This window comes from Pyrus communis, chromosome 16, assembly GCF_041283825.1.
Source record: "Pyrus communis isolate YQ-2024b chromosome 16, ASM4128382v1, whole genome shotgun sequence".
NCBI lineage: Eukaryota > Viridiplantae > Streptophyta > Magnoliopsida > Rosales > Rosaceae > Pyrus > Pyrus communis.
Window position 1 is genome coordinate 29,324,281 of NC_142580.1, and position 72,089 is coordinate 29,396,369.

The following is a 72,089-nucleotide window of genomic DNA, read 5'->3' on the forward strand; positions in this document are numbered from 1 at the left end:
TTTTCAATTTTACAACCATATCATCGATATAGACTTCTACGACCATTCTGATCAAATCATAGAATATCGTATTCATAGCTCGTTGGTATATGGCGCCGGCGTTCTTAAGGCCGAATGGCATGACAACCCATTTGTATGTGCCGAGTGCCCCAGGGCAATGGAAGGCGATTTTGTGAACATCAGCCTCAGCGATAAAGATCTGGTTGTAGTTGGCATGGCCGCCCATGAAGGACAACATTTCATGATTGGCTGCGGCATCAATCAATAAATCCGAGATCAGCATTGTGTATTCACCCTTGAGAGTTTCCAGATTCAAATTATGGAAATCGATGCAGATGCGTAGGGCCTTATTTTTTTTTAGCACCGGGACAATATTGGCCAACCATTAGATGTACCGAGTGGTCCGAATAAACCCGGCTTTCAAAAGCTGAACTAATTTGTCCTTTATGCCGAGCTGTACTTCGGTCGATAATCGACGGAGTGGTTGTCGGACAGGCGTACAACCAACTTTGATGTGTAACTCATGCTCGACAAGGTTTTGGTCGAGGCCTGGTATCTCATGATAATTCCACGCGAAAAATCTTTAAACTCGTTGAGTAATTTACTAAGCTCGAACTTCATGGAAGGCTGCAACAACGCACTAATAAACAGCAGTCGAGGCTCATCGGCTGTGCCAACATTTATGTATTCTAATGGGTCTTTGACTTGGGGCCGATTGTCTTCGAGTTCGGCCAGTGCGGCATGAACTTTGTCTAGTGATAAAACTGGGCCGTTAACCGCTTCGGCCAAAAATTCGATTAAGTTTATGCTCGAGTGTGGTTGCTTGGCGATGGCATACCAATGAGCCAACAGACGTTCCATGGTGGATGAAACCGCAGCCCGACGCTTTTCTTGTTTGGCGGCATCAGTCATCGGCGTTGGGAATTAAATTTGCCAAGCCGAATCTCGTCGAATCCTACTGTACAGTCTTGGCGCCTACCTCGATGGCTTTCTGAACTGAAATTATAATCGACCGTTCGTCTTCATTAAAACCATGTAGGGTCATGTAGCCGACGTGATCTTCGTAATAGTGAGCTTGAATCATGTTAGTTTCAAACGGCTGATTGTCGGCTGGATGGACTACGACCGATTTGGCATCCCAAAAGATGAGAACTTGGTATAATGATGAAGGGATGCAACTTGTTTGATGGATCCAATCACGGCCGAGCAATGCATTATAGTCGGTCTTTGAGTTGATGATAAAGAATGCAATCATGTGATTGCGACCTGTAACGCTGACTTCCAACTGGAACGCTCATTTAGTTTGAGACTTGTCACCGATGAAGCTGCTCATCGTAATTCCTGATGGTATGAGCTCGTCATTGGAGCGGCATAATGCCTTCATGATGGAAATCAGCATGATGTTGACTGTGGCTCCACAGTCGACAAACACCTTGGAAATGGGATAGCCTTCAATATGAGGCATGACATATAACGGCTTTAGATGTTGGAGATTAACAAAAGAAGAGCGGGGAAACAATTCGGCCAGGGCTGCCTTAAGTTTGTCACCTTTACTGATTTCCCCATCTTCCTCAGTAACGATAAAATCCACTTGTGTTGCTTCTTCGGCAACCACGTCCCCATCCAAAAAATTTGACTGGTGGGTTCTCGGTTGAAACTTAGCCGATAGGACATGGACCATGCTGATTTCCATGTGCTTGAGGACCGAATGACGCATCGGGTCTTGGTTGTCGACTTCTAGATCAGTAAATGTGGTATCAGTCTTTGGAGTGTCTTCAACCGAATTATTCATTGCCTCGATATGTACCTGGTCATCTTCCTCGAGCTGGTTTATTGTAGAAGAGTGATTTTGTTCTTGTAGTGCTTTACGGGCTTCTGATTCAGGCGTTCCTTGTGTCCAGGTATGCATCTAAAAGTGCCGTTTGATTTTCCTCATCAGCAGTAAGGCCGAAAAGAGACACGGCCGAGAAGACTTCGAAATGATATCGCAGGTGCTGAAGGTCTTCCAGTGAAAAAGGTAGCTCGGCAGTGTCCATATCTGTGTATGGGTCGATTTCAAAGCCGAGGATTCGAGCCTCACGTATATGATGGAACCTAGCTTTTATTGCCAGATCGGTGGTTTTTTTAATAATCTGTTCAGCATCAGGGCAAGTTAATGCTAGGTCGAGGGCTTCCTGACATGCGTTGGGCAGTCCGTACAAGTCATTGGCGGGATATTTCTTATGAAATTCTCACATGTACTCCAAGCATTCACCGAGGAATGGAGGGTGTAGATTGCGCCATACTTTTATCAACGGTTCCTGCAGTGGTAATGGGGGAAGCTTACTTTCGGCTTCTTGTCAGAAATGCTCAAGACAAGCTTTCATCTCTACGGGCCGAAGAATGAGCTTGATGCGTTTTTTGGACTCTTCAATGGTGGTTTCAAAGTCACGATCAACTGGCATTTTCTCTTGAAATAATTCGACCATAATGGTCAGGGTAGGTTGGTCGTTGCCACTTTCTACAACCTCTTTTGGCTGCCACCGGGTAGTCGAATTAGCATGTGCTTCTTGTCGTCGGGCCATGCAGTCTATCTGCTGCCGACGATGTTTTTGAGACTTGGATAACGCCATATACATACCGGTCGGAGAATTGTAACTATACCAACGTTGATCGCGTGGCTTAGGTGGCAAAAGGTTTTTTGACCCACCGATGAACTCGAATTGCTGGAGTTACGCGAGTAATAATCCTCATTATAGAATGGCGCATCAAAGTTAAGACGTTGTCTGACTGGGATTGGGTCTTTTGCTTGTACCTGTGGGCCGAGTCTCTCAAACACTTGTCGTCGTTGGCCGGTTTCGAGTTCCCTCAGCGGTTTTGCTACGGCCGTGGACAGTGGACATGACATTGGAGCCGAAGGTGTTCTTCCTTTAGGTTCAATTCATTTTTTACAACGGCCGCACAAAACCATTGATTCATCAGTTTCTTCTGAAGTAGAACCCGACATAGGTTCAACGATGGCCGGCCCTGAAGACTTTGTGGGTGGTGCATTTGAAAATAAATCAATCTTGAGTTTCGGCTGACCACCCTGCTTATGGACATGTTGTACTAGGACGAATTTGGCCTTCCCTTTTCCTTTGTTTTTAGGAAGATTGAGCATCCACCATACCAATTGTCGTTGAGGGGAAGGGATTGATGTCAACCGCCATCTGTTTCTCAGGAAATTTTAACTTTCCCTTCTCAATCCAACTTTGAATCGCATCACGAAACACGACGCAATTATTGGTAGCATGCTTGTTTGAATTATGGTACTTGCAGTATGTTTTCCCTTTCAATTCTTCTGCCTTAAGAATGTTGTGTCCTGGCCGAAGCTTTATGATCTTTGCTACCAACAATTGGTTGAAAATTGCATCAACCTTGGTGATATCGAAGGTGTAAACTTTTGATGTTTTAATCATCTCTTCAGAGACCGAGCGGGTTTTGGCATCTTTGGGACTGATTTGAGCTAATGCCTTGCAAATGTATGGTTTATCTATCACTATTTCAACTGCGTCTACACTGACGTATTGGGGATCCTCGCTTTCGGCCAATGCGTAGCTGATCGTGGGATTCTTGTATATCGTTCCCCAGGATGGGGACTTTGATATTTTTTCCTCTCGGAGAAAATAATCATACTGCTCAACATGCTGAGCAAGCTCGTACATATCTCGGATATTTACCCCTAGGAATTTCCTTTTGTTTTCCACGTCCAGGCCGTTTAGAGCAATTATGTAGAATTCAACTTCTGGGAGAGGTACTCGACACCAATTTCTGGTCGACTTGAACCTTGTTAAGTATTCCATTGGCGATTCGTCTAAAGCTTGAGCCATCCCAGGCAACGATGAAATAGACATTTCCATCCCTGGTCGATAGAATTGTTCATGGAATTTCTCGACTAATTCCTCCCAACCCTAGACAGAGTTCGGTGGAAGATTGATGTACCAAGCAAAGGCTGAACCTGTTAATGAAAAGTTGAATAGCCGTAGTGTATGGAAGTCGCTATTAATGTTTCCACATTGCGTAGTAAACCGAGCTACATGTTCTAATGAAGAAAAGGATGATTCTCCAGCGAAAAGACTGAAGTCAGGGATCTTGAAACCTTTAGGGTATTCAAACTTTTCCATATAAGTTGGGTACGGATGGATGAACTTTGGGAACTTCGACCCTTTTTTTAAAGCCAAGTCGATCATTCTTTGGTCCTCAGTCATATTGATGGATGCTGCTTCTATTCCCTGGTCAGGCCCATCAGATCTACTACTTCATCCGCCTTTTTTTTCCAAGTCAATTGGTTGGAGCCAAGCGAATCCTTTCTTGACTTGTAATGGAACATTCTTAAGGGCAGGCTGTCGAAGTTGGCTGACGTGACCATCTTCGAAGGCTTTACTGACCAATAGTTCAAGTATCCTGGTCTGTGTATCACTATTGGTTCGTATTGCATAAAGCAAACCATTCATTTTCTGGCCAATCGATTGCTCGACTTGTCGAGATTGTTCATCAAATTGTCTTCAAAGAAACAACCTAGTTGGCGGATCAGAACCTTCTCCACCATCTTCGTCGCAATATTCTACTATCCATTCAACGAAAATGCCTGCCATTTGGTTGGGAATTTTTGGGTTGCGAGGCCGTCCGCCGAGACAAATTTCCTTCTCTCGGCGTGTCGCACTTGTAGCCTCGGGTAGAGAATTTTGTACCTGAGACAAATCTTGTCCAGGGCCTTGTACTGGTAAGTCGGTTGTTGACTTTCCCATGATTGTTTTCTTCTTTATGGACCGTGTCTCAATGGTTATGAACTCCGAAGGTCTAGCACAAGGTCTAACTAGGCGTGCCAAAATGTTGACTCTAAAAATTACAAAACCTACGTGATGCGCAAGCCGAGTAACTAATAAGCTAACTACGTCATTCGGTTGACTGCGGGGCGTGCCAACTCGTCGGCCGAGGAGTAAAATTTGTTGATGTTGCATTGAGTGCGTTGCTCACTTCTTGATCTTGTGACTGTGGCTGATGAAGGAACAAGTCTCGGCCTTTGGATTCTCGAGCCTGAAGACAAGGCTGCTAATTCTGCGAAGTTCACAAATTGTCGGTGCCGGATTCGGTCACAGTGATTATATTCGTGAAAGTATAAGCACGTCGAATTGACACAAGACTATATGGACACAAGTACTCAAAGGTGATGTATGTCTTGATGGTAAACGTGTTTCGACCGTCAAAATGCCGAACTTTGAAACTCACTTGTGAATATCCAATCATAAAATCACTCGGCGTTCAATGTGCCGAATGTCGAAACTCGTAACACCTTACTTCGCCGAGAAAGCTAATAAGATGACCTCTGCCAATAAGGATTCGGAAACCCTTATCGATCGAGACTTGGATAGGTAACCAATCGGCCTCAACGCAGTGTTGTTTATCCAAACTGAAGGTGCTCCTTGGTCGATTGATTCTATGGCGATAATGTTGTTTATCCAAACTAAAGATGTTCGTCAGTTGCCTCCACAGTGCTATTTATCCAAACTGAAGGTGTGTTGGCGGAGAAAGAAAAACGAAAAATCTCAAGTTATTTGAGAGGTTTGCGCAGAGCAGTTGTGTGTTGAATTGGCGGTCCCCTGAATGATGCACTCTGCTCTCTATTTATAGCAGCATATCCTCCTTCAGATTGAGTTGAAACCATATCTGAATTAGGACTTCTTATTATGCTCCAATTCTACCTCGACCAATCCTACTCCTATTAGGACTTTGAACCTACCCCTCTTTCGAGGCCGTATTCATTGCTGGTCGAGAATCCGTTTTTCCCTAGGCTTCCCTATCATATCGGGACTCCTTCGACCCCTCCGATTATCTGAACTATTCCTTCTTGCGACAGGACTCAACCACCTTCGCTGAACGGACCGGGACTACCAAGCAGCCCACATAATACACTCGGAAAAGCTTTGGGCCAAACCTACGCTTGGCCCAATAACACTTTGGCCCAAACAGTGGTACAAAATGTTCTGCATGTTTTTTGGTTTGAACACTTATGCTTGAAAAACTTCGCTGCTAGAACAACAACACAACACTTTTTATGTTTTCTGTTAAGTGCTCAAACAGATGCCTCACCTGTAGGACATTTTGCCGCCTTTACTACAGGGACAAATGATGTGTGAACTGCATGTTGCTTATGTTTCTTCTATGGCTTATAGAAACATCCCTTCTCCATATTTGTTGCTTTAAACATTTTACCTTGAAAAATTAGCTACTTAAACAAGTACAAAGCACTTTCTATCATCTTTGAAATAACAGAAACAAAGCTACTTAAACAAGGGCAAAAGATGTGTAAACTGCATTTTGCTTATGTTTCTTCTATTTATAATAGAAACAAAGCATTTTTTGTGATCACATCTTTGAAATAAAAAACGTTCAATTCCTTTACATATTAGCTTGGTTAAATCTATATAAAAACAAGTTACTTATCTTATCAACCTCATTCACTTATATATCCCTTTGTTCATTCATTATTATGTTGAATTTATTCAGGTAAATGTTTCTTATTCATCTAGTTATGATTAATACATTGACTTCCCGCACCATGGCGCGAGCTTATTTTCTAGTTTATCCTAAAAAAGCCTTTATTACCATATAAAAATACCCCACCGTATACCAATTCTATGAACGCCTTCAATTAAAAACAACGAGATTCAATAGGCCCTCCCCTCCTCTTCTCGCCCTCTAAAAATCCCCATCTTCTTGCCTTCTGATTCTTCTTCTTCTCTTCTGATTATACTTTCTTCTTCTAATTCCCTTATGGTTCTTTTCTTCTTCCAAATAACTAATTAATTCCAAATATTTATTTATTTATTATATTGGTCCTCTGTCTCTGTCTCTTTCTTATGCCAGCTTCTTCACTGAGTTTTGATTTGAAACCTGAGGCCATCTCCAAGTGAAGGAGGGCCAGAGAGCTCCCTTTAGCCCTATAACCCTCCAAGAAATTATTTTTTAATGAATAGTACTAGGCCATATTTCATACCATCTCCAATCGAGGGGGCCAAAGGGCCATAGGCCAAACATAATTTATTATTTTAATTGAATTAACATGGTTACTTAAATTAAACTATCTTATTAAAATAAGGTTTTTGGACATTAAAAACTACAATAACTTCAATTTAAAGATTCAACTATTTCATTTTAAAACTACACCTTAAATTTAAAGACTACAACTTAAATTTAAAGACCACAACAACTTAAATTAAAAACTACAACTTAAATATTAAAGACTGCAACTTCAATTTAAAGACTATAATCATCATCTTCATCCGCCATTGTAGGAGTATAGTCGGATGTAAACAACTCCCGTTGGGCCATAATTTCCCTCTTTTTCCTATCAAACTCATTGGAGTGTAATCCGAAGTGTTCCTTTGCATGTTCCTATCATCCATCTCTTCTTGTATTTGTTTTGCCCATTCTTCGTGCCTACGGTTCCCTTCTTCCGCGGCAAAGGCATTTTGGTCCACCATTAATCGCAATGAGGACGCCATTTCATGTTGAAAGGCGTAATCATCCTTTGCCTTGCCCTTTTCCTTCAATTTTCGAGCCTTGTCTTGTCCCGTAGCCCTAGGTGTGGAAGCTTCACCGGGAGACAGATTTTCTAGCCTTGTTTCTTGAATGGTAGGAGATCCATGTTCATCCCTAACTGTATTCGAAGAAACATTTCCAAACACTCGGCATAGGACCAAATGTTTCTTGAGGTGGATCTTCAAATAACACCCACCTTTTACAAATTTACAAACAACTGTGATGACTAAAGGGTTTCGAGTTGTCTTCCATATACAATTCCTCCGCTTGGCGTAACTATAAAATATAATTACAAAAATTAAAGGAAATTAATTTATGAAATTAAATATAATATAATTAAATATTTGAAATAACTTGTGAAACCACTTACTTTGTTGTAGTAATTGGCTCCGCTTTCATGTTTGCTTCTAGCCTTTAACACTGCTTGATGCCATTTATTCAAATTTGGATGAAGATGTTTTTTCCATCTTGAAGAACAACTCTTGTGGTTTCCGAAATTCGGTGGAGTGGTGCCTTCGTAGAACTCATTGTATTATTTGGACGTACGAGTCCAAACACCTTCACTTGTTTGAGAACTCCCCTTCACACTATCTTTTGAGACCCATCTATAAGCCCTACAAAGAGCTTCATCTTCTTTTCGGGTCCAAGCCCTATCTTTCATTGCAGATGTGGCCATTTGAAAATTATTGAAAAAATTGAAGGAAAGATTATTGGAAGAGGTTAGAGAATAGAATCTGAAGAATTAAAATAAAATGAGGTAAGATAGTATGGAATAGTGAAAATTATGTGAGAAATGGTGTAGGAATAGTGAAAATTATGAGGTAAGATAATATGAAGTTTTTATGTGATCGAGAGATCCCATATGCAATCATGCAAATTCTTAAAAATGATCTCAATCCAACCCTTATTCTTGAATTTATTAATAATATACCATATGCAGTACCATATAAGAAGTTGTCGATAGTTGCTGCCAATCGCCTTTGCAATGGCCGGATCCTGATCCGTGAGGATCATTTTGAACTGTTCACCTGGCATAGCTTTAAGGAATTATTCAAGCAACCACTCAAAGTTTTAAGTCTTTTCAATTTTGATGAATCTACAACCCAATATTGTGGTTTGACCATGATTATTGACTTCTTGCAAAGAAGCAAACAACATCCCGTAGACATTGGTGCTGAAAGTAGTACCAAACACAATCACATCATCAAAACATGCATAAGCATGTCTTGACTTAGCATCCATCCAAAAGAAATTGGCAAGTATTCCAGTTTCTTCAATCTCCATCTTGAATTAGAATGACTCATTTTTCTTTTCATCACCCTCAAAATGCTTTTTAGGCATTTTCGCATCATTCATGATTATATGAGCTCGTAAGTCCCTTTCGGCATTATACATATCATTGGGGATACAACCAGTATTTCTGATTCCTCTACTTTGCACCTCCAATAAACCCACTTGTATACTTGTGGAAATATATCAACTTTGAATAGTAATCAATAATCACCTCCTTTGCCTTGTGTTGCTCTTTGAAAACTGTTACTACAAACTTATCATGAACATTTAGGTTCAACAACGCAACTTTTCCTTAGCAGTCAGTTCTACTATCTACTCTTTTACCTTTCCAATTGAGTTTGGGATTAACATCCACCTTCCTTTTGCCTTGTTTGCAACAAAAAAAATTCCTTCCTTACCAACCCCTCACCACCACTGCCCTTTTTATCACTAAGTTCCCGAATGCCACCCTCAACTACTATTGTATAAATATTGTAAAAACATAGCCTTCATCAAACGAATCAAACTCCATATTCACTTTCAGTTTCAACTTATCTCCTATATTTGTTACCACAAATTTAGCCCTCGCTGCACCAATTTCATCTCGTGCATCTAAATACTCAAGTTCCTCTATATTTTCATTTACTTCTTTGTTATCCCCCACCGAAATCCAAATCAATAACTTGTTGCTTCAAAGTCACACAAATATAACCTAGTTTATCACAATCCAACACGAGTTTCACCAATATTTACATAAAATATCAGTTTCGAACCAAATGACCCAAGTTATAACAACTAGCATGATTGATTAGATTTCACGAAACCAAAAATAGCATAGAAACTTCCACGAAATCGAATTTCACAACCCAGAACTTTGAAATAAATCTCAAAGAGAGAAAGAAAGAATAGAGGTTGATGCTAAAACCTAAAGCAATGCATCACCACGAACCACCATGCTCCACATCTGGACAACAATAGCGATGACGACGAAGACGACAAAGGTTTCTGGACAAGGGTCTGGGCTCCTTCACTGTGAATTTTGATAGGTGTTGGTGATTTGGAAGAACCAAAATTATTTGAGCAGATGAAGATGTACATCACTACCAAAACTTGATAGGATGTCTGTGAAGTGGAACCAAACTCGTGAATTACCGACAGTTTCTGACACGACACTAAAACGACACGAAGATAATGGGTTTCGGGTCAACATGATAACTAATCGGATCATTATCGAGTGACCCGTTAATAACAGGTTCTTAACGGGTATACACGTGAGTAACTCGTTTCAACCCATTAAGAAAAAAATTATTTTGATAATTTTAAAGTTTAATTACTAAAAGATTTATTATAAAATGCAATAGCCATATTAATATATACAATATATTCTATATTAAATATATAGTTTTGTATTATTATTCTATATAAGTTAAAATAAAAAAAGTTTTAGTCATTATTTATTTTTATTATGAGAGTTCCTTATTACGATTACTAGGATAAATTTTGCTTAACATATGGTCCAAAATTAAAATAAACTAGTATAGTATTTGTATAGGCAAGAACTAAGAAGAGATACATACAAGTATGAAAAATGTGAAGGAATATATAAACACTCGTGATTCATCATTTTTCCTCCACGAGTAGATAATGACACACCCCGACCGAGATCGGAGCGTGCTGGCCGTCACACGAAGGTGACGTAGCCATGTGCACGTGCGGAAGCTAATAGAACAGTAATAAAAAGTACGAATAATTAAAAACTAGCATACAAAGTACTAAAATAAGTGCTAGTAAGTGAGATACAATTTCAGAGCAGGTCTATAGCAGTCCAAACAAAAACGACAACAGTAGTACGCCCGAAGGCGACCCTACAATGGGGAGTGTCTGTCAGAACGCCGTAAAGCCCTCAAGGGAAACCACCGCAACGGCTAAGCAACTAGAACCTGGAGGGGCGCAAAACAAAAGCGTGAGTGGGCAAAAACAAAGCTTTTCGAAAACCATTTAGTAAAATACATTCTAACCCCTCGCCGTAAGACCTGTATACTTCCCAGAAAATATATATACGTAGATATATACCAATCATGCTCAAGACTATGTCATGCCAAAACCTCAAAATGAAATGCAAGTGCTCAGGTATAAATCATATCAATAACATGTAATCTAGCAGCCGGAGTCACCTAACGTGACCTGTACGGCTGCATCTAGAGCTCAAATCTCAATCTCAATATCTAAACCTGCCCACGAGTCGGAACCACCTAAAGTGGTCTGTACGACAGGCCTGGGTGTAAATAAGTGCTACGATCACGTGAAGACTGGACGAATAATCGCGGGTCACCTACGAGTCGGAACCACCTAAAGTGGTCTGTACGACAAGCCTGGGCACCTACCTTGAATCCAAGGTGAGCATAAGGTGCGGGAGGTGAACATCACGTGAAGGACTGTGCCCTGGCCACGGGCGGGAGCACTAACACTGGGGGTGCAGGTTATGAGCTCTCAAATTATCTCAAACCACTACTGAAACATAAACGTGAATACCGCTTACCTGGCACTTACCTGTGCGTCCACAGCACCCAATATGCATATGTATTTATATGCCACTACTAATGCATGTGATGATGCATAAACAATAATAGTAATGTACATGGCATAAAACAATCAACTCTTTTTATCTACTTTCTGGGAATATAAATGTATATAGGTATATACGGAAAACAAAAGCCCACTCACTGATATGTAGAAGGGTCGTAGCCCCCCTGCCTCGCGTGTGCACGCTCGTCCTCGGGGTACGTGTCACCTATATGCGAAATAGCTATAAAAACGTTAACTTTAAAGCACATAACCTAACTTTCGTAATAACTTCTCATACATTGCTCAAAATGGACAAATGAATATACCAATGTGCTCTACACAACCTCAGGATCACAACCATATTTTTAAAATAATTTTTGGACCCCGCACGCGCCCCCACGCGCCAGAACAGGCACGGACCCACGCGCCCCCACGCGCGGCCACGTGCCAAGCACACTGACGGTGTCAACAGACGCCGTCAGGAATATTCCGTTAAACTGACGGAATATTCCGTTAAACTTAACCCCTGCCGTTAGGAATATTCCGTTAAACTTAACGGAATATTCCTGCTTCTTCTCCGGCCAGTCCCCGACGCCAGCGCCGTCGCCGTCGCCGGCACCGTCGCCGGAAAACCTGCAAATCACGATATCTCGCTCGTTTTTCCACCTTTTTCCACGTTTCTTGCACCAAAAATCAACCCTAGAGCTAGTAGAACATGTCCCAACAAGTTTTAAGGCCTAAAATTAAGAGATTATACCTGTCCAAATCTCCAAAACTCGGCCAACTCCACATCCAACGATCCTGACGTCCAAATTCACCCAACGAGCTACTCCCCAGCTCCTGGGAACCTCACAAAGACAACTACAAGCTCAAAAATCCCAAAAACTCAATGTATAACTTTTGCATGAACAGTACTTGAATCGGCCGTCGTCGAAACGACGTGAAAACGAAGGATTTCTCACCTGAAAATGGTATGGCTGAGCTTGCCTCGACCTCACGAGCTCAAATGTGTCCTTGGTTTCCTCGATCTGTGAGGTTTTGGTGGCTTATGGGTTTGTCCGTACGCTTTAGGAAGAAGAAGAAGGATAGAAGATTCGGGGGAGAGAGAGACAGGGAGAAGACAGAGAGAAATGGCAGTGTGTTTGTGGGTGTGGCCCAACACCTGCCAACACCACACCAACAACCAAACAACGTGACGAAAACGAACTAGGGGCAATTATGTAATTTCACAAGTGCGTTCTAATAATCCCGGGACGGGATGTCACAGATAATGGTTACACTTACATTATCGTTTAGATTTTTAAAATCCTCCAAACCCTCATGAATAATGTTTTTTTTTTATTTGAGGGTAAAATTAATAATAATTATTGTAAAAGTATAAAAAATGTAAAAAAAAAAAAAATATACAATCACTCATAGTGACAAGCTTTACAACTTTCATGAAGGGCTAAGCTTCAAAATCCAACACTATAATCCATAATCCATAAACCTTAAATTTATATTTAACCATCAATTGTCATTTACGCTTTATTCTTCTTACTTAATTTCATTTTTAAAATTTTCTTTTTTGAAAACATGATCATCTGGCGCATGTAAGAAGATGAACGGTTCAAATCTTTGATATCACGTTTCAATATTTACGGTTAACTGAAATATGAGTCGATGTCATATAGTTTGTAGAAACTTTATAAACATCAAACAATATTTTCACCAACCGTAAAACTCTGAACATAATATCAACGATCCAAACCTTTCATCTTCTTGCATCCTCTAATAGATCATGTTTTCAAAAAAGAAAATCCGAAAAAATAAAATTTGATGAGAAAAATGAAGCGTAAATGTAAACAACAATCAATGGTTAAATTTTGATCTATGATTTATATGATTATAGTGGTGAATTTTGAAGTTAAGCTCTTCACGAAAATTATAAAGCTTGTCATTACAAGCGTTTATATATTTTTTCTATATTTTTTACACTTCTACATTAATTAAAAAACTATTAAAGACTTTACTTAAATAACAGCCGTAAGATAAATGAGAGTAAATCTGTACCGTTGGATTCTATTCACTTATATCATTAGAACTTTGTTTGACGAAAAAAACCCTTCTCTATTCCATTATTTTCTAATTTTACCATTTGATCAAAAACAAAAGCCCTAATCCCTTTCTCTCTCCCCACTCCTATAACCCTCTCTCCTGATCCGGTCGTATGTTTTTCCTAGCCCTTCTCTCCCACAGTATGCTCAATTCTTCCGGTAGCCTCTCTCAGTCTCACTTTTCTTCTCCCTTGTGCAGTGGATGGAATCATCCTTGTCATCTCTAGTCATCTCTACATCTTTGCATCTCTGCATCTCCATTCTCCAGATTCCACTCCAAGTTCGATTTTGTCTCTAAATCTTTGCATCTCCTTTCTCCATCTTTTTAAGTTCTTCATTTTTCCCAATTTGTTATTAATTTTATGTTTTATGTCCGTGTGTTTTTTGTTCAGAGGTTGGTTGGTTGTCTTCTTTTTAATCTTTTAAATTTGTTGCTATCAATCTGTCTAGCTTTTTTGAATCTCTGATTGTGCATCACCTTGGGGTTGATTTTCATACTTTCTCATTACTTTTTTGGGGATATTAAGTTACTATGAATTTCTGTCAACATTTATTCATATTAATTGTTTCGTGGCAGGCATTTACAGTTGGATTGAAGAAACTTGGAATCGTGGAAGTTCAAAGACTTCCCTTCTTCGACACTATGAAGGTTAAGGTTACTGATGCACATGCAATTTCGGATGCTGCTAACAAGCTTGGATTAAATTTGAGAGTAGTAGACTCTAGCACTGTAAGTTTTTTATTTTTATTTTTGTGAGTCTCTTGCATCGTTTATTTCACTAAATGTTCTCTGAGGACGGAGGATGAAGTGCTTTTACTTCATGAGGTTACTAAATTTTAAACTCCTTTCAGATCACTACCTTAGAGGACGTTGACAAGCTTTTCAAAGCTTTTTCTTTGAGCAAGCCAGTAAGTGTTTTATATCTTTACCATAAAGTTGATATTTTCAATTTATTATAATGTTAAACTTGCTACTGTAGAAGAGTTAATTTCTGATAGACTGATGATTATAAAGTTGTTCCTATTATGCATAAAGTCGTGGTAATAATATTGTGAGATGCTCTCTTTAAGGTAACATAAAGTTTGTATTTTCCTTTTTATACATAGTACTTTAAAACTATTAATTTTATATTTGAAATTGGGTTATGCATAATTTATGTTATCTTTCTGCTTTTTTATTTTTTTATGATGTAGGATTTTGATAATAATTACAATGGTCCAAATTTAGTTGAAAAAAGTGAATTACAGAAGTATTTGGATGATAAAAGATTAGATAGAAGACAAGATATAGATGTTCTTTCTTGGTGGCAAATGGAACGTTTTCATTATTCAATACTTTCTCAGTTAGCACGAGATTTGTTAACAATTCCTATTTCAACTGTTGCGTCAGAATCTGCTTTTAATATTGGGGGTAAAGTGCTAGATCGATATCGTACTTCGTTGTTGCTAGACACGGTTCAAGCTTTGTTGTGTACACAAGATTGACTTTTTGGAAAAGGAGGTAGTATATCATTTATATAGTATAGAACTATTTTTTATTTCTTTTCATAATTATTTTTAGTACCCATAATTTGAATGGTTTAGAATATTTGATTTTTCTATGTTTAGTTTATGCAGAAGAGAGTGCTAATGTGGAAAGCCTCACTGAAAACATCATCAATATAACTCTTGAAGACAATATATCAAGCCAAAGTTCCAATACTGTTTTCCATGGTGATTGAGGAAAATTGAAGGATTTGGTCGATTTTGGGTCTGGTCATTTTACCCGTTTATTTTAACTGGTGTTACACGACACCAACTGTTAAGATATCGGGTATGACACGAAAATAACACAAACATAGAAAACATGTCACGAATGCTAGATCTAGTCTTTAGGACCCAGTTCTATTGATAGACTTGGCTAATCATAGCCATTGGATCTTCGTCTGCACAGATCGTCCACATGAGAGAAATGCTCTTTGTTTCTTTCCTCAAAGAGGCACATAAAAATGGAGACAACTTATGTATGTGCATCTATTCTTTTTCATATTTTGAAAAGAAAAAGAAAAATATTAGTTTTCTTACATCGTACGTGTCCTTCTACAAATATTGTTGCATAACGTACATTGCAAATCCAACTGTGATTATTATTTGGGAGTTTTAACGAAAAACTCACGGTACAGTTCACTTTAACGAAAAACCACATTTTTACACTAAAAAGTCAATTCTGGTACTATTCACTTTACCCTTTATTATGTATTTATCATTAAAATTCAAAATTTTCAAGCCATTTTCATTAGTTTTTCTTTATTTTAAAGTGCAAAAGGTGAAAACCATCCTGTCGAACCGTTAAAAAGTGGATGTATTGAATACATTTTTTGTATGATTCTTGGTCATATTACGTTACATAGTACATGTTAGTCTTATGTTTTGCACATCTGCAAACAGGGGAAAGGCAATAAGTGGTACGCAGCAATGCAAGTTTGGTATATTTCGCTTTACAAGAAAAAAAAAGTAGTGAGCAAGATACCTAGATGGAAGGGGTACCTACAACATACAACACCTATATATATATACACACAAACACACATACATACATTCACAAATGCTTTCAAATAAAGAAAAGAAGATACCAAAACCTTCCTTACCAATAAGAACCAGGAACAACCTCAACTTAATTCCATGTCTTGGGGGAAGCCACTCAACCCTAGAATTACCACCACCACCACCACCACCCTGATCCACAACATAAAACTGCCCGTAATACCCCGAAAACACTTTTGCCCTATATATGTTGTCGCTCTTCGGGTTAGCCCTCAATGACAAGAAAATTAACCCAAGGATCAGCCACGCACCCTTTGGTTTGGTTTGCAGCCATAATCTGCACCATTGTAGCCATAGCTATGATCATTGTGAGCATCGTGGTGTTTTCCGGCTACATGATCGTCCATCCGAGGGTGCCTTTCATCACCGTCACCTCTGGTCATCTCGACAACTTTCAAAACACCGAGGCTGGTCTTCTTGAAACGGAGATCACCATTGTTGTGAGGGCAGAGAACGACAACACCAAAGCGCATGCAAGCTTTTCGGATACAAGCTTCATGCTGAGCTTCCAAGGGCTGAACGTTGCGAGGCTGGTGGCGTATCCGTTCGAAGTCAATAAAAATAGCTCGGTTGATTTCCATTACTTGGTGCAATCATCGTCAATTCCGCTGAGTCCGGAGCTGATGGATCAAGTGGACATTTCGTTGAAGCGGGACAGAATTGTTTTTAACTTGAAGGGGAATTTGAGGGCAAGGTGGAGAGTAGGGTTGCTTGGTTCAGTTAAGTTCTGGGGTCATTTGAATTGTCAGCTCAAGTTTCATCCTTCAAATGGAACTTACATACGCTCACCTTGCAGCTCAAGGGCAAAATAGTCAAAACATAGATCTATTGTCATCTTTCAATTTTTACGTACGCAAATTGAGTTCTTCTCCTTTCCTCCATTAAAATAATAGGCTTCATTTCAATTTTCAGGATTAGAAATATTGAAAAACAATTAATCGGTGATGTAGTCTCTCTCTTTTGCTTTTCCCTTCTTTGTATTCCTTTCTAAAATTTTCTCTTTCACGAAGGAAGAAGAAAGGGTTCGTTGTAATTTCAAAACCTACCTGGAAGCTCCTTTACGCAACCAATAAAAAACACTTATACGAAGCTTTCTGAAATCAAATGATGGCTTTGCTAATGTAGCTCTTAAATATGTTAACGCTAGTATTTCGGAACGTTTATTGAGAAGCTTTAGTCCCTTATCAACCGTGGAGGGCTAAGAGAGTTCACGATTATGTTTTAGCTCCCTAAAACATTATTTTTAGTGTCTAGTTTTGGTTACGTAGTTTTCATAGGACTATAATAGTTTGTTGTATTGGAAGCGATAATAAAGAGAGAGAAGGATATAGAAATTCCACACGGGCTCCACCAAAAGCTTTTGTCATATGACTAGGATGTGGATCCTATTCGGATTCAAATGGTGGGAATCCTAGGGATTCTCATATTTTAACCATTTATCATACATCATGCGACCATAAATTATTTTGAATTTTTTTATTTAAAATTAAACATAAATAGTACCTAACGAAAACTAACCACATGATATACGATGAACGGCCATAATGTGAAGATTCCTAGGATCCCTACAAAGAGGATCCGGAGAAAATCCTCATCCATATGACTAAATGTAGTTAGCTCGAAAATTACAGGTAGTCGACCTGAAAGCTACTTGTCACTGACCTTGTTTGCTAACGAGGATATAGCCCTTACTGGCCAATATATACTCTGAGGATGACCTTGGGCAATAAGAATTGAAGAAAAAAACAAATGAAGCTTTTAGTATTCAGTGATCAAATGACAAGCCATGACAATCGTGCAAATTGACAAGCCATTACAATTGTGCAAATTAAGCAAAAGAACAAGGTAAAGCTACCTAGAAGCAACTAAGAGCACTTTCAGTGTGTAAAGGTTTCATTTGGCAATAGGCAATTCAATCACCTCAAGAAATAGTAATCGCATTTAATGAATTGTAATTGTCTATTGCATCTCCACCTCTAAACTGAATAGCCAAAGCAATTCGCATTAAAATATTAGTATTTTTTATTTTATAAAATAATATTTTTTTTAATTCAGATAGGATTTTAATTTAAATAAAATACCAAATTAAATAAATATGAAATTACATAAAGTACAAATTAAATAAATACCAAATTATATAAAGTACTATATTAAATAAATACAAATTACATAAAGTACCCAATGGTGTTATTAACTTAAAATTTTAAAATTATAGATAGAAATTACATATTTATAGAAAACAAAATTATAATTTTGAATTTTTTTTTTTTTGAATTTTTTTCTGATTTTAAATTAATTTTTAAGTTTTTTATTAACTTAATTAATCTGGACTATTGGATTACAAAAAGATTGAAATCCAACAGTCTAGATTTTGAAGCATAGCCCAACTGTAACATTTTTTATTTTTATTTTTTAGCGATGGAAATCCAACGGCCCATAAAAATAGCCATTGAAAATCTAACGGCCTGGAAAAAGTCATGTTGCTCCTAGCAACGGTAACTGAGTGGGCTGCCACGCAGGCCCCACCATCTGAATTTTTTTAGCCCACGTGCCTGATGCATAGCCCACGTGCCTGATGCAAATTTTTTTAGAACGTGGTAGAACATGGCTGACGTCAGCCTAATATCACATCCACCCAGGTGCTCGGATCCTTGACTATATAAATAAGCCCAAGGTCCATGCCACCACTCCAATCCTTATTCTATTAATTACAACGTGTAAGAGCTTATAAAGTCTAACAAAACCAGTTTTGATCGATGTGGTATTGTGGCTCTTTTATTTGTATTCAAAATCCAACTAGTGAGTCATGCCACCAAGATTTCGGAAGGCAAGCCCATTTTAGCGAAGTTATTTGTAGCTATGGTAGTAAAAATTTGCCGTCTTTAGTCTTGATGAATTTGTACTTACAAAACAATCAACACATTTGATCAAAGATCAAAGCCTCATACGGCCACAAGGGGGTGGTTTGGCCAGTGAATCTTCGATGCCTAAGTCAGTATCTCTCGAAAGAGTAAGTGTTTAGGGACGTATGCATAGCAAAAGCTTACCAAAATTTGGTGGAGATGAAGGTTTATAGGAAGAGGTGGTCGGACATAGTGTTAAGTAGTCGCCTAACACGTGCCAGCATCCTATTGGCTAATGTGTGTCATCCGTTAGATGAATAAGGAAAGGATATTTCCAAGATATTAATTAGGAGAAAATATATGTGGATAATGGTGGAAGTATCCTTGATTGATTGTGATATGGATTACTTGATGAAGTTGATCTTTAATTGGGGATGTATTAAAGATAAGATTTAGTTATTAATCCTTATCTTTAATACCTATGACTTTTCCATGCCACAAGCAGGAGAACTTTGAGCAGTCATAAACAATTGTTTAAACTTCGAGGGATGTTGAGCTGCCTGTGGGAGTATTTGTATGTCTTGTCCATTTAATGAGGACAAACTTGTCTTCTTCGGGATAAAATCCACATGTCGCCTCCAAGATTTTTGTGATTATTTTTTCCTCCACAGTAACAACATTCACTTCTTGATAAATGTGAGGGCAGTAAAAGTCACCTTTTGGATGCTAGTGAAACAATAATTCTAGAGAAGCAAGAACACTAGAATAATCAATTTCCAACCAAAGTGTACATCAATCTCGCATAAGCAAAATTAACAGCAATAATAATTACTAATAATTCTAGAAAAAATAAAGAATTTGTTCTGACCAATACCTTGACAAAAATCACCAAGAAACTCATCATATCTGTCCCTTAAATTTCCTCCAAAAGCAGCAGGGCCAAAATTCTTTGGGGCTAGCGACTTTCTTTTGGCACACCTTTTAAGCCAAGTGCCAAATGTATGCTCCCTCCTCATAAGGTATCAAAGCTACACATTGAAAGCATATTAAACGCAGTTGTCCATCATGATCACTACTTTGCAAGGAAGATAGATGTCGTAGGCCGACAAAGTCTATCACCTTATCAGAAGCTCACAACTGATTTTGGATTCCAGCTAATGGGTGCTCTACAGACTCAACTAACGAATATTGTTGACTTGCGGAGAGTATTGCTATTGAGAACCTCAAGCACTTTTGTAAAGCAATTGAAGCCATATATGGAGCCACATACCTCCGTAAGCCAAATCATGAAGACTTGAAGAGGCTTCTACGCAAGGCAAACAAAAGAGGCTTCCCTAGCATGATAGGAAGTCTCGATTTTATGCATCGGGAGTGGAAGAATTGTCCTAAAGAAGGCACATTTTCTAGTTTTATTTTTCTTTTTGTGATTGTCTTTTCTTGGCTTTTTGTTTGGAGGTCTGTTGGAGTTTCTTTGAGCTCATACTAATGACCAAGGCCAAGATGTGCCTTTAACCATTTTAACTATGACTTAGACTATGGGATCATGATTTTTTTGGTTCATGATTTGTGGTAAAAATAATTGGAATATACACAACCTATTAAGCATAATCCGGCATCCTAGGCTTAAAGCATATTAAAAGTATTACTTGTTTCCTAAGTAAAGAAACCCTAATTAAAGTCATGTTAGAATATTTGGGGATTAGGCAACGTAATCATGACTCTAGAAAGATTGAGTATCTTTTCCACATCTCGGTCAAGCAGAACTATGCGCTGTTCTCTCGTGAATCGCCTTCAGCAAGGTATAACATTCAGGATCTGAACTCGATGAGAAATCTGTCTCGATTGTATGCATTGAGAGTGGAAGAATTGTCCTACTGCTTGGGTTGGCCAATTCAAGGATCGTCACAACAAGCCAACCATCATGCTCGAGGCTGTGGCGTCTTACGACATATGGATTTGGCATGCATTATTCGGTGCTCCCGTATTAAACAAAGATATCAATATTCTTTGGTCTTCTCCTCTGTTCAATGATGTTGTAAATGGATGGGCATCGAAATGGAGGTACAAGGTAAATGGTAATGGGCATGAGCTAGGTTACTACTTAACTGATGGTATTTATCCTAGTTGGTCTACCTTTGTGAAAAGTTATTCTCATCTTGGTAGTGTGAAAAAGAAATTATTTTCGCAGAAACAAGAGTCTTACAGGAAGGATGTGGAGAGAGCGTTCGGGATCCTACATGCTCGATGGGCCATTGTTAGAGGGGCTGAAGGATTATGAAATGTGGAAGACATGTAACAACCCATCCCGGAGCTTTTCGAAACAAAACGACATTTTTGTAATTTCACAAAAAATGGGATATTTTGAAATAGGATTTCTTTTGGGCCTTATTTTGTGTGCCCTGTAGGGCCACTTACTTTTGGGTTGTCCTCTGGCCCACTTTCATTTCTCCTTTTCCCTCCCCGTGATTCACTCTCCTTCTTTCCTTCACTTTCTCTCTTCTCTTTCTCTCCCCCCTCGCTGCATCCTCCATTCCCTGAGGACCAACACACACACACACCCAAAGGACCACGACGAACGACGACACCACCACCACTATGATGGGTTTCCTCCCTCTCCCTCATCCTCTGTGAAGCACAGAAACATATTTGGAACCCAGCACACCCACCTCTCCGACAAGGTTCGATGGCTTCGAGCTTATTCCGAGCCACGGCTGGACCTGAAATTGGTAAAATCTTAATCTACTTTTAGTGGTCTTCATTTTGGTGGGCAGATAGCATGCTAGGGTGGAGAATCGGAGTTGTATGGAGCTTGGGAGGCTTCGACCTCCTTTTTCGTCGATACCAGTTTAAAACCAGGTCGACCAGACCTGGTAACCAAATAAACCCAACCCTTTGGGTAGTGCAAACCCAGGCCTTCGGCTCAATGAACCCAGGTCCAAACCTATTTGCTAAACCTAGCCCAAAAACCCTTGGGCCAACTCAAAACTAAACCCAAGCCTAACTGAGAACCAGGCCCGGGTCTAGTTGCCCAGGCCCAACCTTTCTGGTGACCTAAATGGCGAGTGGCGGCGCATGGCAGTTGGGGCCGCCACCTCATGACGGCTCGTGAAGGCGCGTGTGGCTTTGTGTGGGAGAGTTTTATTAATTAGACCCTTTATGTGCTTAGGTGAGTTTTTCGATGTCCTGAATCCGTTTATGACGTCCGTTTCTCAAAATTCAATTGTTAAGTTAGAGTTTTGTTAATTGGACCCTTTATGTACTTAGGTGAGTTTGTTAGCGGCTTTTCCATCCTTCCTATTTCGAACGGCTCTTCAACGATAGAGTATCTGTGAGTGGACCCCTTCCAAAATGCATATTTTACTATTAAAAATGCATACATGAAAGCATGATTTAATGGCTATGTTTTATGAAACATTTATGAGTAAATTGGTTTTATGCCTTATGATATTTCATGCTTTATCGAATTTACTTTCTTTGTAGTATATATGATGAATGACTATATACTATGAAGATGATTTAAGATATGATGTTTGAGCTGCTGAGCTTCGTTGAGATGTATATATACTTATATTCTTGAAAGATTATGTTCAATGATTTTTTTGCTTATCTAGTCGCAACTATGTTCTGCTTACGAGCGTATACTATGCCTGCGAGCGTATGTTCTGCCTATGGGCGAATGATCTGCCTATGAGCGTATGATTTGCCTATGGGCGAATGACCTGCCTTCGGGCAATACTGATACAATTATTTATCACTTTATATACGATGTATGTTTTATTAAAGGTTTTATGGCATGCTAGGGTTTTCAGAAAACCTATTACTTATTATGCTATACGAGTTTTCTAAAACTTTAGGGGTTAGTACGTTGATGAATAATTGTTTTAGTATTACTTATATATCAACTTGGTCCACTCATGTTTTGTTTTGCGCCCCCTCAAGACTTAGAATCGAGGCGTAAAATCCAGGCGTCAAGGCACTTCCACATTGGCATCTTCGAGTCCTCTCAGTGTAGGACCCATTCCTTTGTTCATTCGATTTTATATTATTTCCTTTCTAGTGTCTTGGTTTAGTTGTATGCTCTGAACACGTTCCTCAATTGCATATTCACTATAGTCAAATTTACAAGTTTTATTTATGTCGACTAATTGTTTTAGTTCTCATGCATCCTAATATGACTTCGTCACCTTTGGATGTCAGCTAGCACGTGCATACCCCGATGTTTGGAGAATATTGGGGTTGGGGGTGTCAGGACCTTTATTCAATCATGATGACGTGCATAATTTTGCATAACATGATTGTGGAAGATGAGTATGTAGAAATTGAAGAAGTAACTAATGAAGATGTGGATGATGACCAACCAACATATGCGAGAGCTATGGCAAGAGATGTTGAATATCTTGTTGCAATTACATACGAGACCCGAAATGATAGGGTCACACTGAGTGAGTATATGAGACGTTTAAATAGAATTCAAGCTCCTCAAGGTCATGACACACTCCGCAAGAATTTGGTTGAGCATATATGGCATCGAGAAGAAGAACGTTGATGATGGATAATCTTAAGTGTATTAATGTGTTGGTGTATTAATGTGTTCTTGTGTTAAATTGAAGGCATCTATTGTACATCAAAGTGTGCAACAACAAGTACAATAATTATTGAAGGCATTTAGATTAATAGAAACAATAATTAATAAGCCATAAATTTAATACACACGATAATTAATAAGTCATAAACTTAATACAAATGACAATTAATAAACCACATAAACTTAATAAAATTGATAATTCATAAACTACATAAACTTAATAATGATATCCACCATTTGGACTTGGTGGTGGACTTGGGATATAGCCTTGAGATGAATCATCATCTTGAAATATACTTCTTGTGGCATGCCTTCGCAAAATTTCCTTTTGCTTATCATGTAAGAACTTCTTCCTCTCTGGAGTGTATTTGTTGAGGTCCTCCATCATGAAATTACATTTGAACATTTCTTGCTCCTTATCCCCTTCGTGCGTAATGGCCAAACACATTTGGGTCGCTTCTTCCTCCCGAGAGCTATGGCTTTCAGTCAATCTTGCAAAAACGGTAGCAATTTGTGCACTAATAAGATCTTGGGACTTCCCTTTTCTCTTTGCTTCCTTTTGCTTATCTCTTCCCAAGGGCCTTGCAAAAGAAGAAGTTGGGGTCAATTCATCAACACCTTCATTGACATCAATTGTATGTGTGGCTTCACTATGAAATAATCTTCCCCATTGTTGGTCCGCATCGGTTCCCCACCTCGGACAATCCTTGAGGACGTTGATGCAACTTAAAAGCTTGATTTTTTGGTGTAGTTCTGGTCTTGTAAATTTTCATTGCTTTGTCACCCTATGCAAGAAATACAGAAACATAATTAGTTGCAAAATAATATTATGTACATGACAAATAAAATATCAACAAACAAACTCACAACTTCTGTGGCGCTCCTTTCACTAGCCATGTCAACCACGACTCTCTGCAAGCTTTTTTCCATTAAGTGCACACTTTGTTCGTAACCTTCCACCGATCGTAAACACCACTACTTCCCTTCAGCCGACATTGGAGTTTTCATTGAACTTATCAACGATTTTACCCCACAACCTTTTTATTTTGATTCGTGCCAACGACACCATCTTCACTAATAGAAACTCATTCCAAGCATAAAGCAACATCTTCCTCAAATGTCCAATTACGACCTCTAATATGCTCTTTTGCCATCTTGAAAAATTAGGAAATGGGAAGAAATGGTAGAAAGAAAAATTGGAAGAATTGTAGGAGAAAAGTGAGTTTTGTGTAGATGTTTGAACAAGTACATAGGTATTTATAGAGTTTTTGGGTGAATTTTGAGTTAAATAACTTTTTTTTTTTATAATTATTTTAGCCGTTGGATTTAAATTTGGGCAATTATATATATATATATATATATATATATATATATATATTTACCATTAGATTTGATTATATTCGATCTCAGCAGTTGGATTCAATAAATATATAAATATAAAAAAAAAATTTGAATGTAGGCCTGGATTAATCAACGGCCTGTTTATGTATGCCGTTGGATTAAAAATAGCTGTTGGCTCTCTGGTTCAAATGGGCAACATGCCCGCGTGGGTGGGGCCATGCCGGTCTCAGTCTTGGCGCGTCGCCCGCATGGGGCCCGTCTCCTAGGGGAGTTGGCGCTCAAGCGTCGGGTTTCACTCGTAATGGTGGGCTCACACCATTTTCTGGGCTAAATCTGGGCCGGTTTATGGCTTTTTTTAAGGTTTTAGGTTTTAGATCCAAATTAGAATTCGGGTTGGAATGGATATGGATTGGGGGGAATAGAAGGGGAAAAATAGGTTTTAGGCCATGGGTTGGAGTTGGCCTAAGGGGGAAGGGGTGGGCTTAGTGTGATTCAAATTTAACTCTTGCTAAAATTGAACCCAAAACCTCTCACTTAAGTAAAAAATGAATAGCAGTACACCGTATTAAATGTCTATCATTGGCCATGGTCCTGCTGCCACCTGTGCACTTCCGCAACTGCTTTTGATGTGCACAAGCGCTGCACATATCCACTCCCTGTCTCTTCAAGCTCAACTCGTAGTCTCTGTGTCCTCCTGCTGCGTAAGTGTTCTTTTTCTCTTCTGTAACTAATAATGTTGCTATCTTTTTCTGCTTTGTGGGGCGTTTTACCTCCGTATTGGTTATCTAAAAATGATCGGTTGGAGTTTCTTATTGTTTTTTTCTCGTAAGAATTTCGAATTAAATTTGCTTTTGCTGGTTCCTCGGCCTGCTTTTGTGGCATTTTAGGGTTTAAGGGAGCACAGATGGCTGGGTTTTCTCGCATGTTTGTTCCACAGAGGGAATTTTTTGTGGTCTGTTGCCACTTTTTTGGTTTATAGTTTTGGGTATGATTTAACGCGTTTTATTTTATTTTTAAATTTTTGGGTTTGTTTTCTGCATTCATTTTAGTTAATATAATCCGAAATAATTTGATTCGAATCGATCGAGGTTGAAGCATTCTTTAGCTTGGCTCAGTTTTCTATTGTATTGCGTTAGTTGTATTGATAATATTTGTTTTGATTACAAGTGATATTGTTACTCTAACTCTAAATTACACGAAGGGGAGTGGGAGGGTTTGAACTCGGAATGCAGTGGGTTGAATAGAAAGCGGCAATCCACCACATGCACTGTTAATATTTGTTGTGATGGTTGAGAATATTTTGTTCACCCATCTTCTTTGTTTCACCATTATTTTGTATTAGAGAGTGGGGTTTTTTTTTTTTTTTTTTTTTTTGGGGGTGGGGGAGTAATGACTAAAAGTCTCATTTTTTAGGAGTTACAATGGAAGTTGGCACTGTTGAGAACCGTGGTCATTTAAAGTTCGCAAATTTCATGAGACGTGTAGTCGATAAATGCTTGAGTCTCTCTCATCAATGGAACTGAAATTCGGATAACGCGTAGTATCCAAATTCTGTATTTCTGAGGGCCTTTTGATAATTTATTCTTATGCTTGTTTGGCATAAAGACTGCTTTTATTGTCATTCATGCATGGATGGAGTTGGTGAGGGCAGCAGTCTGCTTCCAAGTGAACATTTTCTTGAGAATCATGATATGGACATTGGCACTTATATCTCTGCCGGGGCGAGTTTTGACTACCTTACAGAGGGAGAGGCAGGTTGATTTTATCTGCTTTCAGTGAATTTTACTCTCCTATTAAGGAAACACATATATTGAGCATGTCATTTACAAAGGAAAGTAGACTGGCATGTTGACGTGTAATTATATGTAGTAACATCCCATTCTCCCCCATTGTGTTTTTGTTTTGGTTTAGTTTATGAACGGTTTACTATATATTTTTGTTTGTTTATTTGTATGTTGTTTTGTTGCTCGTGTGATTGAGCATAACTTCCTACTAAATCTCACACTTGTAAATTTCTTACTCATTTCAGATCACAAAAGTTTAATTGAAAAAGATTTGAAAAAATCTTGTAGTTGTCCATTTCACTTCACGTTTAATTTCCAATGAAAGAGCCATGAACTAACAAGGGAGGACGGATGACTACAGGGTTAGGAAAAGGTGCCAAAGAAAAGTAGGAACAAAATTATAGACGAGTGGCTCAATATATAGAAACTACAAGATAAACTCTGTGATAATGTGAACCATTCTTGTACCTCTGGTACATCACATGCTGCATGCTACTACCAGTTTGTTTAACTCTCAAAGCTTGCAAAAGGATTGTGTGTACATGTGCATGCATATGGTGTGGGGTCATTCTTGTGCCTCTTTACAGGTTTGACAAAGCTGACTAGAAATATTACCGTTGTTTTCTCTTGAGTCCTTTTTCTGGATTAACCGTCTCTGTTTTTTATTTATTTTTTGGCTGAAAAAATTAACTTTCTTATTATTAGACTCGGTAAGGTCCTGCTATTTGAATTAAGGATGTCAAGGATGATGGGTGGTTATGATTTGTGTTCTAGCTGGAGACTAGGATAATAGCTTTTGTTTGTTTACTACGTCTGATCTAGCTTTTGATGATGTTTATTTCCAGCTGTTGGGCTGTTAGTTCTTTGTCATCTGTTTACGCTTCATCTGCTGGATGGTTGTTTTCCTCATTGTATTATAGCTCCTAAATTTCATATTCTCTGAGAATGTCTTGGCTAGAAAAATGTTGTTATGTAAACAGCTGGAAAAACATTTACTCGATATGCAAATTGAGGTGGAGAATCTAGCATTGGATAGAAAAGAGCTTCAGGAGCATCTACATACAGCCATTAACGAACGAAGAATGATGGAGTTGATATTAGCAGAACTTGAAGGGGAACATGACAAGGCCATTGCCAAAGTTGAACTACTAGTGAGCGAGGTAATGACTTTTATCATCCCCATGCATGCCTTGAGCTAGTGGCCAAAACTGCATTCCACTACTCTGGCTGCACTTTATGTATGTATTTCTTACTATGCTAAATACTTCTAATTTATAACTTCTCTAGTATGGTTTGCGGAACAAGAGTTTCTTGTGTCCTCTGGCTCTGGTGTTTGGCATGCCAATATCTAGCAATCCAGAATAAGGACATGCCAATATGAATGAGTGAGCCTGTGCCCTTTTATGATGAAACGGTAACATCATTGTTGATTTGAATGTCTATTTCTTGTAATGATTAAATTTAAAAATTGATACTAAGATCCCCCTTCTTAAGAAAGTTCATTTTGATTAGAACCAAAAGAATTATTATTCTTGTGGTTACCCTGGACCATCTAATTCTTAGATCCCATTTAACAGTTATCCGTGAAAAAATCAGAAAAAGTCGAAAACTGTTTGATCCTTTGATTATTATCGCGAGTATCTCACTGTTTGCCATAAACATTGTCAAATATTATGCGGTGTTAACTTTTGAAAAGTTGGGTCGCTTTTCTTCTGATACTTATAAGTTCAATGATTAACCACATACAGATTAAAAAACTTAGTGCGCTATTACTTTTGAAAATGTAAAACAAGTAATGCTAAGTACACTGCACTAGGGTTAAAAAAATGTTGCTTCTGAGTTTAGTGAGACCATCAAACAGATAAGTGTATTATCCCTCAGTTCTTAAACGAGACACAACAAGAGGCGTGTTCACTCAAGTTGCTTGCAATGCAAATTTAGATCTGTCTTTCTATACATTTGCATTATTATGTCCCATTTCAATTATACTTAACTGAATACTTGATCCTTGTATGTGATTCGGCAGTTACACGATCTGAGAACTGAAAATCTGCGGCTAAAAGAAATTCAGGGGTAGGATACTGGAACAACAAAGGTTGAGATCAAACAGGCAATGCCCAGAGTACAGCCATTGGGATCCCATCACTGAAATCCTGTTATGATGGAAGTGGATTCATCCTTCAAGACCTTCCGATGCACAAAGATACTCGGGGGATGAATGCAAAACTAAAATGGAGTTGCTCAAAATCTTGAGAAATGAACCAATATCCACTGGACCTATACATCCTGTTATGCCTGAAATCAGCCTCAGAAGTTTAGATATGAGTGAAGTTTTCGACCATCGAAGGGGTATTGCAGTCAAACAGACTCTTTTTAGTCCAGCGTTGTCACTTGTGGTTGGAATGATTGTTTGGCAAGCTGAAGACCCTTGCATGCCCCTTATCGTGGCTCTCTTCTCTGTGGTTGGTATGTCATTGAAGAGTGTGGTTCAGTTTTTCTCTACCATAAAGAATAAACCTGCTTCCGATGCGGTTGCTCTCTTAAGCTTCAACTGGTTCATACTGGGAACACTTACGTACCCGACATTACCGAAGGTAGTGCATACGGTGGTTCCTGTGGCATTAAATTTTGTCGACCGAGTGTTGAGCTGGCTTGGTTTCTCATTTTTCCTAGCTTAAGTCTTTCTCTTCATTTTCATATACGGACGTGTACTATATATAGACCCTGGAATACGAAATGGTTCTTTGTATATACATCGTTTAGAGAGCTTGTATGGTAAAGGTGCCCTACACTATTTGATTTTATCTTGAGCATGCATTGTTTTGTTAAGTTCCCTCGAAACAGAAGCAATGAAACCAGATAGTGATCTAGATAACAACGCGGGGGGCCAAATGCAGATGATAAGTAACGCAATTAAAGGAATGATGCACACGATTAAGTGATTGGATTAGTCTTTGTGTTGTGTATGAAATTATCAGAGAAACGGGTCAAAAGCTTACTTCCAACAACATCGATATTATACCCAACTCAGTAATTACCACTTGTATAATCCATCGTGTGTGGAGTTTTATCACAAAAGATCTCGGTATTAGTTGGTATGGAGTTAGGATATTTAAACTTCTCTTTTTTTTAGAGATACGGTCAAGTGGGATATTTCAACATTATGTTTTGATGATGAGTTTGTATTCGTTCTCCTTCAGCTAGTGACGTGTCTGGCTTTGACTCCCAGTCTCAGTCAGTTAACTGTATAATTGGCGTCTGAAAAGGAGCAGAGGAGATGGTATTTTACCTTGCAACTCCCCATCTCAATCTGTGCTATTAAATCTAGGAAGAGGACTCGTCGACTTGTCACTACTTAGTTATTCCTTGGTTTCACAGAATTGGCAGGCAAAGCGCATTTTACTCTTGAAAGTAAAAGGTTACAAACCATTTCTAGCTTCCAAATTATATCCAAATTAAGGCCTCTTTGAATTATATATGTACAAGAAGAGGTGTGAGATTTGAGTGAAACCACACAATAGTAAAACTATAATAATCAAAGAGACTTGAACATAAAACATCTCACTTATAAGTAGATATGAATATCACTAGATCGTAGTTTTTATTTTTTTATTTTCTTAAGTTTTTTTTTATTTTTTTATTTTTGACAATGATAATACAAGTAAGTTAAATTGTTAGTTGGTAAGGAAAAAAAAAAGAATCGAAAATGCACCAAGATGCAAATGCATACTTGCTTTTCGCCATTATGGTAAAGCGCCATCTGTAGTTAATTGTAGTGTTAAAAATGACACTAATCTTTTACGAGATATTTTCAAAATAAATGGGTTTGTTGGCCCAACCAATATAAATAACAACAGAAAACGCTAGAATCAAATTAAATAAGAAATGCTAAGGAGACTTTTTCAAAATGAGAATTTTCATGAATTTTCTATCACATCACAGTTTAATATTAATTTCGTGCTAATATTATTAAATATTGTGCCAAAACATGAGGTGCCAGAGAATCCATGAAGAGTTTCCATTTTCTAAAGAGTCTCTTTAGCATTTTTCAAATTAAACTATCTATGAATTTTTTTTATTTTCACTAAAAAATTATGTGTGGTTTGAGGTTGAATTCTCATTTTAGTAGAATGAGAATCCTCTCCAGATCCTTTTTGTAAGGATCCCGGGAATTCTCAAATTGTGTTTGTCTATCATACATCGTGCGACCAGTTTTCGTCAAATACTGTTCATGTTTAATTTTAAATAAAAGTATTTAAAATGTTTAATTTTAAATAAAAGTATAAACATGAGCAGTACTTGACGAAAACTTGGAGCACAATGTACGATAAATGGACACGATTTGGGAATCTTCAGAATCCTCACAAAGAGGATCAAAAGAGAACCCTCATTCATTTTAGTACTTGATTAAATATAACTGTTTTATACCATTTTTTTGCCGTACATATTTAAGGTTGATTGAAAAAAAAAAGATTGGACCTTTTTGTATTTTTATATAAGTTGGCACCACACCAATAAAACCTTAGTTTCTGCATGCTGTGGATACTAGTTTCTCAGCATGCGCTCATGCGCATGCGAAACTTCTTGTTTTAGTCATTGGCACTTGCATCCTTAAAGATGTGTTGTGTTAATTATTTTTTTCCTCATACTACATTCTAAAATTAAAATTCAACGTACAATTGCAAATAAAAGAAAATAATACATAATTAAGTTGCATGTAAAATGCTGAAAGAAAAGATCCTTGCATGCGCGAACCATGTTCAAAGAGGTTACAAAAGAATAAAAGAAGAAATACAATAAGGAACCAAATAATGGAGTAAGAGAACATATTAAATAATTAATCTATGCATTAAGTTGAAGAGTAAAAATTCATATATATCATATTTTCCTTACGGTATCACAAAATACAACTCAGTTCCATCGCATCTGTTTGAATAGTTTATCTTATTAAAAGTTACTAAAAGATTGTGTCAGAATCGGCCATGAAGGAATCAGGTACTGGATCTTTAGTTCTAGGAGATATCTCAGATGTATCCACACTCGGTCTCCAACCTCAAGCTCCAGACGACGAGGATGAAAACGTGGAGCCCAGTGAGGCGGAAATATCGGCCAAGGAGGATCAAAGGGACACCATGGGCCCTTCAATTATGGACAATATGGAGATTAGCATGGTGCTTCTTCTTCCTCCTGAATTCTAGTTCAACAACGGACAACCGAATTTAGTCGATGGAGATATGGAAGTTGAAGTCCTTACCATCTAAGGATTGGCGTGGCTGCAAGTAATCACACTCCTCAAGGGATACTATATTTATTTCCTAGATCTCTGGGATTCTTCCGGTTTAACAATGATTCTACTATCCTAAAAGTTCCTCTCCTCAACTGGTATAAATACACCATTCTAAGGTTCATTTCTGGTAACGCAATCTCTGCACACTTATCCTCTTACCCACTGCTTAAGTCTTGATATTCTTACTAACTTGGCTGTCGGAGAGCCTTTCACCAGCATACCCATCCCACCCTTCTGTGTTGATTTCTAGTTTAAAGTGATTGTTTGTATTCACTCATATTGTAACAATTACAAGAGAGGGCTCTATATAGAGAGACTGAGCAAGATTAGCAGCTAAAGACAAAAGACAGCTGCAAGCCATTGAGATTGGCCACTAGTTAAACCAACTAAACTAGATACAAGTTTCTAGGTAAAATATGAAAACCAAAATTATGGAGAAAGATGCATGGAACAGCTGCAACACAGTATGGGAAGTATGGAGCTACAGATGCAGCTTTATCTCATTCACCAAATGACATAGGAATGCACAATGGCGGCTGCAACTCACATGAGTAGATGAAGTTGCAGATGTAACTTGTACCCTGAAACTGATGCTGCATATGATTGAGCTGCATATAACTGATGCTGCAAATGCAACTAGAACCTTGACCACTGAAGACTTCGTTCAACACGCCCCCTCAAGCTGGATCAAAGGGGTTGATTGATCCAAGCTTGCAAAGCAACCTTTGAAACCGAGTAGACTCTAGGGTTTTTGTGAAAATTTCTGCCAGTTGATCATGACTTCAAGTGAAGACGGTTTCGATCACTTTGGCTTGAACTTGGGCAAGGATGTAGTGGCAATCCACTTCAATGTGTTTTGTTCTTTCATGAAACACCGGATTCGATGCGATGTGCATGGCAGCTTGGTTATCATAGTGCAAATACATTGGTTGAGAGCTTGAAAAACCTAGGTCTGTAAGGAGACTTTTTAACCAAATAAGCTCACAAGCAGTGGATGCCATCGCACGGTACGCAGCTTCAGCACTTGACCTAGCTATCACAGCTTACTTCTTGCACTTCCATGTAACAAGGCTGCCCCCAACGAAGGTACAAAAACCTGTGCTAGATTTACGATCAAGGGCATTACCTGCCCAGTCAGCATCGGTGTAGCCCATAATGTGAGTTGAACCATTTTTCTTCATGAGAATACCCCTTCCTACTGAGCCTTTGAGGTACCTGAGAAGTCTTTTGACCATTTCCCAGTGAATTGAGGTAGGAGAATGCATGAACTGACTAATGAGACTCCCTGTATAAGCAATGTCTGGTCTCGTAATAGTAAGATAAATGAGTTTCCCAACTAATCTTTGATAGGTGATGAGATCAGTTAAAGGTTCGCCTTCAACATCTAACTTGAGCTTGCTGACCAAATGAGTACGAGCAGGTTTGGAGTCCATCATTTTTGCCTCATCAAGAAGATCCAACACATATTTTCTTTGATTTAAGAACAAACCCTTATTAGAAGTAGCCATCTCAATCCCAAGAAAATATTTGAGAACTCCCAAATCTTTGATTGCAAATTTGTGGTGAAGGGATTGCTTGAGAGCATTAAGTTCATCAATATTGTCTCCTGTAATGATTAAATCATAAACATATATAAGTACTACGAGTTTACCAGTTGAACCAATTCGAACAAATAAGGAAGAATCAGCATGGCTTTTTTTGAATCCTACAACTTCCAAAACTGAGCTCAGTTTGGAGTACCATGCACGAGGAGATTGCTTGAGTTCATATTTGACTTTGTGAAGTTTGCATACCATATCAGTTTCATTTTCTTGAGGATGTCTGGGTGGTAATCTCATGTATACCTCTTCTTCGAGGTCACCATGAAGAAAGGCATTCTTCACATCCATTTGGAACAAGGGCCATTCATGATTAACAGCCACAAATAGTAGTACTCTCACAGTGTTCATCTTGGCAACTGGAGCAAATGTCTCCTTGTAATCAATACCATATGTTTGAGTAAATCCTCTAGCTACTAGTCTGGCTTTGTGCCTTTCAATTTCACCATCAGAGTGAAATTTAGTCTTGTAAATCCACCTACTTTCCACAGCTTTCTTCCCTTTGGGAAGCTTGACAACACTCCATGTGTGATTATCATTCAAGGCCTTGAGTTCTTTGTGCATTGCTTCTTGCCAAACTGGATTGACACTAGCTTCTTGAAAACTTTTAGGTTTAGTTTCATTAGACAACAGACTAAGGAAAGATGCATGAGATGAAGACAAATTTTTATAAGTAACAACTTGAGAGATAGAATGCCTTGCAGTATAAACCACATACTCTTGAAACCTTGCAGGTGGTTGCCTATCTCTGGTAGGGTTTTCCTTGGAGCAATCACAACTTCTTGGAGTTGATCTTGAGTTTGAGAAAGATCAGTGAAAGTTTCACAACTCTCATGAACATCAGTATGATTAATAGAGAGCAATTGGGAGCTATATTCAGGCACTTCAGCTGGAGTGGGAAGTGGAAAGGAATCCAAGAAACTCTTTCCTTGCGAAATAAACTCAGAGTTTTTTTGAAAAATAAGGAGTGAATTCATCAAATCTCACATCTCTGGACACTATAATTTTTTGAGTGCTTGGATTATAGCACTTGTAACCCTTTGAGAACTTGAATAACCCATGAATACACATTTAGTAGCTCTTGGTTCCAATTTGTCACGTTGAGTAGCTTGAATGTGGACAAAGCAAATGCACCCAAAAGTTCTGAGGTTAGATACATCCATGGTTCTTCCTTTAAGGATTTCATAGGGTGATTTAGAACTAAGTATTAGACTAGGCAACCTGTTAATGATGTAAGTGGCAGTAAGAATGCCTTGGGACCAAAACATCTTGGGAACATTCATTTGAAACATCAAGGACTTGGTTTTTTTCCAACAAATCCCTATTTTTTCTCTCAGCAACACCATTTTGTTGTGGTGTACCCACACAACTTGTTTGATGCATAATTCCATGAGTGCTTAAATAGGTTGACATGATGTTAGATGTATACTCAGTGCCATTGTCAGACCTAAGTATATGTATCTTGGAGGAAAAATGAGTTTTAACAAGATTGTGAAACTCTTTAAAGGCATCAAACACTTCACTTTTGAACTTCAATAGGTACAACCAAGTAGTTCTAGAGTAATCATCTACAAAGGTAACATAGTACATATACCCATCAAATGATTCTACCCTCGAGGGACCCCAAACATCGGAGTGAACAATTTAAAAAAGACTATTGGTTCTAGACTTGGATGAAACAAAAGGAAGTCTAGTAGCTTTTGAGAGTTGACATGTCTCACATTCATGTGAATCTTTACAAAACTTAAGAAACACAACAGACATCACTTGTTCAGAAGGGTGAGCTAATCTTTGGTGCCAAAGCTGGTGTTCTTGATCAAGACTTAAACAGGCAAAATTTTTTTGGACAATGTTGATATCCCTTGACAGGTAGTACAAACCATTTAGATTGACTTATTCACCAATCTTCCTCTTGTTGACTCGGTCCTGAAAAACAACATTGTGAGGGGAGAAAATGGCAAGACAATCTAAGGTTTTTGTAATCTTTCCAACAGACAACAGTTGGAAAGGAAAAGAAGGAACATAAAGTGCAGGTGACTCGTCCCTATCACTCAGCAAGTTTATCTTCCCTTTACCTTGAATAAGTTTTCCTTTACCACTTGCCACAGATACATGGCTAGGTTTATGTAACTGAGTATACTAATGTAAACTGGATACTTTGCTTGTCTTATGGTCAGTGGCACCTGAGTCTATAATCCAAACATCATGTGAAATACCTATATTTAGAGCAGTGGAAAGTGCACTTGTTATACCTGAGATGTCTCTTTGTGGTACACATTCTGAATCAGCCAAGAATTCGGCAAATTTCCCAAGTAAGGGAATGGGATTTCCAGTGGCTTGATCCTCACTCTTAGTGCTTCCCTTCTTCCTTTGTATATAGGCAGCAAACTCATTTATTAAATTAACCAGATTGGAGGTGAAATTTACCAGTTCATCAGTAGATGTGTTTGCTGCATGATAGGCCTTTGGAGTATGAATTTGTGAGTGGTTGAGTGAACTTCTTACATCTCTGAAAGACCTGTTTTCAAACCTATTCAAGATGTAAGATCCAACACTTCTCCCTCAAATGACCACCATCATTGCAGTAAGTGCACTTTTAATCTGACCTCCTTCCTTTGAACTGCTTGTCCCCAGCTGATTTGTAATTGACATTGAATGCTCTAGGTTCAAGGTTGGTCTTGATTTCGACACTCATCACTTTCCTGTAGGTTTTTTCTCTTTGCACAGCTTGACACACACTTGCAAAAGATGGAAGCTCAAGAGTCATCAAAAGGTGGCTTTTGAGATCTTCATACTCTGATCCTAAACTAGCCAAGATTTGGAAAACCTTGTCTGCATCAACCTTCTTCAGAAGCACAGCGGAATCAGTGGTGTGAAGGCGATACAAATCTAGTTCGTTCCATATGTTCTTCAAGCTTTCAAGGTGTTGAACAAACGCGTGATCACCTTGCTTTAAACTAGCAAGGTTCTTTTTGAGTTAGAACACACAAGCAGCGTTGTTTTGACTCCCGTACATCTCCTTAACTGCTTCCCAAAGAATATATGAGGATTCTGAGTAACTGAAAAGCTCAGACAGCTTAGGCTCCATGGAGTTGAGCATCCATGACATAACCAGTTGGTCATTACACAACCATGTATCATAAGACGTAGAGGTAGTTTCAGGAGGTTTAATGTTGCCATTAATGTACCCTATCTTGGATCTTCCTCCTAGGGTGAGCGTGACAGCATGAGACCAAGGTAGATAGTTGAATTCATTTAACAACACGGAACACGACCTTTTATTAGGATTGATCTCTCCATGAATGATGCTGGAAGTTGAAGTAGAGGAACTCATAGCCTCTGAAACCAAAGGGTTGTCTTATGCCATTTTTCGTGGGATGAACAGAAGAGAGAAAAAAAAAAAACAGTAGAGAATAAATAAATCAGAGGTAGGCCAATTATGGTTCCTGCTTTGATACCATGTTGATTTCTAGTTCAAAGTGATTGTTTGTATTCATTCATATTGTAACAATTACAAGAGAAGGCCCTATATAGAGAGATTGAGCAAGACTAGCAGCTAAAGAGAAAAGACAACTGCAAGCCACTGAGATGGGCCACTAGTTAAACCAACTAAACTAGATACAAGTTTCTAGGTAAAATATGAAAACCAAAACTATGGAGAAAGATGCATGGAATAGCTGCAACACAGTATGGGATGTATGGAGCTACAGATGCAGCTTTATCTCATTAACCAAATGACACAAGAATGCACAGTGGCAGCTGCAACTCACATGTGAGTAAATGAAGTTGCAAATACAACTTGTACCCTGAAACTGATGCTGCATATGACTGACGTTGCATATAACTGATGATGTAGATGCAACTAGAACCTTGACCACTGAAGACTCTTTCAACACTTTGGGACTTTGGCTTGCTTACGATTATTTATTCTTTTACATCTAACTTGGATTTGTGCATGTCCACCTTTTGCGGTATGTGCGAATTTAGTTCCAACAATGACCAATCAGGGAAAGAGTTAAGAGTAAAAGTGCATCTCCAAACTCACTGGAAAAAGGTGCTTTACATCAATTAGGTGATCTTCAAATTCATCCCATTTGGACAACACTCATCATAAATGTTACCATCCACTTGTTATGATGAAAGATGCGCACAAGCCAAACTATACCGCCTATTAAGGATGGTGCTTGAGTAGCCAATGGGCATTCGAAAGTTATGAAACACCTCTAAACCTAACAGATAAAAATGCTATGCATAAACTCGAGATTCATCCCGTTCTAAAAGTTATATTCACGAGTCATATGTTGGATGAGGTTCACAAACCATATTATGCAACTAGTCAAACAATGAACTAATGTAGCCAATAAAAGCACACTCTAAATCTCACAGATAAAAGCAGATTGCATAATGTATAATCCGCTTACAGATCTTGATTATGACTGAAAAAGACAAGAAACCTAGATACGTAATTGTCGTAACCATGAATAATCTTGAGATTCATCCCATTTGGACAATATATTCTCAAATGTTACTATCCATTTATCTAATGATGAAAGATGTGAACAAGTCAAACTATACCACCAATTAAGGAAGGTGCCCGAGTAGCCAATGTGCATTGGAAAGTAATGAACACACCTCTAAACTTAACAGTTAAAGCTGCAATGCATAAATAAACTCCTGATTCACCATGTTCTAAAAGTCCTATCCATGTGCTAGATATTGGACGAGGTTAACAAACTATAATATGCAACCAGACAATAAATGAACAAAATAAGCCAATAAAAGCATGACAATTAGAAGAGCACCTCAAAACTTCATGGATAAAAGCATATTACATAACGTATAGTTTGCTCACACATCTTGATTATGACTGAAAAAGACAAGAAACATAGATATGTAACTATCATAACCATCAGTGATTTTGAGATTCATCCCCATTGAGATGTAATATTTACAGACGTTACTATCCACTGGTCCAGTGATGGAAGATGTGAACAAGTCAAACTATACCGTCAATTAAGGAAGGTGTTGACTGACCAATGGTCATTGGAAAGTTAGGAACACACCTCTAAACCGATGCTGGATGAGGTTCACAAATCATAATATGCAACCAATCAATAAATGAACTAGAGTAGCCAATAGAAGCAGGACAACTAGAAGTACACCTCCATACCTCACTGATAAATGAATATTATGTAATGTATAATCCACTCACACTTCTTGATTATGATTGAAAAGGATAAGTATATAGATACGTAAATGTCATATAACCACCAGTGATCTTGAGATTCATCCCCAATTGGACAATATTATTCACAAATGTTACTATCCACTTGTTAGATGATGAAAGGTGTGCACAAGTCAAACTATACCACCATTTGAGGAAGGAGTCTGAGTAGCCAATGTGCATTGGAAAGTTATGAACACACCTCTAAACCTAACATATAAAGTTGCAATGTATAAATAAACTCGTGACTTATTTGGTTTTGAAAGTCATATTCATGTGTCAAATGTTGGACGAGGCTTAGAAACCATATTATGCAATCAGTCAAGAAATGAACTAGAGTAGCCAATAGAAGTAGTAAAATTAGAAGCCCATCTCCCAACCTCACTGATAAAAGCAAAGTGCATAATGTATAAGCCCTCACACATCCTGATACATAAATGATAAAAAAAACTGGATATGTAACCGTTATAACAATCAATGTATCGATTTTTTGTTTCCATCCTAATAAAATTTATAAATCCGAAGTTTTATTTTGGATTCTATTACGAGTAAGAAGCTAATCGAATATCTTCAATTATTCCATGTATATTTGTATCCTTCCGTTTATATAATGTTTAACATAACAAATCTTAAACATTTTGATTCTATACGTATCGAAAAGTAACCTAAAAACTATTACAATGGAAAGTACAAGGGCGTATTGAACAAAACATACACATCTGAATTTCCACAAGGTTTTGTCGATGTGGCTACGCGACCAGAAACCACAGTGGAGAAAAATCTGCCACTAAATCCGAAATCGGCGAGACTGGCAGTGGCAGCACCTCCCGCAACACGTTGCTGTAGCACCACACGCGCACGTGCATGCACTGTTAGGCTGTTAGGCTGTTAGGCTGTTAGGCTGAGCTCAAACCGGATGGTACATACGTAAATAACCCAAACACCGTGGTCCATTCCCACACCGATCACACCATACGCACAAACTCAAACTCAATTTCCTCGTGAGGGAGGGCCCGCTGTTTCGAAATAAACGTTGCCTGTAGCGTGAGCCCATCCGAGCCGGTGCCAGACCACGTGGCGCAATCGTGTTCGTTTGTGTCGGGTATAAGTACCTCACGCCCGAGCTGCCGTCACAGGTTTCATAGGGTTACATTAAAAGCCCCTCTATCTATCAAAACAAACAGATGGACGTGCTTTTGCCGTGGGAGGCATAGAGGCGTAGGCCTGTGTGTTTGGGCGTTGATTCAGTTACTGGCGGTCTCTAATTCGCTTGGTGCAGGTCGGGAACCGCTTTACCCTGCTCTGCCGTGTCTGGGCCTATGAGCTAGGTGGCTCGATGTAATCGGCCACGGGGCAAAACGGGTCCCGCCTTGCATCAACTGAATCCGAGACCGCGGTGAAGGCGGTTTCGTGGATCTTGCACTTTCATCAGATCTCGTCACAGGTTGGTCACTTCTTCATCCTCTTATCGCTAATGGCAGTGAATTTATATACAGAGTAGATTATCCTATCGTTTGAAAAAAATGTAATATCGGAGTTTGTTTGTTGAAACAAAAAAGTTAATAAATATATGTATGGAATATTGATAGATCTTTGCCCATGTAATTCTATCGGTATACAAACAACGGTAATTTCTATTGCTTTATCGCGTTGTTGTCTGATCTACAATAGTTTTTTTTCCCCTGTTAATTTGGATTCCAGATATATATTGTTTTCTTTGATATGATGGGAATTCTAAATACGTTTTTTGGATTTTATACTTTTTTTTTTTTTTTTTTTTGGATTTTATACGTTGTAAATAAGTTATTAAATATTCCAATTCCCACCATCACATTATAATTTCACTTTTGTTTTTATTTATTTTTATTTTTACGCACTTGAATATTTCCATTAAATATTTTTTATGAAACCATCCGATTAAGTTAGACAAATTGCATTTGGTGTCCAATTGGAAATATAATTCCTACCCTTACAGGGTATAACATTCTGCCTTAATTTCCAAATTCTGTTGAGGGAAACGGTTTTGTTTGAGTGAATCCGCAGATTATAGAGGTTAATTATTTAAGTAAATGACTGCTATTTCTGTTTGCATTTACACATACAGAGAGAGAGTGTGTGTGTGTGTGTTACTGTCTTGGGGAAATTTGAGAAAAGAACAGAATCTTTCAAAACAATGAGAAGCATATCGTGTTCAGACAGTCTTTGATTTTTATTTACAAGGTAATATCAGGAGTCTTTCAGTACTACGGTCTGTAGATATTTGTTTGAGAGGTCTTAAGTTTGAATCTCATGGATGGCGGATTCGATACCAAATTAGGTTGTCCAGTTTGTAGTTTAGCCGAACTCTTCCTCCCCTTAGTGTAATAATATATCGTTGTATTAAAAAAAAAGGTAATATTAGGGAGATTGTCTATTTAAGCCATATTTAAAAAATATATATATTTGACTGAAGAATTATAAAGAGATTGAGAGAGAGGGTCTGGCAATCATAGAGAGAATTGGGTGAATTCTTACGTATGTTTTCTCACCTTCACTATGTCTTTATTTATAGTAGTATGGAAGGTTCATTTCTTACCCCAATAAGATTACAACTCTAATAGGATAATATCTAAAGATAAGATATGATTGAATCCCACAAGGTTATCCAAGGTAATATAGGATTTATACGATCACACTCCTAAACTAGGACTGCAACATTCCTTTTTGAGTGTGTAAATACTCAGGTAAATAGCGCATCAGGTCTCCTGCGATGATTTAAGTTCAGTTGAAGAACTCGTAGGCACAATAAGCGAAGCGAATGCGAGTCTCAAATTAACAGCAAAATGCATAAAAGGTAAAAATCACAAAACCTCGCTATGCTAAAACTTAAGGTGGACTAAGGAGAAACGGGAGAAGTTGCATTAAAGTTAAAACTATACTTCTTCTGGACGCAAGTAGCAATCTTACAAGGGTATGACCAGCCCAGGATGGGTGCCTCATTAAAACCTAGTTAGGTAGTAAAAACACAGTGGGAAAAGTGCTTCTAATCGTAGGGAAAAGGTACATTAAGATCAAATGAATATACTTCTGGATACTTCCCTTGAGTTTGACAAAACTTCCAAATAAGAACTACAAGCATTGCATTATAAATAATTACGCATACCAATTATTCGGACAAGCTCTTGGAAGGTAAAACTCTTGTAGTGACGTCATAAAGAGGTCAACAAGGTTGTCTAGGATCGAGTTGCATGACTTTAATCTCTTGTTGCTTTGTTGATGTAGATATAGACACGATATGTCTTGCCATTGACTTCATTGATGTATCATGCTTTGGTCTAGTTGATACATGTGGCATAGTCTTCATAGATTGTTGTCGAGACTCCATAATGGATGAAAACATGTACTTCGAATATGCTCAACAGGAGCTCTCGACCGTGTCATGGAATGATTCGAATATTTCGCAACTAAGGTTATATCATGGACCTCCAAAATATTGTGATATCCCTAAGGGTAAAGACATAACCATTTTGGGAAAATGCCTTGTGCGGGTTTGATAAGTAACTAGCATCAGCATAACAAACAAGGCAAGCATCATTCAAAGGATCATAGGGGTTAGATCCGCTCGGGATGCGTTGGGATAAGCCTAATTCCGTAGTACCTTCAAGATAGCGGAAAAATGTCTTTAATACCAATTCAATGATTGCATGTAGGCCCAATGTTGCATCTTTACCAAAAGATCAACAACGAAGAAAATGTCTTATCTAATGCAATGAGCTAAGTATAACAAAGTGCAAAGTTGAACTTATATATGAAACTTCAGATTTCATAACCTCTTCAAGGGGTCTTATTTGCATATAACATATGGAAGATCATGGATATATTCAAAGGTGATACCGTCGGAGGGTAGTTCGATTGGTGGACCAAAATACTGTCAGAACAACGTTTGAACTTCAGGTCAAGGCATAAACGAGTTTCCTAAGATTATTCATCTCAAATTTTGCCTTCAAGAGCGAGACAGTTTTCTCAAGCTCTTCCTGAGTCTTAGTGAGATTGATGTCATGAACATAAACTACAACTCTAACCATTTAGAATATGACTTTATAGTTTAACACGCAAAGGCATAATTCATATCATTGATTGATCAAATAATCACTTAAATAGGTATGCCACATCCGCCGGATTACTTCAATCCGTAAGTTGAACGTTGTAACGAATTGATAGGATGTTCCGTGGTTTGGAACTATTTGAACTAATCCTTATAATTCTTTAGGAACTCACATGCAAATCTCCGTATTAATATTCCCATGGAGAAACACTAACCGCATTCATAATGTTGCAATAAATGACAAGGCATTTGAGAAAAACCTTGTGCCGTAATCTGTGCATTACCTTGGACAGTGTAGGAACGGCAGATCCAAACACACTTGGGTAAGGAATTTAATTTGGATTGTGATTTCGGTTGTCCAATTAGCTCTATGTTGTCACTAATCAACAGAACACAGTTCAATATCGTCGTTTTTCATTTATGTCGGCAACTACCATATAAGTGAAAACATCATCGATAATAATCTCATTCCAAATCTATATCTCATCTAAAGTAGGATATTGTATCAAGAACTTCAAGTCTCAGAAGTAATCCAGATTAATCTCATGGGATGTAAATGATTGAGTCAGTGATTGAGTATGGATTCATTTTGTGCCTTATTCTTCTTCTTCTAGGGAAGTGAATCATATGACCTGAATAATCTGTCATGCTTCAGGCCAAGACAGATTAATTGGCTATTCATCGGTGTATCAGACCATCTAATAGGGGCAGCCAAACAGTCTTTTAGGGGCAGCACATCCATCGGGGATGTTAACTCGACATCCGTTAAGTACGTTTATCCTCGTAGGCATGTCTGTAGCTAGTTTATGGTCTCGCCACTTTATAGAGATCAAAGGAATACGTCTAGAACAACATTTTGAAAGCTAGAATACATGACACTTGCTTATCACATTTGTGCGGTATGAGGATCAAGATGAGACATAGTGACAAACGTCCACGCAAATTAGCGTCATTCTACAAGAACATTGACGTTCTTAACTCCCCCCAACGGCGAAAAAGGCTATCTCGTTAAATTGACAATCTGCAAAATGAGCGATAAAGAGATCGCTTGCAAGAGTTGTAAAAAGCTAGTTCAAAGGAGAAATGTAATCGACAAAGATTCACAACTTTCTCTAAGGACCCATATTGCTACGTTGTGGCGATGCGATGGCATAGAGAATGCACACCCAAAATGCGTAAGTACGAAAACATCAGGTTGTACTCAGTAACCAACAGTAACACCAAAAATAGGTTGGGTGGCAATGGGCCTCAAGGTAGACCAACATAACTGTATATAAGATTGCATAGCCCTAGGCAGAAACAGAAAGCTTGGTGTGTTCACAAGGCTCATGTGATCAATTAAATTGTGGTTTATGATCGCTCTACAAGGTTGTTTTGGGGTGAACATGGGGAATTCGATGTTCAATTACAAACCCAAAAGACATGCAATAATTATATATATATATATATAACTTCGATATAAACTTCCCGGCATGATCCAATCTTCTAGATTTTATGGGATAATCAGGGTCAGACTTGACATTTGTGTCATGTTTTTTGTGTTCGTGTCGTTTTCGTGTCATACCTGATATCTTAACGAGTCATGTCGTGTAACACCCGTTAAAGTAAATGGGTAATATAACCCAACCCAAAATCGACCCGTTAATTTTATCAGGTAATATGACCCGACCCGTTACCCGTTAAAGAAAATATATTTTAAATCAATCAGTAATGAAAAAGAAAAACATAATTTGACTAAAAAAAGAATACAAAAAAGAATACTAAATTTATATCACATTGTCACATAAATATTACTTCAAAACATAAAAAAAAGAAACATTTGTCTTTCAAGTATTACATACTCCAGAGCCTAAGGAAAAAACATTAGTACATTACTATAAAATACCAAATGTTCAAGGATATGTAAAATGACGAGAGTTGCGTTTCAAGGTTGAGGAACCTTGAACGTTTATATATGCTTTCATATTTTTTAAACTTATACATTAATGATTATGAATTTTATTTATTTTGAACTCCCTTAAAAATACTATTCATGAGGGTTTGTATGGTTTTAAAAATTCAAACGACGATGTACTATACTCCAAGCGTAGAGGTTGCGATCACGTGCCTTTGCATATTTCTTCACATTTTTTTGCACTTGTAAATTAATTATTATAATTTTTTAATGTGTTTAGTATTTTTAAATTACTTGATACTTTTATTGTTAATGTGTTTTATAATTTTTCAATCTCACTTGTTTGCCTATAGTATACTATAAAAATAAATTAATAAAAAATAAATTTTTTTTTTTAAATTTATATAGAATAATAATACAATAATACATATTTAATATACAATATACATATACACTATGACTATTGTATCTTATAGTAAGTTTTTTAGTAGTTTAAAAAGTTAAAATCAACAAAATAACTTTTTTCTTAACGTGTCGAAACAAGTTACCTGCGTGTCACCTTTGTGTAAATCTGTTAAGGGCCTGTTATTAATGAGTTCTTATTGTGTGACTCGATAACGGCTCAATTAGTTATCGTGTTGACCTGAAACCCGTTATTTTCTTGTCATTTACGTGTCGTGTTAACGGGTCATGTAAGAAATTGCTAGGTCTAATTTGGGTGGTGATCCCTTAAAATCAGCCATGAGGTTTAGCAACAATGTGTGTAGACAAACATGTGACCAATTTGTCGATACATCAACCAAAACCATAAGTATTTATATGGTCCACATTTTGGTTATATAAGTCCACAATGATTCCCTTCAATCCACTGATAAAAAAAGGGTCATGTACTATGGGTAAGGAGATGCATTGTTGCATCATTGTTTGACCTAAGTGTCCCAAATGGTCGTGCCAAAGCAAGTGAATTGCTCGAATCACCAGGTTTCTTGGAGGTGGATTATACATTTGTCTTGCCTAATCTTCCTTGACAAAGACAAATGGTTAAAATAGGTTTCTTGATTGAAAAATCCTAATCATCGAAGGCTTAAAGAGAGAACTGGGTTTGAAAGGAAGGTCATGATGCAAGAAAAGAGATTTCATAGTATAGGCTGACAACTAGAAGGGGGGCTGATCTGAAAAACACTGCTGTGAAGGATCTATTTAAAGGTGAGATACCAATAAATCTCACCATTGAATTTGAAGTGTTTCTTCTTGAGATTTGTGTTTACGAAGAATGAAGCTACTCAAAGATACAAATGGCCACCTATTGCAAAATGTGCGTGCAAATCGCTCTTCATCATTACAACTTTTACGGCACAATACTCGAGACAACACATTTGAATTTGGAGCATCTCGACTACTTCACAGACCTAGATCGTCATGTGAAGAAAGAAGAATAAACGATACATATTCCAACTTACTCCAAAAGTTACGGTCTTTGGATAACTATCCATCCTCAAGGGGAACAAATTCCTTTCATATACATAGTTAGGGGCAATTGTGGATCCATGATTTTCTAGGGTCGGAGTAAGACGGATCGGAATCCAGTTACCTTAGAAGTGCGGTATCAACATATTTAACTGATGTGGGGTATCAAATGAGAGAGATTTTGACACACCCCAACCCGGAAAAGTCCACTTGGACTTCGAATCGAGTTGTGCTGGCTGACACCTGGAGTGTGACAACCCGTCCCTAATTTTACGTTTTTATTAATTTTAAAAGCGTGAACTTTCTGAAATGATGTAGAGGCAAGGACTTTGACTTCCGTTGACCATCGTCTAGAGAGACATAGGACTTATTCTTTTGGCGTATCCTCGTAGTACTCGTCACTACGAACGCATAGGCGAAAGCTGTTTGGGAGTCTGGATTAAAGTGGTATAGTTACGAACGTTTGAAATTGGTTATTCAAAGATTAGTTTTAATTAAATTGAACTTCCATCTTATGGGAAAGAAGCCCAATCAGATTTTAAGCAAGTATAAGGGGACCAATCAGCCATTTTGTTTAAGTGACCAATCAGAAATTAGAGAGAGTGATCAGCCAATTAGGAGAGAGAGAGAAGCTTTCAGTTGCCCCAAAATCGTGACCCAACCCAGTTCGACCTCCCATTTTCCAAGGCCGATTTTGGCCAACTCCAGTGGAGTTTTTCAATACCACCAACACCATATTAAAGCTCTCATTCCCCTCTACAAAACTCACCCAAGAACCACCTTGATTAACCACGGTATATGGCAGTTTAAGGCCACGAAAGTCAACAAAAATCAATAGTGCTTCGGCAACTCTTTTCAATTTTTCGGCGAACCGCGGCGGCTAGCCACCGCGCGCAGCAGCACGTGGGCTGAGACCCCAGCTAACCATCTTAGGCTATTTTGGATCTCCAATTCTATATTTGAAATCCGTTTAGTGAAATTACGATGTTTTAATGTAGTTTCATAGTTGACCACCTAGTTGGCCATCACAGGGTCCTTGCATGAATTGATGTTCCGACCGTTGGATCGTTCCGAAACTTTAGGATGTTGTTCTAAAAGCATAATGTGGATCTTTGGAAGTTATGGATCGAAAATCCAAGGTACAGATCTTATGGATCGAGTTATGTAGGGTTGTGGACCATGCTGTCAACCTTTAATCGACGATTTACTTTTGGTCAATGGGTTTCAAATCATTCTAGAACGTCTTTAGGGATGTGTTTTACGTGAGTTGCGTGTTTTATCGATAAGAAACCTGAGTTGTGATTTGATAATTGTTCTAGGCAACGATCGTTCGTGACGCCTTGATATTCGTGCTAGGGAGTTATAGTGCAGACTCCAGGTGAGTGGGCAGTTTGTTTTTATACCTATATATAATTATAGTTTCCATGAATGCGTATTTACTTCATTTTTACACCTATATTGCCAAATATCGTTATTGTGATATAAATTGTGATAAATGTTGCTATATGGTTGGGATATTATTGTCATGACATTCATAAATAATTGTACATGCTCATCTTGCTGCACCCCGGTGTTAGTACTCGCCCCAGGGCCATGGCCAGTCCTTCACGTGTATGTTCACATCTGCACCATTCGCTTGCCTTGGATCCAAGTTAGGTGCTAGTCCTGTCGGGTAGATTGCATTAGGCAATTCGACTTGTATGTGACCGTGCTTCTACACCAGCCTTCACGTGATCATAGTACTAGAGCGTATTGATTACACCTAGTATTGTCGGGTAGAATTGCATTATGTGATTCCGACTTGTGTGCTAGCATAGATCGATGAGCAATTGATTATCTCATGATTACATTACTGTAGCATATGACATATCATGTTTTGGCATATTATAGGTTTTATTGCTGTTATATTATTGTTTACATACTTATGTAGTATGTTTTAAGGAAACTATACTTGTTTTGTGGCGAGGGGTTAGTATATTAAAAAATAAAGGTTTTTACAAAACGTTGTTTTGCTGACCCACTCAACTTTGTTTTTCGCTCCTCCAGGTTTAGTAGCTGTGCTTACGTATAAACAAGGGTTTTGACAAATCTCAGGAGATGGTTATCTTCAGTGGTATAATCCTCATCCTATTTACTATACTGTCTTATGCTTTAACATCACGTGTGAAAAGGGTTTAATCCCGCTCATCCGCGCACTCTTTTGATTAGGCACTTTTAAGTTTAAATTTTTTCACATTCTTCTTCCACTACATTACACTTTATGGTTTCGTCACCTTCCATGTAACATCCCACATCGCCTGGGGGAGTGGATCCTGTAAGCCTTATATGTATATTCCCATCTTTACCTAGCATGAGGCCTTTTGGGAGCTCACTGGCTTCGGGTTCCATCGGAACTCCAAAGTTAAGCGAGTTCGCGAGAAAGCAATCCTAGGATGGGTGACCGACTGGAAAGTTCTCGTGTGAGTTCCCAGAAACAAAATCGTGAAGACGTGGTCGGGGCCCAAAGCGGACAATATCGTGCTACGGTGAAGTTGAGCCCGGGATGTGGTAGGGGCCCGGGCTGGGATGTGACAATTTGGTATCAGAGCCAATCCCTGGCCAGAAGTGTGCCGACGAGGAGGGGGTGGATTGTAACATCCCACATCACCCAGGGGAGGGGATCCTGTAAGCCTTATATGTATATTCCCATCTTTACCTAGCATGAGGCCTTTTGGGAGCTCACTGGCTTCGGGTTCCATCGGAACTTCGAAGTTAAGCGAGTTTGCGCGAGAGCAATACCAGGATGGGTGACCCACTGGGAAGTTCTCGTGTAAGTTTCGAGAAACAAAATCGTGAGGGCGTGGTTGGGACCCAAAGCGGACAATATCGTGCTATGGTGGAGTCGAGCCCGGGATATGGTGGGGGCCCGGACCGGGATGTGACAGTTTTTCTATTTGGTATTTATTTGGTATAATAAAAGCAACTTACAAGTTGTAATTATTTATCTAAATCTCAACAATCACATAACTATTTGTTAATTGCCACAACTATTTCCTTTTTGAAATTAACTGATTTACTAGCTTTATTGCAGTAAAACTTTAGAAAGCTTATATTGAACTTGATTGTTGTGGTCACGACTATCATAATCGTTCGATATCAATGCGTGAAAAACAGAACACTAGTTGGAAAAATTAAGCGATTAAACTTTGTTATTTGGCAGTATATGGCACAATAGATTAAACGAGAACCCCTATTTTGGTAAACAGTACGAGCAAAAATAGTACATCACGCCCCAGTGTATTTGGTACCATACTCATGTCTTATACATGGAATGTAGCATTTACGTGCCACAATTGCATCAATTATAAGTGGTAAATCATTCAAAAAATATTCTAGATTTGTTTATTCAGGCCGCAGGAAAAAGATAAAACAATAAAGATGTGGATAAATGAAAATTGAATATACTTTTATGAAGTGTAGTATGTGTGTAACATCATGAATCAAAAGTTTAGTAGACCTTGATCTTCGATTATATGATTGAGCGAAGGTTCATTCTTTCCCAACTTGGATTCGGAAACAAAAAAACACATGACAGTTACAAGGAAGATCACATTATACAAGTAGCCATATACCCGTACATGATTGAATTGACATGAGTAATATTCGTTACTACAAAAATAATCATGACTCATCAATAGGCGGTGTCGTTGCAATAACATAACTTAATTAAATGGTAAAGGCCAAAAAAATTTAACATTGATCCATTAGTTGGGCTGTATCACGGATTTTTCAAAATCGGCTTGGTAGTTGTTTTGTACTATTGTTCATTCCACGAACATAAATAAATGCTTTATAAGTCAAAACAATAAAGTGAGGTCGTATTAAGGCATTAGAGCAAATATATCGAAATTTAATTTTAACTCATGAAATATCCCACAAATTCTTTAACCCTAGAGATATGCAATTCTCCGGTTAAGATAGGGAAGAAGCAGGTGAGATAGAAGTTACAATAATACAATGACAGTCATTTCTCTTCCCACCCATTATTTTCTTCCATATCTGGTTTTTCAGGGTCCGAAACATCATCTTCTTATCTTTTCCAGCAACCATCGGTAATCCCAAGTATCTTTCATGGCACGGAACGATTGGAACATCTAACAATTGTTGGATTTGTTGCTTTACTTCAACACTAGTAGAGGGACTAAAACAAACTGCAGACTTAGTAAAATTAATCCGTTCACCCGGTGCATTTTCATAAACCTGAAAAATCATCTCCAATTCATTCACTTTCCTCAGTGTAGCATTACAGAATAGAAGGTTGTCATCTGCAAAAAAGAGGTAATTAATCGATGGCGCACCCGCCACAATAGAGAAGAGAAACCCTCCATGTAACGACCCATCTCCAAAAATTACAGTCTCTATAATTTTTAAATGTGAATTTACAGAAATGCCCTTTGAGGCAAAGTCGTTGACTTTTGTTGACCGTCTTGTCATGTCATGTAAGGTTCGTTTTCTTGGCGTATCTTTGTAGTACTCGTCCCTACAACGGATGGGCGCAAACAAAACGTAATTTGGAGTTATAACGAAGAAGTTATTAACAAATGAAGTTGAGAGCAAAATTGTAAATTTATTATTTTTTAGAATGCTCCAGATTTTTGGAGCAAAATCTGGAAAGCCACGTGTGTGGCCCAAATTAAAGGGAAGAAAAGTTGGGCCGTGGAGATGAAAGATAAAGGAGAGGAGCGAGGATAGGCGCTGCCCAATCAGGAGAAGAGAGAAGTGAGTGACAAATGGGAAGAGAGACCAAGAAGGGAAATGAGGGAAAAGGAGATGGAGGGAATCGGTCGGGTTCCCCTTGACCCGCGCGATGACCCAACTTCCTTGGAGTTTTGCAAAGGTTTTCCGTCCAATTTTCCAATCTTCTTCAACCTTCCATCACCACCAAACGTCACCACAACACCCCATCACCTAATTCTAACCAAACTCGACAAATTTTAGCCCCGACGTGGTGAGAAAACCCACCGACGGGTCCGGGTAGGTCTTGGCTTTGAACCACCATTTGTGAAACAATTTCTCTCAATTTCCACCACCAATGTAATTCCCTTGAGTTCAGGAATAATGCCCAATCATGTGTTGGAGTGTCGGAGTCGATTTGAGGATGAATCAAGAAACACCCAAATTCTAGGGTCCCGGCGAGTTCATGGCTATTTGAGGCTTTTTTCCGGCCAAATTGGACTTGGCCACAGGTATAAAACTTGTTCTACTCACTGAGATCTTCATTTCTATGAAGTTTGAGAATTTTTAGAAATAGTTGATATTTTCGGCAAGTCGGGGCGGTCGACCATCGTTTACGGCAGCGCGTGGGCCGAGGCATCCCCTAACCTTCCTAGGCAAAATTTGATTCTCCAATTGCATACGTGAAGTTTGATTCATGAATTTCCATAGTTTGAACCTAGTTCGATTAAGGTCTGTTGCTTGATTATTATAGTAATTGACGATCCGACCGTTGGATCATCACCAAAGTTTGATACATTATAGTACGTAATATTTGAGGATATTAGAAACTTATAGATCAGGAATCTGACATATGGATCTTCCTACATAGGATATGTAAGTTATGTGTTCTATTGATAGGAATTCTTAGACGTGATTTGATAATTGTTCCAGGCATTGATCGTTCGTGACACCTCGATATTTGTGCAAGAGAGTTGTAGTGCGAACCTCAGGTGAGTGGGTCTTTTTCCTTTTTATAGTATACACACACACACACACACACACACACACACACACACACACACACACCTTACGATTTTCCAGAAATGTTTTAAATTAATTATGCATAACATGCTATGATTTAAATGTGTTATATTTAAATATTGCATTATGATGAGATTTGTGGTTATGCCAAATATTTAGAGCTCATCAATGCTGCACTGAGGTATTAGTGCTCCCGCCTCGGGCCAGGGCACAGCTTCACGTGATTGTTCACTTCCCACAACGCATGCTCGCCTTGGATCCAAGTTAGGTGCTAGCCTGTCGTACAGGTCGCACTAGGCGACTCCGACTTGTAGGTGACCTGTGCATAGCACTAGCTTTCACATGATCGTAGCACTAGAACGTACATATTTACACCCAGCATGTCGTACAGGTCACACTAGGTGACTCTGACTCGTGTGCTAGCATAGACTAATGAGCAGTGAAATGGGTTCACACCCACTTACCGCACAGTCTTGTACTTAGGCACTTTTAGGTTTAAATTTGTTCACATTTTCCACATTACTATACTTTATGGCTTCGTCACCTTATAGATGTAGGCTAACACAGCTCGATTTGGAGTCTTAGTGTCAGTTTGGTAATAGAGCATAAGTTTGGCAGTATTGCGTTCATCACACGCGTGATGTAAGCATTCTTGGTTCTTAAGCCTAATGTTCAAATCTTGCCACCTCATTGAATACAAAAAATATGTTAGCTTTTCCTAAGTTTTGGGCAATTTTGTCGACTTGTCGACATTTTAGAAGGTCACTTTGGCGAATGCTTTTAGAGAAGAAATTCCCTAATGCTTTGAGAGAAGAATTTCCCTGCCATGGAAAGATGTAGATTTGAGACAAGTTGATCGCCCTAAAGCAGGGCTAATGTATCAATAACGGTGTGTCACCAGGAAACTATAAATCAATCCCATCATTATTTTCATGCCATCATTATCAACCTTTTCGAGATAGGAAACCAGAACTGATTTTGATTCCTTGGCAATACCTGTTAGCATACCATTTATTAGGATTCCTACGAAGTTTACTTCATCAAGATTCCAAAATTTTCTTGAAAGACAACCTGGTGCTAAAGTGGTAGCACTCGACGAAAGAAACATCTGGGGGACAGTCACTTTTGGTTCCTGACAGCACTAATCATCTTAAACGTACTAGTTATCATTTTGGATCTTTAAGAGAAAGATCGACTTCCGTTTAAGCCAGTTCTAAAGTAGATTATTAGTAAATTCTTCTTTCCAGCTTTAGGACATCTTAACCAATACAAGTTTCCAGATTTCTTTTGGTGATGTACTCGTCATTTCAATGAGTATAGGCACCGAAGTACGAGTTGTTATACCTATGATTAGTATAAAATCTTCGAAGTAGTAAGTATTTCCCTTAGAATTATGGAACCCCCTCACATGACCATTTCCTTATCAGTCGTCCAAAACCACCCACCCGAGAGGGCTCTAGTCTGTAATCAGCCTATGGTGGCTCTACTAATTAATGTTATTGTCTAATATCTAGGAACTGTGAACCAGTATTCAAGCGGTATGATTTCTGATACCGAACACAGGTGCTGGTCTCTGGGAATGATACCTTTACACTAGAATGTCGGCTCACAGTTTCAGGGTAACGAATAATATCAAAATGTCATAAATCCGTTAATTAGCGCATGACTAATAGATTGATTAATAGTGACTGCTGGAGCCAAAGAAACTAAATCTTGGAAAGTTAGGAGCAAGCTTTGTATTAGGACAGTAAGCTCATAGTTGTTTTTACCTAATCACCTATCTAGATAAACATAACCTCTTCGACTAGCTACATTTTCGATCACTTCCACAGGTAGACTGTAAAATCGAAGTACGAGTTAATTTCTCATTGTTGGAGTGAATCAAGTATCGAGAAAGCGATCAAGACCTAGTAGCACGTGGTGTAGTGAGAGGAAGTATTATGGTACATTTTAAGGACGTACATTTAGGCGTCATATTCCAAAGTCTTACCTTAGATATTATCATCGATCCACTTTCTCATACTACACTAGTTTCCTTGCATCTTTCGAGCAATTCCCACCATTTGGAAGAACTTAGTTACTAAAGCTTACCGATTAGGAATTTATTCATCCAAACCCCTTATCTAGGGAACTTTGAACCTTAGGATCATACCTAGATTTTAGCAACTTCCTCGGGTGACGATTAAAAACCGTTATCCCCTACTTCGAGTTGATGATCTAGCCGACCCACCTTTTGTAACTCGAGTTTTCTTCCATAACCCAATGACTTCGTAGTAGTCTTTTCAATGACTTTCTCATCTGCTTCGGTAGTGAGACCAAATTTCTCAAACATTAGTTTTGTTTAGATTGGTACTTATCTCGGGAGACGTGATCTTCACAGATGATATTCTTTCCTTTTTCCAAAAAGAGTTTAGAGGAAGAAGGTTGAAATTCTCACAAAGTGGTGTGAGATTTGACATATTCGTAGTCTTGTCGAGTTTATCGACAATTGGTTAGCGATTTTCGGCTATAGTGTATTTCCTCACTTATTGGCCAAGGAAAGTTAGTTAAGCTTGGGGTGTTGATTATTGATAAAGTTTCTGACAACCGAACTGTTGTTCTCACTTCACCATCGTGTTACACTTTTCGATGACTTTGATCATTTTGGAAATCCATGATGACGTGTTCCTTGGATATTTCAATTGTGTAGAGGCAGTATGATGGAACATCGCTTACATTTCCCAACGGTAGAACTGTTCAAAATGAACCATCATATATATGACCTAGAGTCAACAGTTGTCATTTTCATCTGAAAACTGAATGGTACTTCTCTGTGGAGAAATATGTCCAAAATCTTTATTAACCTTAGAACTTCTCAATTTCACTTACTTTTAGAAAGAGCTAAGTTTCTGACAACAGCATTGGAAGAACTAAATCAACGTCTATGATTGCACTATTGTGGATCATCTTGGTTGTGCAAACATAATTATTAAGCACCGTAGTAAGAGTTGTTTCTACCCCTAGACATTTTCAGTCTTCCTTATCCCACTCCAGTTGAAGTTCACGAGTATCGATATGATGTTACCTCTGACCCATCAAGAAATCGTTTGAATGGTTATAATCACTTTTTGTATCCAAATGCAAATGGGAAATATCACCATAAGCTCCTGGTACGAGGTATCTTGTACATGTAGAGATTATGATGATGTTTTGATGTTTATAGATCGATTTCACAAGTAAACCCATTTTTCATTGATCCAGAGGGACTACATTTTATACCACCTTGTAAAATTATCCATTCTTAAATTTATTGGATTTTCTGGCATTTCGATCAGCATATTTTCTGACTGTGACTCCATATTCACTCATTTGTGTTGGAAAGATGATAGGAGCATATTTAGGCGACTTACTTAGCTTGTTTTCGTGCATCTATGTTGTTAATTCATAATTGTTTTAGTAGTTTAAGCCATTTTCGTGTGTTTTTAGGTTCATATGGCTAAGGAAGCAAAAAGATGCATTTTGGAGCATTTTGGAGCAAAATTGGGCTTGGAATGGATAGCATATGCTTGGAGCCAAAGTGTTGGACGAATTTGAAAGCCTTGTATGCACTTTGGATATAAAACAAAGGGCCTAGCCCAATCAAACAATCCTTTGAGCCATGCAAAACCTCTAGCCCAATCAACAACCCTTAGCCACATGCATTCACATGCATCATACCACCATTCACACACACATGCACTTATTCTTTCATCATTGCACCACCATTCACACACACATGCACTTACTCTTTCATCATTGCACCACCATTCACACACACATGCACTTACTCCTTCATCATTACACCACCTTCTCCATCTTTATTCCACATGCATTCATCATAATTCACCCTAGCTACCACCATTCACACACACATGCACTTATTCTTTCATCATTGCACCACCATTCACCATTCACACACACATGCACTTACTCTTTCATCATTGCACCACCATTCACACACACATGCACTTACTCTTTCATCATTGCACCACCAATTCAACACATGCATTCACACACCAACAACCTAGCTCTTTTTCCATCATTATTTCATCCACATGCACTCTCAATCATAACAACCACATTCACTCTTAAACAATCACCCACATATTCTCCCATTCCCCCTATAAAAACCCATGCATTCATACACAAAAATCACATCTCATTTCATACACAACACACCACAAACACATCCCTTTCTCTCTTAGCCGTGAGTCTCCCTTAGAATCCAAAAACCATCTTCCATTTCCATCACTCCCCACTCCATTCCACACTTCCATCCCCCCAACCAACTATCCCTAGACCTTATGCTACAACGAAGAGGAAGAGAAGAGGGCCTAAACGTTCATACAATTCAAGTTTGAGTTGTTGGAATGTTTAGGTGTTTCTTTGATTTCAATGTTTAATTTCAATACTCTTTGTTTTGTACGAATGAGGAATGGAAGAGAAGAGGGCCTAAACGTTCATACAATTCAAGTTTGAGTTGTTGGAATGTTTAGGTGTTTCTTTGATTCTCTTTGTTTTGTACCATGAGGAACTAAACCCCCCTTTAGCTAGGGGGTGATTCGAAACTATGTTTATATTTGCAATATGAATTGATTAACTTTCGTTGGAATTTCATAAGTTGTGGATTCAATTTGTTTAACCGTTTGATTGATAACTTATTTATGAATGTTTATTAAGAATGCGCGCTTAATTTTCATGCATAAATATGACGCTAGAATATAAGTGAATTTCACCTAATCGTTATGAACTTATATTCACAAGTAGTGGAGGTTGCTTATAAACAATCGCGTTAAATGAATTCTTGGCACTAGTTTCATGCTTTTCATAGTAACGAATGCCTCGTCAACACTTATAGTTTTCATGATGCTTAATGATCTTTGATTGTATCTTTATTGTGCTGTTCACGTATCGTTCTGGACCGGGGATTAGGAGGGATTGTTAATCACTTGGATTTGACTCAAAAACGTAAAAACACAATATAAAACACTAAACTAGACTCAAAGAATGTAAAACTAAACTTTAAAACACTAAGACAAGCCAAAGACTCAAAATGCTTTTAAAAACACAAACTAAAATGATTTCTAACTAAATTGACATTAAAGTAAAGGGGGATTTAAGTTTATACGAAAATTGAAATAACGAAACAAGTTAAATAAACTAGACAGAATGTAAATATGAAATTGATGAAATGGAATGAATGGATGATAGAATAGCTAAGGGGGTCATCTCCACATATGTTACACTTGCATAATAAAAAGATTTCCATTTGACTTTCGATAAATTATGAAACTCATCACCCTGGGTTAATTAGGTCCGCTTAAATTAACCGTCAAGTTTTCCTTAAGTTAATGAATTGGATGGGTTAGCGCAACGCAATTCACCACATTCTCCAAAAGTCCTTTTTGAGTTGTTGGAATGTTTAGGTGTTTCTTTGATTTCAATGTTTAATTTCAATACTCTTTGTTTTGTACGAATGAGGAATGGAAGAGAAGAGGGCCTAAACGTTCATACAATTCAAGTTTGAGTTGTTGGAATGTTTAGGTGTTTCTTTGATTCTCTTTGTTTTGTACCATGAGGAACTAAACCCCCCTTTAGCTAGGGGGTGATTCGAAACTATGTTTATATTTGCAATATGAATTGATTAACTTTCGTTGGAATTTCATAAGTTGTGGATTCAATTTGTTTAACCGTTTGATTGATAACTTATTTATGAATGTTTATTAAGAATGCGCGCTTAATTTTCATGCATAAATATGACGCTAGAATATAAGTGAATTTCACCTAATCGTTATGAACTTATATTCACAAGTAGTGGAGGTTGCTTATAAACAATCGCGTTAAATGAATTCTTGGCACTAGTTTCATGCTTTTCATAGTAACGAATGCCTCGTCAACACTTATAGTTTTCATGATACTTAATGATCTTTGATTGTATCTTTATTGTGCTTTTCACGTAAAGGACTTTTGGAGAATGTGGTGAATTGCGTTGCGCTAACCCATCCAATTCATTAACTTAAGGAGAACTTGACGGTTAATTTAAGCGGACCTAATTAACCCGGGGTGTTGAGTTTCATAATTTATCGAAATACCAACTGAGAATCAATATTGTATGCAAGTGTAACATGTGTGGAGAAGAACCCCTTGGCTATTCCATCATCCATTCAAATCCATCACATTCATATTTACATTCTGTTTTAATTGCAATTTGTTCATTTAGTTTAATTTTGTCAAAACCTAAATCCCCCTTTACTTTAATGTCAAATTAGTTAGAAATCAATTTAGTTTGTGTTTTTAAGAGTTTTGAGTCTTTTGAACTTGTTTGAATCTTTTGGTTTGTTTTAGTGTTTTAAGCATTTAGTTTTGTATTCTTTGAGTCTAGTTTAGTGTTTTAAACTTTATTTTACGTTTTTGAGTCAAATCCAAGTAATTAACAATCCCTCCTAATCCCCGGTCCAGAACGATCCCTACTTATACTTATACTACAATTTGACAAAAAGAGGGTTTAATTTGTGTGCGTATAAATCTCGCACCAAATTTTGGCGCCGTTGCCGGGGATTAGAAAATTTGCTAATCCCTTGGATTGTTTGTTTCTGTATTGTCTTTTAGATTTAGTTTTTTTTATTTGTGTTTTGTTTGTTAAGAACAAGATGGCACTTGATAATGCTTCTCTTTTGTCACAACTCATGGAAAGGTCCCAAATGCAAAGAGTTGATATATTTAATCTTCAATCAAGGAATAACGTGTTTTCCAATACTTACAATTCGGATTGGAGTGATCATTCAAACTCTATGTGGTGGGAACCTCAAAATGCTCAACAAGGAGGATATTGGCAGCCACCACAACCTCATATTCAATATGCCCAACCAAACTCAAGTTCGTCAATAGATTATAATCAAAAGCTTAATGAATTAATTTGTTTGGTGCAGGGCTCACAAATTCAAGACAATGAGGCTCAACAAGAAGGATATTGGCAGCCATATGAGGAGTTCTATTCAACGCCTATGCAGCCACCACAAAGGTTGGACCACTTGGATAAGCAAATTGGGCAGATCGCGGAGTTCGTAGGACAGTTTCGAGACCAAGGCGAACTCCCTAGTTCAACCATTGCAAATCCGAAGGGAGAATTTGAAACTGCCAAGGAAATCATGTTGAGAAGTGACAAGGAGGTTGGAACGGACCCTCAACCATCAAAATCAAATCACAAGGAAGAGGAATACACCCAACCCACGGAAAGGGTGGAAACACCTTTACCGGAGGCACCTATTGCTCCTATGCCATCTAATAAAGGTATGGTTGTTCCAAATTTCATTATTTTTAACCCTGTTCCAAGATTCATGACTTCCAAGGAAGAAGAAGGTGAAAAAGACATCTTGGAAGCCCTTCCAAAGGTGACAAGTAAGGAATGTCATGAATTCATCAAAGAGGACGTTCTTGAAACCACAAAATCCAAAGAAGTTAAATTTGATGACATTGGACAAGTCATAACCATCACTTGCAATCTGGCCAAATCCAATATCCCTGAAACTTTCAAAGGAGTGGTGTTTGTCATTGAGTTCTTATCGGACAAAACAAGTAAGTTTTTTTTTCCAAATTCCATTAGATTTTATACTAACTTGCTATTTTTTTTGAATCAGGCACCTACACTAGAATTCAAACCACTGCCGGTTCACTTCAAGTATCACCTTCCATTCAAGGACCGATTCCATGCCGTTTGATTTTATTTATGTTAATAAAAAATAAAAAAAAAAAAAAAAAAAAAAAAAAAGAAAGATACTAAACATGGAGAAAGGTGGAGCTTCACAAAGGTTGTTTGCGTGAAGCCCCACTACGAGGCGCAGAAGCGGAAGGCATAGAAGCGGGAGGCATAGAAGCGGGAGGCATCGGAGCGGAAGCCATCGGAGCGGGAGGCATCGGAGCTAGAGCATTCCAGGCCTCAATACTTGGCCAAGCGCTGGATGACCCAGGAAAAAGGTGCCTCTGGAGATAAGACGCAAGCCTTTGACGGTCACTGTGAATTCGACCCTCAGATTCTTGCAGCTCATCAAGCTTCCTCTTCATCCCCGACGAATAGTTATTTGCAAGCATATGCAAACTTCTATTCTCGTACTTAAGCTGCTGGATCTCTTGCTTAAGTCTTTCCACCTCTGCCATCAACGATTCCACTTGGCGGGACCGAGCAAGCAGGCGTTGGCCCATGTTGGACACAGAACTCGCACACTGAACACTAAGTGCGAGGGACTCTTGAACGGCCAACTCATCGGACCGTCCTGACAGCAGCCTACTATCTTTTGGAGTGAGGAGGATTTTAGCTACTATTGTAGCTGTTGTGGCGTCCTGCATCACAGAGTCTTCACCTGAAAGAGGACCGTTAGAAGATAAAAAAGAAGGGCGCCATACATTACCTTGACGGGGCGCAACCGGATCGCTGCTGAGACTCAAATCTAAGCTAAGGTTCGATGAGTTTGCCATTTTTTTTCAACGATGTTCAAAGAGAAGGGGTGGATGGAGTTAAAATTTCACAAAGGGCCGGAGTCGAGTTTCAGGAATGGGAAATCTTCAGAGTGTGTGTGTTGGGGTGATTGATAGCTCTATAAAAAGCCAAGACGACGCGTTCACCGATTCAAAGAGCCGGATTTTCCGGCGTAATTTAGGCGACGCCCCCTCGGTTTTTCAAGAAAACGCGTTCAACTTTGTCAAAAGATTTCTGACAAAGCTGAAAACACGTGGAGGCCATCATCGCATCTACACATCTTTAGCCGACAAGCGCAAAGTTCGGCGACGCTTTCTTTGCTTTTCAGAAGACGCGTGCAGCTTTGTCAAAAGGAGCCGCATCTGCACTACCACGTGTCGTTCAGAAAGCGAAGGGGCGTCGTTCAGAAATCGAAGGGGCGCCTGCTCAGAAATCGAAGAGGCGTATTCAAAGATCGAAGAGGCGCCACTATTTCAAAGAGCCGGATTTGCGGGATCAAAACGTTTGTCGACAAGGGTAAAAAGTACCACCACTTGATATTATCTCTATATATGTCGACCTTCGTCTTTTATGGCAGGGCAAACCTGAAGAAAATGCCCAACTCTCCGTCACCTCTGAGGGCGCACTCCCAGCAAAGCCTTTTAAAATACTCAATTCTTTCTTCTTCCCCAAAGATGATACCAGATGCCTGGAGTACATATGACCCAGGAGGAAACGGCGGATTGAAGCATGTGCTGATTCATTCACCGCTTCTTCAAAGCAAAGGTATCTCATATCATCAAGGTCAAAAGCAAAAGTATCTCATATCATGCTCTTTCCCTGTCTTTTTCTTTGTCCTTGTTCTTACTTGCATGGCAAAGTAAAAGAAGCAATCAGCCGGCACTTGGAGTCAGTCTTCCGATCTGGAGCCAACTGCTTGGAATCTATTCCTGATTGCTTACCTAGCGTTGCTCTCGAGTAGTCATCTTCAACGGTTGATACACTTCCAGAGAAGGGACCACTCCTGCAAAGATTGAACAAAGAAAGAGATAACAAGAGGAAGCTCAGACCTTCGGGGGAAACCAAAAGAACCATCCTGCTGCCCAGTTCAAGAAGTAGCACAAAGGAAAATCAACGATGGGCAGAAACCAGTTCAAAAGTAAGCCTGTGGAATCACAAAGATCAAAGCCTTAATGCAATCACCAAGGAGAAGAGGGAATTTACACTCCATAACCAGATTTGCGTCCCTAAACTCTTCTCTTTGTTAATTACATTCTGCCATGTTTAATATGTTTAGTTGCTTTTTGTGTGTTTACTTATGTTTTGTGTGAATCAATGCTTAAAACATTGAGGACAATGTTTGATTTAAGTGTGAGGGGGGTAACTAAAGTGTTTTGATGCAAATTCGTAGGGTTTTATCCACCATAACTTCTAATGTTGTTCCTTGCTGTTTTAAGGTGTTTTTAAGTTGTTTTAGAGTGTTTTAGTGTGTTTTGTTTTATAATTCGAAAATCCCATAAAAATTTGAAAAATTGTTTTGAAAAACCCAAAAAGAGTTGTTTTAAAAGTCGTTTTTGTGTGTTTGTGTCTTAGGGTACCTTCCAACACAATGATAAGGATTTGGTTTATAATTGCATGACAGTTAGAAAGAGTTATAAACATAGAGAAAAGTTTGATTTACTCTTGGTATATGCTTGGTTATGGTTATAATGTATGACTTCACATGCAATCATAAAAGAAAAAAATTCGTTTTTGTAACATGCTTGAAGGAAGGAACTCAAACAAACGCTACAACCCTGAGAGACTTGAGCCTATAACGTTCTTTGGAGAGTATAATCTGTGATTTCTTGTTTTCTAAAGTCGTCGCATGATCTCATTATTCTTTGCTTGGTTACTACTTAGAAGGCGTTTCATCATATAGTTCCAAATGCTAGAACTCATGCCCATTTCATTCAAAGCATGTTATTGATTTGCATAACACATATTCAAGAAGAAGTTGTGTAGTGACCACCACCATAGCCAAATAGCCTTACTTCCCATACTTCGTATATGTTGTAAGTTTTAACCCCGTTGAGCCTCGTTTTGCCTTTATTCCTTGTTTACCCACATCACCCCTTACCTAGCTTAGAGTAGGACTTTCCTATACCCTTGTTCTTAAAGTTTAGTGAGCATGACTTAAATGAATTCCTTTTGAGTTACATTATGCAAGAAAATGAGTGTGGGGGAGTAAAAGTTTGTTCTTACGTTTATATGTATGTTTTGAGATTCAAAAGAAAAAGAAGAAGAAAAGAAAAAAAAAAAAAAAAAAAAAAAAAGGAGTGAAAATAAGTAAGAATGAACTCACGAGCGTTGATGGTTGAAGAAAGGGTCCAAAAAGTTGAATATGGCCCTAAGTTTTGTGTGATTTTCCCTTGGGTGTTCAAAGTTGACTTCTGCGTTCTTAAGGGAATTCTAAGTGCCTAATTCAATACTTTGCTCACTATTGCTTTAAGAATGTTTGTTTATCCTTCACCTTTCATTGTTAGCCAATACCCTAGCCCCGTTACTACCCTTTGACTTCTATCTTGAGTGTTATGTGTTTCAAAATGTGGAGTTTGGAATTGATATGAGCTTATGGTGTCACTGGTTCTCGCGTCTAAGTAGTAGCATTCCATTCATGAGATCATATCTAAACATGCTTATTAACTCCAGAAATTGCTTCCTTTGAAATACATATATGTGAGTGTTCGTTTTTATGTTTACATCAATCTTCTCACATATAACTAGTTTAGGGTGTGTAGTCAGAAAATCTGAGTGAAAATTGAGTACATATCTTGTAAAGAATTGAGCAAATTCTCTAAAGGCATGTTACTACATTTGAAATGTGTTTTAATTGCTTAATTGTGAACTAGTATGTGGTGACTATGATTAAGAATGTACTTAAGTGTAAAGATGGCTAAAATCTGTGAGAATAATGATTTTTAACTTGTCATGTGCATTGGAAATCCCTAAGACGGTTGTTGGAAGGTTTAGGTTGTGTTTTACTTGTTTAGTGTCGTTTTGTTCATTTGTTATTATTTTGTTTTGCTCGAGAACTAGCAAAAGCTAAGTGTGGGGGAATTTGATAGGAGCATATTTAGGCGACTTACTTAGCTTGTTTTCGTGCATCTATGTTGTTAATTCATAATTGTTTTAGTAGTTTAAGCCATTTTCGTGTGTTTTTAGGTTCATATGGCTAAGGAAGCAAAAAGATGCATTTTGGAGCATTTTGGAGCAAAATTGGGCTTGGAATGGATAGCATATGCTTGGAGCCAAAGTGTTGGACGAATTTGAAAGCCTTGTATGCACTTTGGACATAAAACAAAGGGCCTAGCCCAATCAAACAATCCTTTGAGCCATGCAAAACCTCTAGCCCAATCAACAACCCTTAGCCACATGCATTCACATGCATCATACCACCATTCACACACACATGCACTTATTCTTTCATCATTGCACCACCATTCACACACACATGCACTTATTCTTTCATCATTGCACCACCATTCACACACACATGCACTTACTCTTTCATCATTGCACCACCATTCACACACACATGCACTTACTCCTTCATCATTACACCACCTTCTCCATCTTTATTCCACATGCATTCATCATAATTCACCCTAGCTACCACCATTCACACACACATGCACTTATTCTTTCATCATTGCACCACCATTCACCATTCACACACACATGCACTTACTCTTTCATCATTGCACCACCAATTCAACACATGCATTCACACACCAACAACCTAGCTCTTTTTCCATCATTATTTCATCCACATGCACTCTCAATCATAACAACCACATTCACTCTTAAACAATCACCCACATATTCTCCCATTCCCCCTATAAAAACCCATGCATTCATACACAAAAATCACATCTCATTTCATACACAACACACCACAAACACATCCCTTTCTCTCTTAGCCGTGAGTCTCCCTTAGAATCCAAAAACCATCTTCCATTTCCATCACTCCCCACTCCATTCCACACTTCCATCCCCCCAACCAACTATCCCTAGACCTTATGCTACAACGAAGAGGAAGAGAAGAGGGCCTAAACGTTCATACAATTCAAGTTTGAGTTGTTGGAATGTTTAGGTGTTTCTTTGATTTCAATGTTTAATTTCAATACTCTTTGTTTTGTACGAATGAGGAATGGAAGAGAAGAGGGCCTAAACGTTCATACAATTCAAGTTTGAGTTGTTGGAATGTTTAGGTGTTTCTTTGATTCTCTTTGTTTTGTACCATGAGGAACTAAACCCCCCTTTAGCTAGGGGGTGATTCGAAACTATGTTTATATTTGCAATATGAATTGATTAACTTTCGTTGGAATTTCATAAGTTGTGGATTCAATTTGTTTAACCGTTTGATTGATAACTTATTTATGAATGTTTATTAAGAATGCGCGCTTAATTTTCATGCATAAATATGACGTTAGAATATAAGTGAATTTCACCTAATCGTTATGAACTTATATTCACAAGTAGTGGAGGTTGCTTATAAACAATCGCGTTAAATGAATTCTTGGCACTAGTTTCATGCTTTTCATAGTAACGAATGCCTCGTCAACACTTATAGTTTTCATGATACTTAATGATCTTTGATTGTATCTTTATTGTGCTTTTCACGTAAAGGACTTTTGGAGAATGTGGTGAATTGCGTTGCGCTAACCCATCCAATTCATTAACTTAAGGAGAACTTGACGGTTAATTTAAGCGGACCTAATTAACCCGGGGTGTTGAGTTTCATAATTTATCGAAAGACCAACTGAGAATCAATATTGTATGCAAGTGTAACATGTGTGGAGAAGAACCCCTTGGCTATTCCATCATCCATTCAAATCCATCACATTCATATTTACATTCTGTTTTAATTGCAATTTGTTCATTTATTTTAATTTTGTCAAAACCTAAATCCCCCTTTACTTTAATGTCAAATTAGTTAGAAATCAATTTAGTTTGTGTTTTTAAGAGTTTTGAGTCTTTTGAACTTGTTTGAATCTTTTGGTTTGTTTTAGTGTTTTAAGCATTTAGTTTTGTATTCTTTGAGTCTAGTTTAGTGTTTTAAACTTTATTTTACGTTTTTGAGTCAAATCCAAGTAATTAACAATCCCTCCTAATCCCCGGTCCAGAACGATCCCTACTTATACTTATACTACAATTTGACAAAAAGAGGGTTTAATTTGTGTGCGTATAAATCTCGCACCAAAAGACATTCTAGTCAACTTTGGGTACGTGTCTACTTCTGCAGTCGTATTATTTCGAAGACGGGTAGACTATTCAAAAGAATTGCTCGGATATTGAAATCACCCGCCAAATAGTCCGTTGAATGGATTGTTACCATTGGTGATTGAATATTTCGGAAGTTGTTTTTGTAGTGTGATGGTAGGCAATCAATCTAGATATCTTGTCCTTTAAATTTGATGAACTTGTTTTGACTCTCAAATTCTTGAGTGTTCTTTTAACCTTCTCGACATGGTTTCTCGCTTAATCAATAAGGAATTCATGATAGGTCAACCCGGCGGATGCGTGCGCTAGTTTCATATCGATTCTAGCAAGGACCATTGGAGTATAATCTTCTTGCGAGTTCACCAGACTTACCAAGAAAAATTCCAAGTGGCTTTGAGGATTGAGCAATATTTTAGCATGTTATTGGTGAAGGTAAGAACGTCGGTTATGAGCTTGGCGATTGTGGCGTTAATTTTCAAGTGTGGCTTGAAACTGCAACTGTCATTCGAAGAATGTCGTCAGAGATATGGTTTCTCTAATTTAAGCTTTCAGATCTTATACCCTTCGATTTGGAGAACAACTCTAGTGATTAGTCACGAAGGAAGCTTTTCGCAATATGTGTTCGTCCCTACGTATATTTCCACTACTTCACACTAGGGTCTTATTGTTGTGGGAACGTGGACGTCGAAACACTTCTAGCAGCTGGTTTGGTGCACTCTAGGATAGTACAGTATCGAGATCAAGGCATGAATTGGACGATCTAGGCATATTCACACATGAGGAGCAAAATGATATTTTGGCATCCTCGGGAACTTCTCAATAGCTTATTGAGACAACGATGAGTTATCGGCATTACAGGTTGCAGACTGTAATATTGATGGCTTATGATGCGAACTAAATAAACACACAAATTAAAACCCTCTTGTGACAATTGTAGTATAAGTATAAGTAGGGATCATTCTTAACCGGGGATTAGGAGGGATTGCAAAATCACTTGGAAACTGACTCAAAAACGTAAAACAAAGGTTAAAACACTAAACTAGACTCAAAGAATGCAAAACTAAACAATAAAAACACTAAAACAAATCAAAAGACTCAAAACAGCACCAAAACACTCAAAACTGCCTTAAAAACACTTTCTGGGCAATTTTGAGCACTTTGGTGAATTTGGACGAATTTGGGTAATAACTTGAATCAAAACACTTAAAAACACAAACTAAGACACTTTCTAACTAAATTGGACACTAAAGTAAAGGGGGATTGAGGTTTTGACGAAATTGAACTAAATGCACAGATTGTAATTTAAAGGCAAAATGTAAATATGAATGTGATGAAAATATGGATGAATGCTAGCTAGAAGGTTCTTCTCCACACATGTTACACTTGCATACAAAATGATTTTCAGTTGGTATTTCGATAAGTTATGAAACTCAACACCCTGGGTTAATTAGGTCCGCTTAAATTAACCGTCAAGTTCTCCTTAAGTTAATGAATTGGATGGGTTAGCGCATACGCAATTCAAAACATTCTCCAAAAATCCTTTACGTGAAAAGCACAATAAAGATACAATCAAAGATCATTAAGCATCATGAAAACTATAAGTGTTGACGAGGCATTTGTTACTATGATGAGCATGAAACTAGTGCCAAGAATTCATTTAACGCGATTGTTTATAAGCACCTCCACTACTTGTGAATATAAATTCATAACTATTAGGTGAAACTCACTTATATTCTAGCGTCATATTCATGCATGAAAATTAAGCGTGCACTCTCAATAAACATACACAAATAAGTTATCAATCAAACAGTTAAACAAATTGAATCAACAACTCATGAAATTCCAACCAAAGGTAATCAATTCATATTGTAAGCATAAACATGGTTTCGAATCACCCCCTAGCTAATTAGGGGTTTAGCCTCTCATGCTCACAGAAAGAGAAATAAAATTGAATTTAAACATAAAAAACAAATGATTGATTACACCTAGAACGCACAACGAATCCACTTGAATTTCTGCGCGTCCAAGCTCCTCTTTCTTCTTCTCCTTGCTGCGGCAGAGATGGTTTTGGATGATTTGGGGTGAGTTTCTGGGTTATAGATGGGTTTAGGGTGGTTTGGTGGTGCGGCAAGGGGTGTGGAAGGTGGCTGGAATGGTAAAGATGGCTGCGGCAAGGTGGTAGGAAGGGCTGGAATGGATGGTGGATGCACAGATTGAATGGAGAATGGAGAGAATAATAATATGGTGGCTGCGGCTTATGGGAGAGAGTGAGTGAACGGCTACGGCTTAGGTTAAAATGTGAATGTGGCTGATGATAAAATAAGGTGAATGGTATGCACGGTTTTGGGAGAGAATGGGAGTGACGGCTTCTTGGAGAGAATTAGGGTGAATGGCTTATGAAAATATCAATGAATGGTTTCTTGCGGCTGTTTTGTTTTTTTGTCCCTGAAAAATATGAAAAGAAAAATAATAATAGGTCCCTAAGGTGCGGCTAAATGGTGGAAACCCTAGGGTTTAGAAATTCAAACCCTCTTTTATTTTTATTAACTGAAATTCACCTAAAGGCTGCTAGAATTTAGGAAATAAAATCAGAAATTAACAAGGGAATAATTAAAGGGTGCGGCTAGGGTTATGTTAGGAGAGGGAAATAGGGTTTAATTGCACAACATTGGACAAAAGTGCCCCCCCTTGCACGGCAAGGGAAGGGAATTAGGGTTAAGGCACGACAAGGTTGTGTAATTGGGCTAGGGCCTTGGTTTTGTGTCCTAAAGTGCCTACAAGGCCTTCAAAGTGGCTAGAAAATACGGATGTTTAAGTTTAGGAAAGGTTACCAAAACGGGAAACCTAGGGTTAACTTTCCTACTTCAATTAGGAAACCTTGTTTGAGTAGGAATTCTCGTTTTGGTAGGAATTCATCGTTGGAGTAGGAATTCATCGTTTCTTCAAGTCTTCAACTCGTTCATTCCTCTTTCACTCCAAAAGACTCCAATTTGCATCTTCTTGCACACTTTGGCCTTATAATCTGAAAATACACAAAAGTGGCCTTAAACACTAAAATAACTAAGTAAACACAACATAAATGCATGAGTACAAGCTAATTAAGTCGCATGAATATGTTCCTATCAGCTTAATTGTTGGGTTCACTAAGCAAGTGGGCAAGACGACTCATCTACGGCAAGACTTACTAGTTAGCTATGGTTCAGACTCATTCTCGAAGTTCGTGACACGACGAATGTTTAGCGAGGTTCATTTTCATTTTGGGTTTTGATTTTTTGTGCAAATATTTTTTTTACCATGATATTTTATTTATATGGGTAATTCTGCCATTACAAATTTTTGGTAAGTTTTTTCCACTCTTGGTTTTAAACTCAATACAAGTATTTGAATCGTACGTTTATTTATATATATATATATATATATATTTTTTTTTTGATTTTTTTTTATATGTATATTTTTTTTCCTTATGTTTTACGTAATAATTGGTGTTTTCAACCGTACAGTTTATACGGGTATTATACTACTATATTATTGAGGAAGGAAGAATGTATGAGTTTGGAGGCATGAAAGAGGAATAAATGCAATCTGATCGTGGCGGAATGGCATTCTCTTTTATGCAACCGCTTTAACTCAATTTCTTCCTTGTGTATGTATTTATATACATATTTTCTCCCTATTTTCAAGTATTTTACATTTAGCAAGTTATTTTAAATTTCGGGGACGAAATTTTAACTGTGAATTTACGGAAATGCCCTTCAAGGCAAAGATGTTGCCTTTTGTTGACCATCTTGTCATGTCACATAAGGTTCGTTTTCTTGGCGTATCCTCGTAGTACTCATCGCTACAAACGCGTGGGCACAAACGAAACATAATTTGGAGTTATAACAAATGAGTTATTAACAAATGAAGTTGAGGGCAAAATTGTAAATTTATTATTTTCTGGAATGCTCCAGATTTTTAGAGCAAAATTTGGAAAGCCAAGTGTGTGGTCCAAATTAAAGGGAAGAAAAGTGATAAGAGCATATTTATGTGACTTTGTTATCTTATTTCTTTGCATTTACATAGTTAATTTCTATTTATTTTGGTAATTTAAGTTATTTTCATATTATTGTAGGTCCAATTGGTAAAGATGACAATAAATGGCAAGATGGAGCAATTTGGAGCAATTTTGGACTTGGATTGGAAAGCATGTGTGGATAGCATATGGGCTGGACATTTTTGGTGTTTAAATGATGTTAGACATGTGCTGAACTCTGGAGAAATTAAAGTTGAGGCTTGGAAGACAAGGAATTACACAAGAAAGAGGAATACTAGTTGGAGAGGAATATTATCTTATCTTATCTTATCTTATCCAACCTTATCTTATCTTATCTCCAGCTGCAAGGAGGAATCCTATTCACATTTTAACACTCTCTACCTGATTCTTAGAGTCCTAAAATAATTCAAAACGCCAAAACCTTTTCCTCCTTGGATTCAGCCATTCCCCATTATATATATATATATATATATATATATATATATGAAATTCCTGCAATGATTTAGGGTGGGCCATGCCTACCATTCATCCATTGAAGTTGTTGGAATTTTCAGAGTTCCTTCTATCTTTATTATAAATTTCAATGTTTATTTTAGATTGTTTTTCAGTTATGATGAACATGTGTAACTAAGTTTCTTTTTAGCTAGAGGTGAATTCGAAGCCATGATCATATGTTTTATATAAATTGATTACATCTAGTTATTGTTTTATAAGACATGAATGCGATTTACTTATCTGCTTTATAGAGAACTTATTCTTGTATGTTTATTAAGGAAGCATATTTAGTTTGCATGCAGGGATTTGATGCTAGAATATAAGGGAATTTCACCTAATCGTTATGAACTTATATTTGTAAGTAGTAAAAGTCACTAGTCAAGATTGAGTTAAGTAAATTCTTGGCAGGAGTATCATGCTTTTCATAGTTATGAATGCTTTGTCAATGCTTATGATTTTCACAGAACTTAATGATCTTCAAGATGTATCCCTATCATGCTTTTCATAGTTAGGGAACTTGAGAAGAATAATTTGGTTGCGTTGCTGAGTCCAATTCAATGAACTTAGGAAAATCTGAGAATTAATTAGTGCTGTTCACAGTTAATTTGGGGCATTGTCATTCATGGTTTATAGGAAGAATAACCAGAAATCGATTTGTATGCATATGTTTCATGTGTGGAGAAGAATCCTTTAGCTATCCCTTCATCCATATTTCATTCACAACTTAATTTACTTGCTGCACTTTATTGTTGTTTTAATTAAATTCATCCAAAATCACCCCATTCATTGTTTTGTTGTTCGTTTAACTTAGTTTTCAGTTTTATAAGTTTAATTTGTGTTGATTAGCATCTCTTCTAATCCCCGGAATAGAACGATCCCTACTTACTCATACTATGATTGCATAATTTGTAGGGTTTCATTTGTGTGTTAGTTTCTACCACATCAAAAAGTTGGGCGGTGAAGATGAAAGATAAAGAAAGAGGAAGGAGGATGGGCGTTGCCTAATCAAGAGAAGAGAGAGAAGCGAGTGACTAATGGGAAGAGAGACCAAGAAGGGAAAGGAGGGAAAAAAAGATGAAGGGAATCGGTCGGGTTCCCCTTGACCCTTGCGATGACCCGACTTCCTTGGAGTTTTCTGACGGTTTTCTGTCCAATTTTCTGGCATTCTTCAACCTTCCTTCACCACCAAACCTCACCACAACACCCCATCACCTAATTCTAACCAAATTCGACGAATTTTAGCTCTGATGTGGTGAGAAAACCCATCGACGGGTTCGGGTGGGTCTCAGCTTTGAACCACCATATGTGAAACAATTTCTCTTAATTGTTACCACCAATGTAATTCCCTTGAGCTCAGGAACAATGCCCAACCATTGGTCGGAGTGTTGGAGTCGATTTGAGGATGAATCAAGAAACACCCAAATTCTAGGGTCCCGATAAGTTCATGGTGATTTGAGGCTTTTCCCGACCAAATTGGACTTAGCCACAGGTATAAAACTTGTTCTACTCATTGTGATTTTCATTTCTGTGAAATTTAAGAATTTTAAGAAATAGTTGATTTTCCAGGCAAGTCGAGGTGGCCGATCGCCGTGTACGACAGCGCGTGGGCTGAGGCATCCCTTGACCTTCCTAGGCTAAATTTGATTCTCCAATTCTGTACATGAAGTTTCGATTGATGAATTTTGGTAGTTTGAACCTAGTTCCATTAAGGTCCACCGCTTGATTATTATAGCAATCGACGATCCGATTGTTGGATCGTCACCAAACTTTGATACGTTATAGTATGTAATCTTTGAGATATTAGAAACTTATGGATCGAAAATCCGACGTACAGATCTTCCTGAATAGGATATGTATGTGACGTGTTCTATTGATAGGAATTCTGAGACGTGATTTGATAATTGTTC

The 72,089-nt window shown here is 38.1% G+C and overlaps 2 protein-coding genes and 1 non-coding gene across 3 annotated transcripts; 2 read left to right on the forward strand and 1 right to left on the reverse strand.

Moving 5' to 3' along the window:
• The first annotated feature begins 16,067 nt into the window (after positions 1-16,067).
• Positions 16,068-16,981, forward strand: LOC137730639 (NDR1/HIN1-like protein 12). The gene has a single exon (XM_068469613.2). The coding sequence runs from the start codon at positions 16,292-16,294 to the stop codon at positions 16,886-16,888; it is 597 nt and encodes a 198-aa protein (XP_068325714.1). The 5' UTR covers positions 16,068-16,291; the 3' UTR covers positions 16,889-16,981.
• A 9,285-nt stretch (positions 16,982-26,266) lies between these two features.
• On the forward strand, positions 26,267-29,433 carry LOC137732067 (uncharacterized). The gene is made up of 4 exons (XR_015957485.1): positions 26,267-26,294; positions 26,410-26,600; positions 27,610-27,789; positions 28,656-29,433. It is a non-coding gene; the product is annotated as an uncharacterized LOC137732067 (transcript).
• Positions 29,434-35,653: 6,220 nt separating this feature from the next.
• LOC137732947 (uncharacterized) lies at positions 35,654-36,848 on the reverse strand. The gene is made up of 3 exons (XM_068472183.2): positions 36,529-36,848; positions 36,121-36,429; positions 35,654-36,032 (listed from the first exon to the last, which is right to left on the reverse strand). The coding sequence occupies exons 1-3, from the start codon at positions 36,846-36,848 to the stop codon at positions 35,654-35,656; spliced, it is 1,008 nt and encodes a 335-aa protein (XP_068328284.1).
• Between the last annotated feature and the right edge of the window lie 35,241 nt (positions 36,849-72,089).

Excerpts from the sequence above, each read along its gene's own strand:
- LOC137730639 (XM_068469613.2), top strand. The coding sequence starts at position 16,292 with ATGACAAGAAAATTAACCCAAGGATCAGCCACGCACCCTTTGGTTTGG.
- LOC137732947 (XM_068472183.2), bottom strand. The coding sequence starts at position 36,848 with ATGAGTTCCTCTACTTCAACTTCCAGCATCATTCATGGAGAGATCAAT. Across the intron at positions 36,430-36,528 it reads TGGGAAGCAGTTAAGGAGAT|CTTGAAGAACATATGGAACG; the intron begins GTACGGGAGTCA and ends ACACCTTGAAAG. Across the intron at positions 36,033-36,120 it reads AAGCAGTTCAAAGGAAGGAG|GTCTTTCAGAGATGTAAGAA; the intron begins GTCAGATTAAAA and ends GTTTGAAAACAG.